Below are 72,089 nucleotides of genomic sequence, written 5' to 3' on the forward strand. Positions count from 1 at the left end.
GTTCTGTTGCTTTTATATGAAAATAAACATAATGAACAATACACCCAAAGTACTTGTTATGTATTTCCATTCGAAAGATGTGTGCATCAATCATTTTTACTTTAATTATAGACATGTTTTTATATATATTTTTTTATAAATGACAACGTTCGCATAACCCATAGAGAGATCACTGTGTCAGAGAGTTTGGGAATATTCACACATTATTTTTACACATAAAAACATGATATTAGAGTTTTAAAATCAAACATTTTAAAAGAGATCAATACATCACGGTTGTTTAAACCAATAAGCTTTAAGCTGTGTCGTCAGCAAGTCGTTTCCCATCGTGCTTTTGGTCAGCGCAGTCGGTGGAGAGCAACTGCGCTCGACTGCAGAATCCGATGAGGCCGCCTCGCCCTCGCGAGAGGTTTTTGACACACGTCCGCATGACATCAGAGCAAGGCGGCCCACCCTCGGACACATTTCTAACCGGCATGCATCTCGCGGTGATCACCGGTGTTCGGCAGTGCGTTCCAAACGGGATATATCGCCCTCCGAAGGGCACTTCGGAGTGAAAATAATTATGGCCGCCATATTGAAGGGTCGTTCCAAACCGAAGTGCTCAAAACTGGCCACTTCAAAGGGCCCTTCGGAATGAAGGATTTCAAAAGGTACAACTGATGGACACTTCGGCCCCCCATGATCCTTTGCACAGGGAAGTTGTTTGACATCACAGAATGGGAACAGGAGGTTAGGAGTTCGATTTTACCTATAAATGTATAGTATTTTTCCTATACTACTGTAATATTTAAACGAGTTTGATTTGGTACATTATTATGGTCAAAACGACATTGTACTTCAACAAAAATACTTTACAGCTCCTTTTATCAATCCATTTAAATATTTAAAATACATAGATACAATATACATGGTGCGATAAACCTAAAATAAATAAATAAATAAAGTAACGTTAAACATAGGGCGCAGTTTGCGCAATCTACTCCTCCTTGATTGTCTCGTTAAGATGACGCTGAAGTGCGTTCCAAAAGAAGAGTTTTTTTTACCCCTACACCCTTCATCCCTTCGAAGCTCTCACTCCGGAGGGTAAACCCTTTGAAGGGATTAGGGCAGAGGTGGGCAAACTTTTTAGACCAGAGGGCCACATCAAGTTTTGCAAACCAAGTGAAGGGCCGCATACTAAATCCTTGATAAAAGAACTTTTATTTACACTGGAGGTATGCATGGAACATATATTATCTGATAGAAACATTTGTCACATTAAACAACAATTCTTATTTAATTTACTGATTTACTCAAGTGACTGTTATGTGCATATTAATAATCATAAAACTATGTCTGATTAAAACTCAGCGAGAACCTTAGTCTTTGTCTTTCCAAGTCATGGTAATGAAAGTGTTAATGTGAACAATGAGCCTGGTCCCCACTACTTGCAAGGGTGTCAAAGTCTGGAGTGATCTTTGATGTTGAGATCCTCAGGATAGCTGACAGGTGGCTATTTGTTAAATTTGATCTGCGCTGGGATTTGTTGTAGTTCATGACTGAGTAGGTTTGTTCACACACATATGTGGATCCAAATAAAACAAGCATTCTTTGTGCAAGCTTTTTTATGTTTGGGAATTTTTTTTCATCCAGTGAGGCATAAAACTGGTTAACTGGTGATGTCTGAAACTTCTCCTTCAAAGTACTGTCACACTGGATGTCGATGAGTTCCAGTTGTGTGTCTGGTGGTGCTTTTTCACTGTCAAAAGATAGGGGGCATGAAACAAGTTCAAGTTCAGTCTCAATTTTTGCAAAGTCTGCGAAGCGTCGGGAAAATTCTGCATGCAGGTCGATCAAAGTGCTGCTGTACCTCTCAATGCGAGACTGTGTTACTGGTGTGCTTAGTCCGGCCAGTGTAGGAAAATGAGCAAAATCTCGGCTGGATATCTGTCTGGAGAACAATACAAGTTTGGCCTTGAACGCTTTTACGTTGCTGTACAGTTCGTGCACAAAAACGTCCTTTCCCTGAAGTCTCAAATTGAGATCGTTCAGATGCCTCAGTGTGTCCACACCGAACGCGAGGTCAGCCAGCCAGTCTGTGTCTTGTAATTCGGGGAAGTCGCCAGTTTTACCAACCGCATCGAGGAACGTTGCTATCTCTCCTTTAAGTTCCCAGACACGGTGAAACACACTGCCGAGACTTAGCCAGCGCACATTTGAATGGTACAAGAGGTCATGGTGCTCTGCCTCCGTTTCGTTAAGGAGCTGAATAAACTGCCGATGGTTAAGCGCTCTTGCCCGTATAAAGTTGACAAGCTTCACAACCACTTTGACAACTTTTTCTAGCTTCAACACACTTTTACACAAGGCTTCCTGATGTATAATACAGTGAAGAAATATTAATTCTTCCGAGTTCGGGCTTTCGTCTTTTACTTTGTCTTGTAACCTTTTTAGCAGTCCAGTGTTTTTGCCCGTTAGATTTGGCGATCCATCTGTTGTGACGCTTGTCAGCTTTGTCCACGGCAGGTTATTTTTTTCCAAGCAGACGGACACACTGTCATACAAATCAACGCCCCTGGTCGTTCCCATCATTGATTCCATCCCGAGGAGTTCCTCTGTTATTTCGAAATTTTCGTTTATTCCTCTGACAAAAATCAAAAGTTGAGCAGTGTCTCTGATGTCAGTACTTTCATCAAGTGCGACAGAAAAAAGACTGAAGCTGTCTGCTTTTTTTTTTAGTTCCGAGAGCAGCTCCTCGGAAATCACTTCTATGCGCCTGGTAATTGTTCTCCGCGATAAGCTAATTTTCTCAAACTGACTTTTAGAACCAGGACAAAGTATGTCAGCAGTCTCCACCATACAGTCTTTCACAAATTCCCCATCCGAAAAAGGCTTGCTGTGCTTTGCAATTTTGTGTGCCAGTACATAACTAGCTTTCGTTACAGATTCTTGAATAGAGCACTGTTTTGTAAATGTATTTTGCTGGGCTTTTAAGTTTGTGGCGAGTTTTAAAGCTTTGTTCGCCTTTTCTGCAGATGACAGGTTGGCTGCATAATTCGAATGCTTGCTTGAAAAATGACGACTGATGTTGTAGTCTTTAAAAACTGCAATACTTTCTTGGCATATTAGACATACCGCCTTCTGTCCGATACTGGTGAAGAAGTATTTTGCTGTCCATTCTTCCTTGAACACCCGACATTCGGAGTCCACTTTTCTTTTTTTCGCCACACTCATTTTCATTCATTAACGTCCGAGTTATTACCGAGTGCATTCTAATTCTACAGTAGCTAGGCCCTAACTCTAACTGTACTGCGTGCTATACTGCCATCTATTGGCGTTCACTTGTATTGCATCAAATTAGAAATTCTGAACTAAAACCGTTACTCAAGTGTAATATTTTAAAAACTCCCTCGCGGGCCGGACGAAAGTGTTTGGCGGGCCGTATATGGCCCGCGGGCCGTAGTTTGCCCCCCTCTGGATTAGGGCATAGGGATGAGCCCTTCCGAATGCAGGGCGGTTCTGCGCAGAATTGGCTCATCTCAAACAAGCCTAAAGTTTATATAGGCCAAAGAGCTGCAGCTGGGCAACATAATGAGTGCCAGGTACAGGGCTGATGGGAAATGTAGTGTATGTGAGTGAGTGTCAATATTCGGATGAAGGCACCCTCTGATGGCCAGAGGAGGGATTCACGGAGTTGGTCTCTGTGACAACAGCATTAACTAGATAAAAAAGTTTGAAGACAAACTTTAAGTTGGCTTGAAAAAGCCGGTCCAGCTGGTTTGAAAGTTTAAGGTTTAGTAATAGAAGATCAATAGTTCGATACATAGATAGATAGATAGATATGGTCATAGACAGATAGATAGATAGATATGGTCATAGATTGATAAATAGATAGATAGATACAATTTTGACAAAGTAAAACTCTGCCCTCTATTCAATATTCCATTTCACTTGAAATACATCACAACACTGGAGAAAAGTCGTTTGCAACTTCCGGTTCACACAGACTTTAAAATATTTCAGTGTTTTGTATTTTTATAGTTTTAAAATATTATAAAATAATTTGTAAGAAGTCTACATGATGGCATCATAAAAATGTAGCACTTGCTTCGTGTTTACTCAGTAGTTTGCCTTGAGATGAGAACAGAAAATTGATCCATATGGAAAAAATGTGCAGGCTGCCAGCTTTCCTGCTATAATCTTTAAATAAATGTTCTTACGACACCTTGACAAGTTCTGTTGCTACTTTCTGATTACATTTCTGACTACATTTAAAATCAAAACATATTGATCTTTTAATAATTTCTAAAATGTTTGTTTTCAACTTCTAAATTTAACTTCCAAATAAGTGTACAATAATTGATTAGGCCTAATAAATATTTGATTGCTAAATATTGTACCCTAATTGAAGAAGCTGTTTACTAGGATCATGACTTTGCATACCATTGCATGAATGACTGCCTGACACAATAGGATACAATTATCAGTTATTCCCCATTTTTCCAGATTTATGGTAGCCTGGGTGCCAGCCCGAACCCCGCCCACAACATTTTTTGGACGGGAAGTTCGGTCTGGACTCGATCCATTGTGGAGTAATTATGCTCGGCTCCCAGAAGGCCGAGCCAATCAAATTGCCAGGGCGGGCTTTAATCGATGATGGACAGGCTATCTGCGGTTACGTAACCACCCACGTCATCAAAGAGCGCTTGGGTTGAATTGGTTTTCACCAACGATGACTGCAGCTGGAGAAGTAAGATGTTTAGATTCCGCTATCACATCTGTAATAAAAGAAATCGACAGCGCATTAATTTTAAAAGACGAACAAAGAACCGCAATCAAGGCATTTGTCGATGGGAAAGATGTGTTTGCCGTCCTTCCAACGGGATTCGGCAAAAGTTTAAGTACAAGTTCAACATACGTCACTTACTGCGTTGCTCTGATTGGTTGTAGGTCTATCCAATTGAGTGCAGAGTTGTTGTTTTTTACTGGTTCGGTTAAGACACGCCCCATAATTCAAGTGCAATGGAGCAGTATCAGACTCACATTCTGCCTAGAATATGAGTATGACGAAGTCAGGCTAGATTTATGGCATGACTGGCAGAGAAAATATGTTGCTATCAAACATTGTTTACTTAATCAACTGAGTCATGGTGAAGAGATAAAGGAATTTTTAAAATACAAATATACAGTAGTTTATTTTCTTACACTTAAAATTAAGGTATTTTGTATTTTATTTTAAAATACAGCTTGATTTATTTTTGCATAACCCTGGACCAGGATTAAGAATTACCCCTACACAATCAAAAAATTAATCTATTACGACTGTCAATATTAAAGTAAAAATGTGAAAATAAATGAATAAGTAAATGCTCACGTGGCATGCAAGATTATGTTTTATACTTTTTTTTTTTCACTGTTGAGCATTTTAACCAATCACACACGTTTCTTTTGAGCTCATGATGCAATGACCAATCAAATCAGTTGGATTATTACAGGTGAATTAAAAAAAACTGCAGATTCGCGGGAGTTTTTGCCACGTGCAGTCAGTCAGTCAGTCAGTGCGGGACTTGTGATTGAGGACATAGGCCTCTCTGGTAGCCTTTTCGTCCTGCTCTGTTTGGAGATGCCCTGAATGTACAGGATGATTTGGCAGAATATAAATTTTGGCGGCTACATTTGTTGCTGACGTGACAATTTATTTATTTATTTTTTTGAAAATAAGGTCGACGACAGATAACGTTGTATATATTTTTTTTCCGTCACTGAGTGCAATAGTTGTTTTAATTGTATCGAATCGGTCCTGGCCCTGGGCATGATAAAGGCTTGGTGTTGCCATCTTGAGGGTAAGAGAAAAATACACAATGCATAATGCAAATAATAAACATGCCATTTTTACAATTGATTTAAAAGAATAGTCCTGTCAGAGTAATGACTTGTCATTATTCATAACAGTTATCAGATGTTATTTAAAAAATGATTTTGTGTGTACTAAAGTTTAAAACTTAATTAGTTGTGTTTTATATATTTTTAAACACGTCTATAAATATAAGTGCGTAAATACTATTTAATTAATTCATAAACGATTCCTGTCAGTGCGCCATAGCCTACAAGAATGACGCCACACAAAACGTTTACTGTTCTTTTAGTCGACATTAATCATTTTTAAATGATCACGAGCAATAATCGACAATAATGATGTTTTTCAGTTAAAAGGCAAGAAGTTATGAAAAGTAAGTAAAAGTAATGTGGTGATAGACGGGCAGTGTCCCAGTAACCAGGTGAAGGTAATGAGGAAATTTAAACTTTGAGACACAATTGCCCTGCTCCCTCCAAAATAGACAAAAATGCATATTCAAATTCCCCCTAGACAATCAAAATGAATATATTACGACTGTCACTATCAAGTGAAATGTGTTAAATAAATTAAATGTGACGCAGCATTACAGTTATACATGCACGTTGCATGCAATATTCTTTCTACTTTTTCAGCGTTAAGCATTGCAACCAATCCTACACGTCCCTGTTGAGCTCATGCTGCAATAACCAATCAGATGAGTTAGATTATTACAGGTGAATTAAAAAACTGCGGATTCGAGGGAGTTTTTGCAACGCTCGTGCCATGTGCTCAGTCAGTCAGTGCGGGACACGCTCTGAATCTTGACCATTCTGTCCTGGAAAAGTGCAGATACATTGTAAGTAAGATAATAATTGATAATACTTTTTTTTTATTCTACTAAAATAACAATGTTTTTATTTTCTAATGCGTAAAAACCATTTAACTAATTCATAAACGATTCCCTACTAGATTGGCAAAACGTTTACTGTATTCTTTTAATCGACATTAACCATTACTAAATTATCACGAGCAATAATCGACAATGATGTTTTTCAGTTACAAGACAAAAATGTACTGTTATAACAGCTTAAACTTTTCTAGGAATGTTGTCTGCTATTTTCTATTTTCTTCATATTTTGTCAAATTCGTACATTTAATCATTAAATTAGTTCCAAAACGCAACATTCACTTATTACACAAATTTTATTGTGACGCTTAAATATCTAAATTATATTATCAGATTGACTACTATATATTTTACCTGCCACAAGATGGCACTGTTTTCATCATTCTTAATTCTTAATGTAGGTATCTCTGCTGAACAAAAAGGATGTCAATGGGCATTTGACCACCACTTTACCTGACTTCCTTACATTATAAAGTCCTCCTCCAGTGGGTTTGGCAAGTCGGGTAAAGTGTTTAAAAGCCACCCATTGTGGTTTAACAATGCCCACATGATTGGGTAACACCCGCATGATTCTACACACCTCTGACACAGGTCCAAAGCGACCACCTTTCCATTTCTGACCAGTTTCATCCTTACAGGTCTGGAAAATAAGTCAGTAGTAAGTACAGCATAGTTTGTAAACAATGTGGTAATGTTCTGTTACCTTCTTGAGGGTTGAAGGAGTGCACAGAATACTTGTGAATCTTGAATATGAAAAATATACATAATGTAAACAAGGGGTTTTTTTTGAGGAGAATGGTGTCAATGCTAGAATGCTATCATGTGCACAGTTGGACATGGCTAAATATTGAGAACTTAAATGGGTTTAAAATATCAGACTGACAACTTTTTCAGAACAATCTTTTATTTTAGAACAAAGATAATAAATAAATATAAATGATCTCTAAACTAAATACTAAACACTACTATTAATACTAAACTAAACAATCTAAACTACTAAATTACTACTAAAATGTAAACAATTTGAACTACTAAATTACTATTACTAAAATTAACTGCTAAACTATTACTACAAAAAAAAGTAAACAAAATGTAAACAATTTAACTATTACTAAAAAATTTAAACTAATTTAACAATGAAAAATGAAGTACCTATTTAGATTTTAATCATCTTCAACAAAACTGATTTCCATTACACGTTTATGGATGTGCTTGATTTTTAGGTGTACTGGAAGGTTCTCGACGAGATCGTCCACACTTCCATGGTACGTTTCCATGGGGATGACAAACTCCTCAAAGTCACTGCAGAGAAGTGTCAGACTTGGATGCTGAGTTGACACCCCAATGACTTCAACGAGTTGAGTGACCTCCTCCCTTTCAGCAATCTGGATTTTAACAAAAAGACAATTTACACTTTGGTTTACATCCCCTAAAAAGCACAGGGCATGTATGTGCATAACACAAATGAATGTATAACACAAACTTGCCTCCTTGTAAATTATTTTCAAAGAAAGATATGAATATCAGCATCAGCCAAAATGAGTTAAAATGTTAAAGGATTAGTTCACTTTTAAATAAACTTTTCCTGATAAATTTACTTACCCCCATGTCATCCAAGATGTTCATGTCTTTCTTTCGTCAGTCGAAAAGAAATTAAGATTTTTGATGAAAACATTCCAGGATTATTCTCCTTATAGTGCATTTCAGTGGCTACCAACAGATTGAAGGTCCAAACTGCAGGTTCAGTGTAGCTTCAAGGGCTTTAAACAATACCAGATGAGAAATAAAGGTCTTATCTAGAGAAACGATCGGTCATTTTCTGAAAAAAATACAACCGTATATGCTTTATATAAACAGATGATCGCCATGAACGTGCTTCTGCTTTCTGTATTCTTCAAAAAGCTTGCACTGTATGTCCTACGCCTTTCCTATTCTACTTGCGGAGAACTTTTTTTTTTTTCGCAAGTAGAATAGGGAAGGCGTAGGACATACAGCATAAGCTTTTTGAAGAATACAGAAAGCAGAAGCACGTTCATGGCAATAATTTGTGAAATAAGAAACAGTATGCGAGGAGGCGTGAATCACCACTGAATAATGGGCCATTTACACCTGAGAAGACAAAAGGATTGGATACCCAGATAGCACACGCACGTCGTGCAGACATCTGTGCGACGTCGTCATTTTCGTCTGGAAGACGTATATTTTAGAGCGTTTGCTCATCTGCAATACGTCGCCGAGACGTCCCTGCCAGCTGTTAGATCGACGTCTAGGCGATGTCTATATGACGTTAATAATTTAGAACGTCGGCAATCCGCTCTTTTACAGACGTTTATCAGATGTTTATACGTCTGCAAGACATCTGATTTATTTAGCCCAGACATCGTTTTAAGATATGATTCCTCCCATTAATAAAATTAACCCCCATAAAATCCAGCCACATCCTCACATGATTAAATAACCACAATAAAATACGCATTTGTTGATGGTTTTAAAAATATTAGGCAAAAAAAGTATTATATTGATTACAACTTTTAATTAATTCTAAAAACTATATTAACATAATGGCATATTCAAACAAAATAATAAAAAATTAAATAAATTAAGAATAAAATTAAATAAACAATTACTCCCTCCCTGGAGCCAAGCGGAGGAAATCTTTTATATATTTTTCCGCCTCTGCTTCTGTTGCTTCTGTTCCTGTTATTCCTAATAATAGGAATAACATTCCTATTATTAATGTTGAAAGTTGTGCTGCTTCATAGTTTTGTGGAAACTGTGATAAACTACCTTTCAAAAGTTTAGGGCAGGGATGGGCAAACTTGGTCCTGGAGGGCCACTGTCCTACAGAGTTTAGCTCAAACCCCAATTAAACACCTGAACCAGCCCATCAAGCTCTAATTAGGCTGGAAGGAAACTTTGAGGCAGGTGTGTTGAGGCAAGCTAGAGCTAAACTTTGCAGGACAGTGGCCCTCCAGGACCGAGTTTGGAGACCCCTGGTTTAGGGTGAGTAAAAATTTTAATAAGCAAAATCAAAAATGACAAACACATTTATAGCATTTCAGAAGATTTACATTTCAAATAAATGCTGTTCATTTGAACTTTGTTCATCAAAGAATCCTAAAAAAGAATCGCTGTTTCCTCAAACATGAAGTGGAAAAAACTATTTTAATGTGGATAATAAGAACCATCATCAATAATTGATCACCAATAGTAATTGCTAATATCCAAGCATAAAAACGGCTTATGAGAATGTCATGTGACACTGAAGACTGGAGTAATGATGTTGAAAATCAAGCTTTGATCAGAATAAATGAAATTTACAAAATATTCAAATAGAAAAATTATTTAAAATAGTCATAATATTTAAAGGAACACTTTTTTTGAAAAAAGGCTCATTTTCCAACTCCCCTAAACTTACCGTTTTCAAATCCACAGGTCACAGGCGCTGCATAATATCATGAAATGGATTCGAAAACGGTAAAACTCAACTGTTTAACTCTAGGAGAGTTGGAAAATGAGCCTATTTTCAAAAAAAGTGGAGTGTTCCTTTAACTGTTAAAGGGTTAGTTTACCCAAAAATGAAAATTCTGTCATGTATTACTCTCCGTCATGTCGTTCCACACCCGTAAGTCCTTCATTAATCTTCAGAACACAAATTAAGATATTTTTGTTGAAATCAGATGGCTCATTGAGGCCTTCATAGCCAGCAATGACATTTCCTCTCTCAAGATCCATTAATGTACTAAAAACATATTTAAATCAGTTCATGTGAGTACAGTGGTTCAATATTAATATTATAAAGCCACGAGAATATTTTTGGTGCGCCAAAAAAAACTAAATAACAACTTATTTAATGATGGCCGATTTCAAAACACTGATTCAGGAAGCATCGGAGCGTTATGAATATTTTGTGTCGAATCTGCAGTTCGGAGCGCCAAAGTCACGTGATTTCAGCAGCTTGGCGGGTTTGAACGCGATCCAATTAATGATTCGATACACTGATTCACAATGCTTCGATGCTTTCTGAAGCAGTGTTTTGAAATCGTCCATCACTAAATAAGTCATTATTTTGTTTTTTTGGCGCTCCAAAAATATTCTCGTCGCTTTATAATATTAATATTGAACCACTGTACTCACATGAACTGATTTAAATGTTTTTAGTACATTAAAGGATCTTGAGAGAGGAAATGTCCATTTCTCCCTATGAAGGCCTCAATGAGCCATCGGATTTCAACAAAAATATCTTAATTTGTGTTTTGAAGATTAACGAAGGTCTTACAGGTGTGGAACATTTTGGGTGAACTAAACGACCTTTAATAGTAAAATTGCAATTGCAATTTGAACTTTTTTTTTTTTTTTTTTTTCCTTCCATTAACTTTATCCTATTTGGGTGAGGGGTGTAAAATTTACTTAAGTGAATTTATGTGCATTTATCTTACTCTGCGTTCTTCCAAGGTGGTCCCCTGAGGGTCTCATGACAGAAAAGGTGTGCTCTATGGTTTGAACGCAAAATATTATGTTATTTAGTTTTAAAAATTTTATTTAGTTTGAAATGCTGTGAATGTGTTTCTGATTTCCTCATCCCTGATTGTGCTCTTGTACCTTGTGTGTTAGGTGGATCAACACTCCAACCGTCTCCGTGATGGTCTGGCTGAGAAACACGCACTGGAGCTGCAAAAGATGGAGTGTGTAAGTTGCACATGTAATTGTGAGGTTACTGTTCCTCCATCAATAGGGCATTTCCCCATAACTTGCACACTTTAAAGATGATAAACATAATTGTAAAAGTAATGCATATGAAGTTTCTCTATGTATTGATAGCCTTCACTCCAATATTACTGCTACGCAAGACTTGATGGAGAACTATGTATTTGCACGTTGTCTGAAATAAGTGTGTGCGCGCTCTCACAGTTTTCTTTTGCGTCTTGCTCTTGAATATTTAAATTAGCCAGGCTTAAATGAGTTTAGTTTAAACTAATGAAATTAGAAAATAGTTTATGGGTTAGGAATGACACAATTCACAAAACTTTCTTTGAGTCAAATAACCCATTATTTGGATCACATGTTGGACTTCATTTGAGCATTCCCACCAGCCAGATACAACTAATAATTTACCTTGAAAGCTGGGGAGACTCTCACACCAGGTCTGCTGTTGGTCTTCCATATCACATTGTTGCTGATCGACAAATGCTGTTGACAGTCGGGGGTCATTAGTGATGTTCATTTTGATAGCTACAGTTCTGCAGCTGTATGTTTCAACAGTTATTTAATTCAGCGGTTCTTAATTCTTTTCCTGCACAGGAAATCTGTTAAAGTTTAGTTCAATTAGGAACATTCATTCACGGATTTGCGCAACGCCACTGCCTGATGAAACTAGAGAAGTGTGACGTAATATAACTCTATGAATAAATACAATTTAAAGGGATGTCTTATGCACTTTAATGTCCTTTGAATGGAAAATATATGCTCCCTTGGAACTGGAATCATGGTGGATCCTGTGAAATCCACGGTTGAATAGCACAAATGTCTGAAGTGATAAGAGATGTGTTAAGAGATGTCACAAAATGTGTGACAAACAGGATTAAGAACTGCTGATATAGTTGTAGCTTTAAATAATCATTGTAGATGTGGATAGAACAATTAAAATGATTAAAGATAAGAGATCTTCAGACTTACAGTTGCTTAAAGAGTTTACAGCTCTGCTCTGCAAAACCTGAGGTTGCACAACAGGACCTGATAAAAGGGAAATTTAGTTTTTGTATTCTGGCTGTTATGCACTTTTAATCTTACTTATTTCATACTGGGCCATTCTGTGTAAATCAACCAGATTTGAGAATTACCTAGATTTTAAAAATTAAAAAAAAAAGCAACCTCTGGTTGAGTTTAAATGGAATGTGTATTGTTATTCATAGCATTCATTTTATTACCATTGCATGTTTTTAAATTTATTTTCCATTACCTTTTTTCTTTGTGCGTTTTGGAATTGATGGAGGCTTTGGTGCTGGTGGAACACTTTCTTTGTCTGCAGTTTTTCTTTTTTTAAGAGGTGGTTGTTCTGGTGCCTCATCATCCGATGAGTAGATGTGGTTGGAGCACAGTTTCTTTCTAGGAACACAGAGAAAAAAGTACAACTGCACACATTAATTGCCCCTTGTGTGATGTAGCAAATACTCATAAATGGACTAAAAACATTTTGCTTTATTCAATTTGGGTGAACTATCCCTTTAAGAAATAATTTTCATAATTTACTGTAAAACCTTTGTTCATCTTCAGAACACAAATGAAAATATTTTTGATGACATCTTGCTCAGAAAAAGGGTTCTCATCACTTCATAAAATTGTGGTTGAACCATTAGTCACATAGACTATTTTAACAGTGTCTTTACTACCTTTCTGGTCCTTGAGGGGGTAGTTGCGTTGATGTCTGAGCGTAGACATCAACATAATTTATGTTCAGAAGATGAACGAAAGTCTTGCAGGTTTGAAACGACTTGAGGGTGAGTACTTGATCGCAGAAATTTCATTTCTGAGCGAACTAACACTTTAAAACCTGTAACAATCATACTGAAGCTGTTATTCAATAATTTAAATATTCAGTTGAACTATGTTAAAGGTGGTTGAAACGAAAGTATATGGCATTTTCATGTGTTTTTCAAAACATTTCTTTGTCTTTTATGAGGACTTACTTTGGAATCCTTTTTCCAGCAATTTCAGGTTCTGAATTTATGTCGGATGTATAACTGGCCTTCTTCCAGTTGTTGGCTACATTGTGAAAAGATGCTGAAAAAAGAAATGCAGGTACGGTTTCAATTTTGTTTATTAAAGCTTTATGTGAGACCACATTTTACAGTATAGAAGATAAATGTACAAAGATTCTGAAAAAAGAAATGCAGGTATGCTGGGCAAGATCATGTTTAATTTACAGTATAATTTACTCTTACCTGACTCGTGCAGGATTCTTGTTTTATGCCGGGTCCACCCCTTCTCTGGCTGTGGTGTCTCCATGATTTTAACACTCTTTAACAGCCTGTCAATGTCTTTATATGGTGGCCACCAAGAGTATCCGTCAGCATACCAGGACTTGGCAACTGGTCCAGTCGTCCCTTCTCCCTCAAACTCCACTATTAGGTACATTTTTCTTTTTTTTTTTTTTTTTTTAAGAACTGCCAGCCTGAAACCCATATTGTGTATTAAATTCGATAAATTCAACTATGTAATTCAAATGCATAAACTATGGAACAAAAAGTGCTGATAAAGAATTAATCTGTATGTAAAAGTGGAATTGCAACAAAATGGCGTAGATATGGGACAAGAGAAATTTTGTTCTCTATTTCCTCAAATTTGCAGAACTCGACGGTGGTTGAGAGATCGTCAACTAAATAAATGCCGAGTGTGGAGGATGGTAGGGGATAGTCAAAAAAAGATTCCTGATGGTTGAAGGTGCTGTAAGCTACATAAATTTCATCCCTGAATGAAATGATATTTTGCAGCTTTGCAACTTTACCGCCAATGTAAACGTGACTGTTTGCTCGGTCCAAGAGTGTAAGGGCTTGTCCTTAACTCTTTATACTGTGTCGCTTCATGAAAGGATGCAGGTAGAGGACCAGTTTCATGCTGTTTTTTTGAGCAGATGTGGCCTGGTTTTGTGAGGTCTTTTGCAGCTTCTTTGCATCTCTGAGAATCTTTTTATTATTTGACTCAGAGGGCATGTTGGTTTCCTCAGAAGTCTTTTGAGTTTGTTCAGGTGATTCTCATACTTGAAAGCACTGAAGTTGTCTAGCACGCCATGCTTTTTTGCATCATCTGCAAGATGTACAAGGCAGTGTGCATTATAGGACAGGAATTGTGGCCCATACAGTTGACCGAAGTGATTGACGAAGAGAACCAGTATGTCATTGGCATAATCACAGTAATCTTCCATCAGACTGTTATTGCACAGGATGAAGATTCCCACAAAAAGCAGCAAGAAGTTTTTGTACACCTCAATGGTAAGGAGATCTTTCAACATAACAGGTCCGGTATACAGTTAAAAACTGCCTGAACTCTGTTGCCTTCCACCTGTCAATTTCCCTCAGTGCCCTTGGTTTCCTTGCGAACTCCATGGGCACGCTTCTCTGAGCATTCACTAACCTTTCTGTTAATGTGTTTATTTGAAATCCCGACAGCCTACAAGTGAGAGGACCCATCTTCAACCACAAGTGGAGAAGTCTTCTCATGAAGGTGCATGTAATCGAGGGGGATGCCAGAGACCATATCCAGGGAAGTTTGTTCAAGGGGTGACGTGCCATGATGGTGATCAGAATCTGTCTTGTTTCTGAAGCTCTCATTGGTTCTTAGTGGCATGTCGCTTCTTGGAAATGTCATCCGGTTTTCCAGGTACACTCCATCCTGTGTACATTTTTCGCATCCATGATAGCCCGTGTGACCTTTAATGTTTTTTAGGAATGCACGAGCAGGTGTGTCGCAAACCATTGAAGAAAGTTGTAAAGCTAACCTCACTCCTTCAAACTCAAATCCATTACCCAATTCATTTACTTCCGTGATGAAGTCTTCAAGATACTCGGTCAGTGAGGTAGGTTTACCTGTGCCACAAAATAAACCTATTGTCACTGGTTCTTCTTGTTGGATATTTTGCAGTGTTCCAAGAATGGGCCAGAACTGTGTTGACGAACTCTTGTAGAGGGGCAGACCATCGATGTTGACCTGAAGCTCCAATCTGTGAATGTTGCTCAGAATCTTGACATTCTGATATAGCACCTCTGTGATTGAATTTAGTACTCCAAAATGGTAATACTGGCCACCAGCTTTGTGTTGTATTTGAGGGTTCCCACGCACCGTTCCTAGCAACGTTCTTGAGTCTTTTGGCAGATTCAAACTATGTTGACGTAGTATGTTTAGTAATGAATTTAATGCCACGTGTGAGATTTTGTTTTCAGTAGCCCAGGTTGCCAAATCTTCTCCTAGGGAAGTTGGATCGGTTTCAGACTCCGACTCTGGGTCAGATTCACTGTCATCAAGAAGACTTGCCATATTGACAGCTTCAGTCTCATCAATCTGAGAGAGACAGTCCATAAATGTGTCTTCATCATCGATTTGACATTGACAGGCGTTACGTGAGTCACTGTGCATGCAACTCAACTCCGTCCCTGAAGTTGTTGCATTTATTGTCTGCAGTTGTTGATCCACCTTCTCCTTGGCTTTTCTCCTCAGCGTCCAATAGGACGGCTCATTGCAAGCCATAGTATTAAGACCTTAACACAAACAAACCCTTTTTTGTTGTTTGTTTATTGGCCTACCAATATATTTGCATCAACACAATTGATGTACTATAAAGCATCATCAGTTGAACTCAAAGGATGATGACTTCAGATGCAAAAGTGTCATCTAAAATATTCTTATAAAGTGAGCATTTTTATCAGGCTCCTGTTTTAAATAGAACTGCCATTAAAGTTAAATTACTGAACCTAAACATAGAAGCCTGATAAAGATGCACATTTTATAAGAAAATTTCAGATGGCACTTGGAGGCTTTTGCATCTGAAGTCTACACAGACACATACATAACACGCACACAACATTTTGAAGTTTGGGACTAGTAAGGAGGATATGAAGTTTCTTATGTTTAGAAAGGCTATGTTTATATGATAAAATACAGTAAAAACAATTGTAAAAAATTAATTTTATTTAAATATTTAAGAATGGTATGGATTCCAGTGGTGATAATCCTTTGAGAAGAAATGTTAGAAACATCAGAACGATTTCTGAAGGATCATGTGACACTGAAGACCGTATAATGATGCTTAAAATTCAGCTTTGATCACAGGAATAAATTACATTTTAAAATGTTCAAAAAGAAAAGTTTTTTTTAATTTGTAATAATATTGAGCCATATTATTAATATTTACTGTTTTACTGCATTTGATTTAATAAATGGAGTCTTGATCATATTTATACTCAACAATATAAACTAAATATCTTGCTGTATCATAAAAGTTATCTTGCTGTCTAGATGCATTTCTGTACTTCATATTCAATCTGTTCTTCAAATGAGAGTATTGAATAGCAAGTGTCTCGCGGGAAGTGAATTGGGATTCTCTGTTTCAGGGCATGCGATTGGCTGTTCGCTGCTGATGTCACACTTTCAAGTGCGCGCGCTCCAAGAGCTCCAGTTCAAATCACAAGTCGACGGATGGACGGAGTTTGATCGGCGTCATGGTACCAGCAAAGCATGCATGTCTTGGTTTCGTGATCTTGACTGTGTGTTGCACTGCCATCCTCGTACAGGCTCCTTCTGTGATTCACCAAAGCGCGTCTGAATTCAAGCTGGAAACGGCCTGTTCTGTCCCAGGTAGACCCCGAAGCCGCCGCCATTTGCGCCATTTAGAATTTCAGCCGCCGCCAGCCAATAATTTCCTAAGCCAAATTGAGCCACCATCTGATAGTTTGGCTGAGCCGGCTAGAATTATTTGCATCAAATAATAATTCTATAACATAGAGACATACACACACAAAATATATAAACAATACACGAGATCTATTTTCCCACTGGTTTCATAACAGCACAGTCTTGTGCTCATTGCTACGATGTACAGACTCACAGTGAATTGACGACCGATTAAAATGGCTCGTTTCCATATATAAGCGTTTTTTTTTTTTTTTTTTTTTTTTTTTTTTTTTTTTTCTCCTAGCACTGATGTGAAAAAGCGGAAAGAAGCAAGCAAGGTAATTTTGATCTTCTCACATACTTTCCTAATTCCTACTTACTTTTTTTTTTACTTAGGCCTAATGTTACCCAGACTTTTGTTAAATCTTCAGGGCACGGTTGCACAAACACCTGAATCAAAGATTGATGTTATGAACCAAATATTCTGGAACGGAGAGATTTATAGCACTGAACGTGATATTACTGCAGTAACAAACCACCGTTTCCACATTGCTAATTCACGACGCATGCTTCAGTGTACACTGTACATTGAAGTGAAATGTGCAAAACTTTGTCCAAAATAACACTGATAACGGTGTGTGTTTATATTAAGGCGAGACACGGCAGGCAAAAACATCGTTTTTTTTTTTTTCTGGTCAATTTTTAGATTTTTGGATATTTGTCTTCAATAACATGTCTTCTTTCAGACTTGTGGTGAAAAAAAAGTCCGAAATACACATTTAGGTCTTTATTTTACTACACTTCGTCTGTTTGCGTCTGTATATTTCTCATAAATTCAACAAAAGTTTGCGTTCTTAATCAACATACTTCTCCGCGATCTCTGCCGTCACCCTCTCATCACATGCACCGTTAGGAAGCTCTCTCTCTTCTGTAAAATCCTGTTGGATCCAAATATGGTAGTTTCCTTTTTATCAGCAACCATACGTTGTGAAAGTAAAATCTGGTGTTTTCTTTATTACATTGTTTTGCATTTTGTAGAAATATAGTGTAAGCCATGCATTGCTTGGAAAGATAATCAGTATGACATCTGTAGAGATGAAGTGGCAGCTTCAGCCATTTGCAGCTATGAAAAGTTTGGCGGCTGCAGCAGCCATTTAGGTTTTGGCTGAGCCGGCTAGCCAGCCAATAACTTCATCAGCCAGCCATTATTCTCAAAAGAAATGGCTTCGGGCTCTAGTCCCAGGGTGTCATCGTCACTCACGAAGGTAACGTTAATCATGTTTAACACGACCTGTTAGCTGTGCATGTTAACAAATAGTGGGTCTTGCATGGTCTAATGACAGTCATATGTTTAGTGCTTGTGTAACTTAATCCGTCTGTGAAAAATGTGAGTAACGTTACACTCGATAACGTCCACTATGGTTTCGGATACCAAATACTTAAAGTGCTCTGTTTGATGGCATAAAATGGCAATTTTTGCATTCGGCACAAGTGTTAAGTAGAGCAGCACTTCAATTTTTACACGTTACTTTTCTCTGCGCTGAGCTCCAGCCACAATTAAACACACTTGAAGTAGCTGTGTTGAGGCAAGTTGGAGCTAAACTCTGCAGGACAGCGGCCTTCAAGGACCGAGTTTGGACACGTATGGTCTAACCAATCAGTATTGAGCAAAACAACGCTTTAGATTTTCCCGCCCCTTTCCCCCGCGGATATGGTCAGCCACAGCTGTTGTGAGGAACGGAAAAAATGCGCCTATAAAAACTTGTAGGCATTTTGTTTTAATTACGACGTTTGTGTTGGTGATTATTTATTGTCTGTGTATACATACATGTATAATAATACTTATTTCGAATATAATTAAACTTCAAGATATCAAAAGGCTGATTTAATACTGTATACATATACTTACCAACAACTCGCCAAACTAAAGACAAACTACATACTTAAAGCCGACTAATGAACTAGAAAAACAACAAAGTAAAAAAACGTGTAACGACTGAACAGGAACGTAATATATACAGTTGGAGCTATTTACAGGTTATTAATGTGGGAAAATGAATCAAAAAAAGTTGACTACAGTAGGCTGATGAAATCACAACGGTCATCTGATACAAATTATAACGGTCATCGGATATATATGTAGTATACGGTCACGTGACATTCATTCATTAATTCTGTTTATTTTTTAGTTATTTTTTTTTATTTATATTTTTCTGAGATATATATAATGAACTAATATATAACTAACTAATATATATATAATATATTTTATCACCATTATGGCAAAGACATTTTAAAATATCTATATTATGGCTTTATTCTTTTTAATAGCATACATTTTATTAAACAATTGTATTTTTTTTCCCCAAAAAAGTGTTATACCCTACCGGTTAAAAATTTGGAAACATTACTTTTTTTTTTTTCTTTTTTTTTGAACGAAGTCTCTTATGCTCATTAAGGCTGCATTTATTTCATAAAAAAATACAGAAAAAACAAAAATATTGTGAAATATTAATACAACTTAAAATTATGGTTTTCTATTTTAATATACTTTAAAATCTAATTTATTCCTGTGATCAAAGCTGAATTTTCAGCATCATTACTCCAGTCTTCAGTGTCACATGATCCTTCAGAAATCATTCTAATATGCTGATTTCATACTCTGTTATTATCAATGTTGGAAACGGTTGTGTTGCTTTAATATTTTTTTTGGAACCTGTGATACTTTTTTCAGGATTCATTGATGAATAAAAGGTTAAACAGCATTTATTCAAAATATAAATCTTTTCTAACAATATAAATCTTTACTATCACTTTTTATCAATTTAACACATACGTGCTGAATAAAAGAAAACATTTCTTTAAAAAACAAAACAAAATTACTGACCCCAAACTTTTGAACGGTAGTGTATATTGTTACAAAATATTTCTTTTTTTAAATAAATGCTGATATTTTTTTACTTTTTAATCATCAAAAAATCCTGAAAAGTATCACAGGTTATAAAATATTAAGCAGCACAACTGTTTCTAACATTGATAAATCAGCATATTAGAATGATTTCTGAAGGATCATGTGACACTGAAGACTGGAGTAATGATGCTGAAAATTCAGCAAAATTCAAATAATATTTATTTTAAAATTGAAAACCATAATTTTAATTTGTAGTAATATTTCACAATATTATTGTTTTTCCTGTATTTATTTATTATGAAATAAATGCAGCCTTAATGAGCATAAGAGACTTGAAAACATTACCAGTCAAAAGTTTGGAAACATTATTTTTTAGTGTAGATTAATCCTAAGAAAATATGAAAATGTATATTAAAATGTACTTTTTTTTTTTTTTTAAATCACTTCCCCGATTTAAATGCCACACAATTTAAGTGGCACACAATGCAGTTGAGTTTGGTCTTGATAGCCCTTTCTTTTGCTTATGATGAATGTTTAAAAAAAAATTTCAAGTTTAATGGAAGTTACACCCATAGTTTGTGCAAAGCGCTGTGAGGTGTAGGAAAAAGTTGGACAGACCTATGGAAATTATGAAAGATGGTAGCCGAAAAACATATTTAATATAAATATAAATGGAAAACAAACTGCCATAGCTTCATAACAAAAAGTAATCATGCTGTAATTATATTCATTTGTTTTATTAATGTTTATTTACAGTGCATTTTATTCTGCTTACCTGACTCGCGCAGAATTCTGTCCTGTTTGGTTTCCATCATCCAGACACTCTGGCAACTGGGCTGTGTATGGAGGCCACCATTTTCTCCCACAAACTCCACTCTCAGGTAATTTTTATTTTTTTGCTGAAACAGCGTTGTGTTTTATCCACAGATCTGCTCAGTCGCACTGGATTTTCTCCTCATTGTAAGGTTGAGAGGTCTGTCTATCACTCTTTTCCATGTTTGTAGAGTTAGTTCGTGGAGTAAATATATAGGCTGTAGTGTTGTCACAATACTGGAATTTCTAACTTCAATACGATACCTTGAAAAGTACCGATATTCGATACCATTTTTGATTCCACGGGGGGAAATGTATATACTGTTATAGATTTTGATTTATTTATTTTTTGTCCGTCCATCTATTAAAATTCTAGGCGATCAAAAACCACAGACTGTATAAAACCCAACCGCTAGATGTCAGTGTTATCTTGGAACGTAATCTGACGTGGAACCGGAGAAGTGCGAGGTGCGTCAAAGTGCATACATCTCTAGAGTTAGCATTAACAAACCCAGCTCACAAGACGATAGAATTATTCCACTCCCGCCGCGGTGTGTAGAACTGAAGTTTTGGCTTCAACTATAAAGAAACCACTAAGGAGATCGACAAGAGTCATGTTGTTTGCAAAATAGGCCATGTTAAAATCCAAATACTCAACGCATTGAATCTGAGAGCTCACTTAACATCCCGATGTGACCCGCGCTGCTGAGAGTGGCGTTTCGATAGAATATGTACTGCACACTTTTTATTTATATATATATATATATATATATATATATATATATATATATATATATATATATATATATATATATATATATATATATATATATATATATAATTATAAAAAATAACTCATCAAATAGACTGACTTCCTGTTGTTAAATAGGAAATTAAAAACTGTTATACTGTGAACCTTTAAAACATATACACACCTAAAGACTCCTGCAGTCTTTACTGTTTTCCCTTTACTTGGATTGCACACAATAGTGATTGTGATATAAATGCAAATGACAGTATTAAGTTTTTGTTTGTTTGTTTTTGTTTTTTTGTAAGTTGTAAAGCAGAAACCAGTTTAACCCAATTTATTATAAAAAAGTAAAGAAAATCAAAAGAACAAACTGTTATGACTCATAGGTAGTCTGTGTTCACACTGGCACTGTTTGGGATTAAAGGGTCATGAAACCTCCTGCTTTAGCCTGGTCATTCACACCTCAAAGCTCAAAAAACTCTGTAAAAATGGGCATGTAAAGCTCTGGATAAGTCGGAGTGTAGAGGGAGGGAAGAGGGAAGAGAACAACCAATGAAGCACAGACATACAACACACTCATTATACAGAATAATGAATATTAATATACGAGCACGGAAAAAATGACCACAAACTCCCAAGCACAATGTGAAAGAATATTTAATAGGGCTAATAATAGGCTACTTTGATTATGTGTACGAGCACTGCAGTCTCAAAATCAGTCTTTCTATTAGAATAATCGTGTTGTCGCGTTCAGATAGGCTACGCCACTGTATCAGTGTCCAGTTTGCACATATGATTCATTTGAAGAAGACTTGATGAAATATGTGTGCATAACTACACCGTGCTGTTTAATGTTTGGTGCAGGAGAATGTGTGAAATAACTTTAAACACGGATACTTTATTCTGTATAAGCTATGTGTCACGTGGCTAGTGTTATTAAACTCATCGCGGAGCTCCGCTCTGAAACCGATCATATGAGCGCTCCACGTCTATATCATAATCATATTTTTTTCATGTGTTTGTATTTTGCTCGCGATGCGGTCAGAACTGGAGTTTGAATACGAACAACACTCATGTGCTGCTGTGCTGAGGGAAACAGCCTACGGTTCGCATGTTTGAATGCAGCTAGAGCAGGCAGAGGTGAATGAGCCGCACTTTTGGGACATTTGAATTCTCCGCTGTAATGTGATCTCACGCAAACATATTTTCCATTTGTGCTGGTAGATCACAGCAAAACAATCCACATGCACACAAACCTCTGCTCTGGTCACGTCGCAGGAAAACGTGTTGTAACACAGGGCTTGACATTAACTTTTTTGCTCACCAGCCACTCAGCATTTTCACTGGCCACAATTTTGCTGTTGGGAAATTACATTTTATATGATTAAAGTTGACTCTGGCATGCTTAAATTACTTGATTTTGAGTCATTTTACTTGATTTACAAGATTTAAAACCCTTTCATACTTACAAATGTAGATTGACCACCCAAATGAAGACTATACATCGTATATATCAGCTGGAATGTAGTTATTTTTGTTAGGCTATATAAAAAGAACAAAGCAGCAAAATTACAAATAGTAATTTAAAAAAAAAAAAAAACCTTTTTTCAGATGTTTATTTAGCATGTATAAATTTATTTACCATTTTTATTTAACAGCGCTTCTGTTCTGTATCATTCAGCGCGATTCTGCCTATCCCGCCTTCACTAACCACAAGTTAATCGATAAAGAACTGTGACTGAATTGTAATTTTGTGATACGACGAGCTTGGCTATCTTTTATTTGGCTGTAGGCTGAAATTATATTCAACCCGCCAAAGTGGCTAGTGGGAGTGGCTGTCTTACCCGCCACAGCTGAAATCTACCCGCATTTGGCTGGTATTAATGTCAAGCTCTGGTTGTAGCACTGAGGAAATGAACAAACGATATGTCTCTGAATGACAATACCGCAATTATGATCTTAAGCATACTACACAGGGTTTCCGCGGGGTCTTAAAAAGTCTAGAATTCTGAACTTTAAATTTAAGGCCTTAAAAAGTCTTAAAAACGGCCAGATTTTCATCAGAGGTCTTAAATTTCATTTAGTCACGTCTTAAATTTTTTTACCCATTTCCAGAAACGCTACCTGCTGAAAGTTATTACAAAGTAGCAAAAAAGTAGCGAGTCGTAGTTCTTTCTGGGGTATATTGGTGTTGGTATACGCGGTGATAAAACTACAAATCCCGTGATAAATGCAATACCTGCCCGCAAAATACGTCTGCGTCTCCTCAGAGTTTGTTAAAGTTCGGCTACGTGTGGATGGTGAAATGGGAAAGTGTACTTTCAACGAGACATGGCTAAATCACAGCGATTTCTGCTGTTGGTTACAAGCGGTACCCAGCTCCAGGTACGAGGCTCACTGCAAACTTTGAAGAAAAAAAAAAAAAAAATCAGCTAGAGAGTCTGGGTGTGATGCGGTGTAAAGGCGCTGGAGTCACACGACAGAGCGGAGAAACACAAGCTAGCCGCAAAATCCCTTCAGCGGACTCGGCCAATTAGCCTCACCACTGCCGTCGTCCTCCTCAATGCCTGGTCCCTCCGGTCTCCAGCGCAATATCATCACAGCTCCGTCGAACAACCTTTGGGGTACTTTTTGAGCGACTGACACATCGAAAGCAGAGGTGATTTGTATACTACACACGGTGACTAAACAAACACCACTCATTTAATAGCAACAGTGAGATTAGCGATCTCTTCCAAGTGATGTTCCCTGATTCAGTAATCGCGAAGTCGTTCTCTTGCGGGCCCAACAAGATCGCTTACGGCGAGATTTGGATTGGGGGAGTTTATAAAGAGGGAACTGATTCGTACTCTTACCGGGCCGTATGTCGTAACGTTCAGTGAAAGCCAAAATCAGACCAACAGGACCATTGTTCTGGAACAATGAAATAGTTTAGTCGATGTACCTGGGCTCACAGTTCATGGGACAGTGCGGGACACACACACACACACACACATACACATACACATACATACATATATCAGATAATCCATGTTAGATAGATACTCTAATTATCCCGAGGTAAGTATCTATCTATCTAAAATGGATTATCTGGTGTGTGTGTGTGTGTGTGCTACATTGGTTGTTACATGGGTTGGAGTAGCCTGTTCAATCTTTATTAGGCTATTAATATGCTGTTTTGTAATGTAAATAAATAATGAGATGAAATCTATTCTATTTGAGGGCAAGTTTGTTTTAGCCTATTTTCATTTTGGGCCTAAGGTTTTTAAGGCATTTGGCACATTGATGTGTGTGGAAGGTTACTAATGTGATTGCTTTATCTGTAAATTAAATAAATGCTTTTTCAATGACTGAATTCATTGAAATAAAATGATTTTTTCAGAATTTCTTTGATTTTAATACTTTTTGGTAATGCGTCATGTAGGTCTTAAATTTCAGTCTTTATGGTCTTAAAATGTCTTAAAAAGGTCTTAAATTTGACTTACTGAAACCTGCATAAACCCTGTGTTGAGATTCGCCTGTTCTTCGGAGGTCTTTTAAACAAATGAGATTTATATAAGGAGGAGGAAACAATGGAGTTTGAGACTCACTGTATGTCTTTTCCATGTACTGAACTCTTGTTATTCAACTATGCCAAGATAAATTAAATTTTTGAATCTAGGGCACCTTTAAACAAATGAGGTTTACATAAGAAGGAGGAAACAATGGAGTTTGAGACTCACTGTATGTCATTTCCATGTACTGAACTCTTGTTATTCAACTATGCCAAGATAAATTAAATTTTGGCACCTTTAAACAAACTATCTTTATGTATTATTTTTTATATAAATTTTATATATATATATATATATATATGTTATTTATTTTCTGCAATCAGAAATACACTATAGGAGTGAAAAGATCATTTTTCTTAAGGCATCCCTTTATACCCATTGTACCTAATACTAGGGAGCTAGGAAGGTAGACAGAAGTGGAGGATTTATGTGCTGGAGGGATTTTAATAAAAAAAGGAAACCAAAATGAAAAGCAAAAACAAATCAGGGAAACGCTGACTGAACACAAACCAGCACCATACATTCAACAAATGACAATGCAACAAATGAAAGACATTTACCCTAAATGCTCAATTAGTGATAACATGGACCATATATAAATAAAAATGAAGGCAGGCCAGGATCATGAACAAAAAACGAAATTCACAAAAGTCCACAAGAAAATCCAGATATAATGACATTATAAAATATCTTCTTCATTGAAAAAAAATTTGGAAATTTGTAGAAACTATTTTTATTCTGAAATTGCTAGTGAATTTCACAATTAATTACAAAGAAATGGCATTGAATTAAACATTTTTAAGTAGAAAGACTGAAATAGTATTTCTAGTAAAACATAATAATCTTTGAACCTACGTAAAATCTTTAATTTATTAAGTCCCCCAAAAGGGCAGCTCCCAGAATTAATTGAATAAAAATAAAATGTGCTAAAAAAAACAAATTCACTTTAAAATCTATAGAGGAATTAAAACACAGATATTATTGAGTAAATGTAAGTGTTTTAGATTGTGTAAATAGATGTCTCCTTATAAGCCATCTAAACACTATTATTTGCAAGGACAGACTTTAATTTTTACATAGTGTTTTGTTTTCATTAAATTGATAGCAATATTTCCAGGCAAAAAAATCCAGCCACAACCATCCATTTTTATGAGCCAACTGTCTAAAAGGGATTGTGAATCAGACTGCAGATTCCAATTTTTTTTTTTTTTTCAGAGTGCAGAATTTACCATTTCAGAATTCAGCACACCTCTAATCAGTTTCAAGATGAGACTTGCTGACACCTGTAGCATGTACATTGTACTGAAAGTGTGTGTGAATTGCCTTGGCTAAAACTGCTGTAGAAGTCTTATTGTGTTTCAGAGACAACTTTCAGAGACAGACTAATTGAATACTAGCCTTCTTCTTACTGTGTAATGTGTACTGAATAAATTGAACAGAACAGAAACATAGGTACGACATATTTTATATATTAACTGACATTCATATTAAGCATAATTGTAAGATAATGCATAAGATGGGTTAATTTGAGTAACATGAAATAGCCCTGCATAGCCCTTTACCACACAAGCAGTTGAAGAGCAAATTAATATATAGGCTAAATTTAAAAAATACTATGAATGCCTTGATTTATATTCTGAGAGTTCATGATTTAAGACTAGAGACTGAAGAATATTTGCTCTTTGTCAGTATGCTTCTCTAAGAGGTAAGAGCACTTTTGAGAAAGTAAAATGTGAACATTACCCTAAATGTTAGGTTAACTGCTGCTGAGAGTTCATCAGAGTCAAATCTTACAATTAATGGCAAATTAAAATAGAAAAGCCATTCTGAAAGAATGTCCCTGCTAGAGAATGGCAAGAAAAAAGTGAGTAGGGCTACTGTGAGTAGTACTTGGCACCCGTGTTTGGCTTCGCCACTGTGGCTGGATGTTTATCCCATCTAATTTGATTTGTTTTCTGCACTATATTGCTGTTAAGTTTGTCCACAAATGTCGGGTATGCTGCATGGGTGTACGATCGCCAAACAATGCTTCTGATCCGATCCTCCATGAAGGAGTGTGGCGGCGTATGTACTTGGAGTGGTCCGGGTGCATCTTCAGCCCTGTTCGTATGTCCACCTACACCTGTTGCCTGTATGCAGAATGGAGAAGAACTAATGCGACATCCAAATAAGCAGAGAAGGCAGGTGCAATCTTAAACAACTCCTGAAGTTGGGGCTTGTTGATGATGGCTTCAGATCGCCTTGTTTTCATGCTGTCTTCCCTGATGTCCCTATGACTCTGGTCCCTCTGCCCTGGAGAAACCATACCACTGGTCGCGCCGTCACGGTGTGCGTGTTGTGCATCTGAGGCTGCTGCCGCGAGCCTCTCCCTCTGCTTCAGGTGTTGCTATTGCACCACTCAAGATGGCCTTGATAAGTGCCCAATTTCAAACAAGTCATTTTTGCTCAGTGTCTTTTTTACTTCCAAAAGCCTGGATTTTAGTAGTGTGCCAATGCTTTTTTTTAGCGACACATGATTAAAATCGCCCAATATAAAACTCTGTGCTTTGGGTGAAATTGACTGTAGTTTTTGTACCACCTCAAAAATGGTGCTAGAAGCAGAAACAGCATCTGCCTTTGGATGGATATACACTACATATAGAAGGGTTTCGAGGAGAGGGTGAAGAAGGGTTTAGAGGAGAGCCCGCCCTGGTTATTTATGAAGGACACAACTGTCATACTGTCCCGCCAGGAACAGACTGCCAGCATTTCCAGGCAGTTGATGTACAGCTCGCTTTCCTCGCTCGTCCAAGTGCCAAAGGCTGGGTTGCCTTTACACAGGGCTCCCCAGCCTGTCTTGGAAGTATCTGTGAAGATGACTTTCCTTCTGCACACCATCACCACAGCCACGCCCTGCAAGTACCAACAGGGATTCATCCAGGGGGCAGGCCTGGTTTACCCTGGTGCAAAAGAGTCCAAGACGCCAGGCGTGAGATGGAACTCAGGGTTTCAGCTAGAACTGTAGAGTGCACATATGGAGCAAGTCCAGCTGAAGTACCAGCGATGCAGATCTCATGAGACATAGCATCCTCTGAAATGTTCTGAGCGGCAGAGAAGCTCCAAGTGTAAAGGTTGCCACAAGCTGCTGTATGGCCAGAGCTCATTCTAGCAAGACTACAACCCTTATCTGGGTCGAGTTGATAATTGTTCCCAGGAACAAAATATGTTGGCTGAGGGACAATGATCTTTTGGCAAAACTGTCCCTGAGCCTCAAACACTCTAGGTGGTTGAGGAAGAGGCACCTGTGTGACACTAGCTTGGCCTTTGACTAAGTATGCGGATTCCCATCTGTCTCAGAGGGAAAAGAGCCGCATCCATACACTTTGTAAAAGTACGGGGAGTTAGGGACAGCCCGAACGGAAGGACCGTGTACAGATATGCCACTCCCTCAAAGGTGAATCTCAAGAAGCGCCTGTGATAGGGGGCTATCTTGATGTGAAAAAAAGCATCCTTCAGATCCAGAGAAAAGAACCAGTCCCCTGGGCGTATCTACGAGAGGCTCTGTGCTTTATTAGGGCCTGGTTCAGATGTCTGAGATTTAGGATGGGTCTGAGACCACTGTCCTTCTTTGGGACGGGGAAGTAACGCTGTAGAAGCCTGACTCGGAGGAACCACTTCTATGGCTCTCTTTGTCAGCATAGTTTTCACCTCGGAGCACAGGACATGCACGTTCGTCACGGAGGTGGGGACCACGCCATTGAATAACAGGGACCTTTGAGCGAACTGCCAGCAGCAGCCAGCAGCCTTATCACCCTGTAGCCAAAGACTGGTTGCCCACTGAACCTAAGCAGGGCTGAGCCTGGTTAGTAACTGGATGGGAGACCTCCTGGTAAAACTAGGTTGCTGCTGGAAGAGGTGTTAGTGAGGCCAGCAGAGTCTGTGTGGGTCCTAACACCCCAGTATAGTGATGGTTACACTATACTGTCAAAAAGCACCGTCCTTCAGATGAGACATTAAACCGAGGTCCTGACTCTCAGTGGTCGTTAAAAATCACAGGATGTACGTCGAAATGAGTAGGGCCCGGGGCGACTCAAAGCAGAGGAGCTGGAATGCTTTGGCAAAAAAATGTGCTTTTAGAAATATGCTCTCATATTTGCCTGCCAAGGCAGGGGAAGCTCAGACACAGGCACACTTAATGCTGCAGGTGGCTCGTGAGCGAAGCGCTGACAATGCTGCTTGAGAGCCGCATGGGAAACAGAACTGCTTGAGAACGACGAACTAATCCGGCTTCTGAGAAGCGGTGCACTGATCAGAGCTTCTTGAGAGCAGCGAGCAGAGAAGCAGCGAGCTGATCAGCTTGCAGGAGAGAGGCACTGAGTCTGCCAAATCAAGCTGCTTGCAGGCGAAGGCGGCTTCAAATCTCAAGATCCAGCAAAGAGAAATGATTGTCACCACTGAAGGAGAATGAATCTGTCTGCCTAGGTGAGACGTTGACAGAGAATCATACTTTCACTGATCAAGAGTTTACAGTATGATCAAATAATTTGGGTTTATATATTTTGCATTTATTAATAAATTGACATTTTTCAATTTTATGACAAATTACATTTTTTATGGAATGATACATTTTAATGAAAGGTAATTTTTACAGTAATAATAAAAATTATTTATGTGACACTACAATAAGAACTGAATGACTGTGATTTCCATCAACATAAAAAGAGGTTGAGAAATGATGTTTTATTAACAAAGTTCGGGAGGAACTGGTGCAGATAATTAACCTAATCAGCTCAGGTGGAGAGCATTCAGTTAATCAATGCAAACCAATGACAAGAGGTATAAATACAGCAGACTTACCTCTGTTCATCTGAGAGTTTATCAGCATCCCTCACTTCTCATCTCCTCACTTCAGTTCTATCTACCTTTACCACAACTGGGGGAGTACTCTGGGTTCGGGCCAAAACTTCAGAGCTTGGAGCCCTCCACCCAGACAGCACACCAAATATGCATAACTCTTACTGTATTTAATTTTATGAAAATGTGAACTCGTGAAAAGCACAGATACACACCATCACTCATCATGACTCACAAACACACACTGATCTTACTGTCTATATGAGGATTCATTACACAAATTTATTCTGACATGTTATTTCACTGACAGAAGTTCAGCTGTAGTATAAAATAAGAGACTCTATAACATCTCACTGTTACTGATTTATCATGGGTAGAATCTCTCTACAGTCTATTCTGATTCAACACAGTTTCACTGATGATCCATCATTATAAACCCTAAACCCAGGATAGAGTGGTCTATCCTGGAATGTGGTCTGGACTGTATGGATGAGGCTCATTGTGTCTCCAGAGATGCCATAAAAGGACAGAGTTCCTGCACTGTGATCCACATACACTCCTATTCTCCTGCTGATGGACTTTACAGGGAGTTCAGTCACTATGTTATTGTGTCTGAATGAGTAACTGGAGAAATAACAGAACAAACTCCAGGACTGATCATTATATCCAAACCAACACTCATAACCCCGTCCCTTCCTGCTGATGCTCTTATATGACACTGATATAAACACATCACCACTCCACTCAATCTCCCAGTAACAGCGTCCACACACACTCTCTCTACACAACACCTGAGAAACACCATCAAATCTGTCTGGATGATCAGGATATGACTGATCTGTGTCAATGTAAGTAATCACTCTGTTCCTCTCAGACAGACGGAGGCGTTTATTGACTGTGTTCAGATCCAGAGTGAACTGATGGGAATCTGATGGAGATAAAACACATCACAATCAGGAATTATGAATCTGATCTTTTAATGTATCTGAACTCTTCATGTTCAATATATCGGCAGTGTCTCAGTACAGTTTACCAGATATCCTGTGCAAATCATCATTTACATGATCAGCTATAAAACTCTTCTGTCATGTTTTCTTTCTCATTCTACAGGAAGAACATGAACACACTCAGTGAGTTTTTCTGCTTGTTTTCTCAGTGACTTACATTGTAGGAAGTCATTCCTGGTTCTGGGAACAATGTTGGTGAAAGTGACTGTGGAAATCAACAGACAAGAAGAGTGTGATTATCATGTCAAGAGAAAATTATCCTTGCAACCGTTCCTAAGACATTTCTAACATGATCTTCCACATGATATGAGATGATGGAGGATCATTTCTGAGAGTAGATGAATCTCCAGGACTTTACCTCTGTCAGAGATCTTCTTGAGCTCCTCTTTGCAGAAATCCTCTAGTTTGTCTCTCAGCTGACAGACAGATTTTCTCACGCCATCAAAAGAGGAGAAAGAACTGAAGGTATCAACATTTACATCTGTAGATTCAGGAGGAGCTGAGAGAGACTGGAAACTCTACAGAAAACAGAAATCAAAGCTCATCACCTCCACACTTCAGCCAATAACCTGCACTACTGTCAGATTTGAGCAGCTCTTGTTGATCTTTAGTAACTCTCCTCAATCCAACACTTTCACAGCATCAGCTGGTAAATAGTTATGAAAATTTATTATAAAAGTTTTCAGCTAGTTTGAAGATTATCTGATTTTGGTAAACAAAAGATTGTAAAATTATAAGTAAAGAGATTATGGGAAATATGTTTAAATATTAGTTAAGTTTTGAGCTGTTGCTGTCTGGAAGCTCAATATATATTTCAGAAAAATGTTTCTTAAGAGATTTCCAGAACTGAACTACATTTCTTAGTGCATCTATTTCAAAAGAAGATGATCAGATGAGAGTCTGACTGATGATTATATAATAACCAAACACACAGATCAACACTTCAGTCAATGGCTCATTCTGCTCTCATGAAATGTTTCTCTGTGAGTCTCTTGCTCAAGTCCACTATGATCCTGTTCTTCTAGATCTCTGTTACCTGCAGGAAATGGATGTGATCCTGTGTGTGTAAAAGCTGCTCCAGCTCAGTGTCTCTCCTCCTCAGATCATTGATCTCCTGCTCCAGTCGCTCCAGTTGTCCTTCAGCTTGACTCACTGCAGTCTTTTCCTGATCTCTTCTCTCAATGGAGCGGATGAGCTCAGTGAAGATCCTCTCACTGTCCTCCACTGCTGTCTGTGCAGAGCGCTGTTAGGACACACATCACAATCACACAGTGGCTTCAGTGAGTCCTGACTGAGACTTCTCAAACTTCTCTTCTTCTCCAGACTCACCTTATGAGACACCACAGCCTCTCTCAGCTGCTGAAGATCTTTCTCTCTCTGCGGGATCCTCTGCTGGAACCACCTCTGTGTCTCCTTCAGCTGGTGCTAAAGGACAAACCAATAACAGGAGAAACATCACATAAATCATCAAGTAAACAGATATGAATCCAGTATCAGTGAAGTAATGTTGTTACAGGTTTAATCATAAGAGTCACCGTTGATTCACAAGTTCGCCTGCCCATTCAGTCTAAATGGTTAATGGTAAACAAACTTCTGCTGGCCTCCGTAACAGACTGATCTGAGGTCCTAAAACTTTGCATTCTATCCACGTACAGGTGCAGAGTGTGGATGGGACAGAGCAAAGCCAGGGCTGGGTCTGCCTCCTCTGAGGGCAGCGCTTGCAGGTTTACTACCTGATCTCTAAAAGAAGGGGTAGGAACCTTGAGCATATATCCAGGCCGGGGTTTCAGGATAACGTGAGTGTCACCCGGGCCAAATTCCAGGCACGATTCATTGACCGAAAAAGCATGCAAGTCAATGAATGCATGCAGGCCCTCTTGATAGAGGCCAATGCAACTAAGGAAAATTGTCTTAAGGGACAGAGCTTTTAACTCAGCTGATTGCAAAGGCTTGAAGGGTGGTTCCCGTAGAGCTGTAAGCACTAGTGACAAGTCCCAAGCTGGTATAGAGTGAGGACGAGGCGGATTCAGTCTCCTCGCCTCCCTCAGAAACCTGACGATCAGGTCATGCTTCCCTAAGAACTTACCATCAACTGCGTTGTGATGTGCGGCAAAAGCAGCAACATACACCTTAAGTATGGAAGGAGACAACCTTTGCTCCAACCCATCTTGCAGGAAGGAAAGCACTGACCCAATCAAGCAAGTTCAGGGGTTCTTTCAGTGAGAAGAACAGCACTCAATGAACAGGTTCCACTTCAGAGCATGGAGGTTCCTAATAGAAGGAGCTCTAGCAGAAGTGATGGTGTCTACCACTGACTGGGGTAGGCCACCTAGAACCTCCACGTCCCGTCCAGGGACCAGACATAAAGTTTACAGAGGTCCAGACGCAGGTGCCATAGGGTGCACCATCTCTGAGTCTCCTTCCTCAGAGGAATGGGCCAAAAAGGAGCTGTCGTGAGGAGCATCAGTTCGGGGAACCAGGCCCAGCTGGGCCAATAGGGTACAACTAGAAGGACCTGGTCCTTGCTTCCCTGACTTTGTACGGCACGCTGTCCGAATGACTGAGTCCAATTCCATCCCGAGTAAAGAGATCCTCTGCCCGGGGGCAAGTTTGCTCTTTTCCCAGTTGACCCAAAGACCCAACGGGCTAAGGTGAGCTAACACCAGATACCTGCTCTCGCAAGTGACCTAGAATGAGCCAGTCATCGAAATAGTTGAGAATGCGAACACCACGTTCCCTGAGAGGAACAATGGCTGCCTCCGCGACCTTGGTAAAGGCACAGGGTGACAGGGCCAGCCCAAAGGGTAGGCCTTTGTACTGATATGCCGACCCTCGAACACGAAGAAAGGGTCTGTGGCGAGGAAGAATCAAGACATAAAAAAGAATGCATACTTCATTTCAGTCACTGCGAACCAGTCTTGAGGACAGATGCATTCGAAAATGCGTTTCTGCATCAACATCTTGAACGGCAGCCTGTGAAGAGACCGACCATCCCTTTCTCCAAAAGAAAGGGATGGTCGCTCAAGGGACCAGTACAAAACAGAGCATTCAAATCAGAGGGCTAAAATCAGGGTAGGAAAAATTTTAAATTTAATTCTTTTAATTCTAAATGATCAGTCTTTGAAGTAAAAAGCATACTAACATTGTAAGTGCACCCCAGGAAACATAAAATAATAAAACAACACAGTTCATGACCCCTTTTTTAACGGTCATCAATATCGTAAATCCAGCAAAGTTTTTTATATTTTCATTTCATTTTCATATTTTTTTTAAAAACATGTGTATTTATAACAATATACTTAGTATTATATTACCTTTGCATCAAATTACAAAAACCTAGTTAACTTTGCTGTGAGGATGTTTCTAATACAGAAGCTATGGGAGTGACAGTAAATTATTTTTCTCTTCTGACTGCCGTTATCAATCGCTCTCTATTTTTGTCCTATTTATGAAAGTTGTGAAAACACTATTGTGGAGGTTTTCTTTTGCTATTTGAGCAAATGGAAATACAAAAAATATATTTAATGTATTCTCTCATTCTCCGCTATAGAATTTTACCCAACTATGACGGCTTCCGCTTCTGAGAAACCCGGAAATGTGAAAAGGGTCTTTTGGACTCAGGTTTGAACTGATACAGCAAAACTGACATCTTAGTGTAGTTACAGAAGTGTTCACAGCCTCTCAGGAAGCCTCCACAGCTGATACTTGCCAATTATGGTAAGGCGCATTACATTTCCGACTCACACCCTAAGCAGTAAACCAATTGCAGCAGACTGGGACCAGCTGACCAAACAGAGCAGACCGTGATTTTTTGAAACTAAAACAGCGTTCAGACAGAGGTTGAAAACTGGCACAACAATGCAAATTATAAGAAAAATGATTGAAATGATTTTTAAACATTAAATGATGTAAAAATGTATTCTAGTAGACCCTATAAACTAAATTATGACCCTGTAAATGATCATAATGAGACCTCTTTAAGTTCATACCTGTTTCTCTGTCCTCTGTGCTGCAGATGATACAGTAATGTGGTTTTTATGTTCATCCATACACAGCAGACATATACACTTCTGATCAGTGCAGCAGAAAACCTCAAGGATCTTGTCGTGTTTCTGGCAGATCATCTCCTGCAGTCGTCCAGTGGCTTCAGTCAGATTGTGTCTCTTTCCTTTAAACCAACTCTCATGTTGTTCAAGGTGATTCTGACAGTAAGAGTTCAGACACACCAGACAGGACTTGACAGCTTTGTGTTTTCTTCCAGTACAGACGTCACACTGCACATCTCCAGCTCCAGCGTAACAGTCAGCAGGAAGTTTAATCTTCTTCAGTTTCTCCACCACTTCAGCCAGCATGGTGTTTTTAGCTAAAGCAGGTCTTGGACTAAAGGTCTGTCTGCACTGAGGGCAGCTGTAGACTCTCATCTGATCCTCCTGATCCCAGCAGTCTGTAATACAGCTCTTACAGTAACTGTGTCCACAGGGAATGGCCACTGGATCCTTTAGGAGATCCAGACACACTGGACACAGGAACTCATTCTGATCCACTGAAATTCTGGCTTCTGCCATTTTACTGCATGAATACAGAGACACAAACACACAACAGCTCAACTACACTTCAGTTTCTCTTACTCTGAACTCACATTTCCTGGTTCTGTGTTTGAGTGACGTGTGAAAAACAAGTGTGTCTGTAAAAAGGTTCCTCATTCCTGCTTTTTTGTAAAATTTTTAAATATTTTGTAAAATGTTATAAAATCAAGAAACTGATTTGATAATTCTCTTTAACCTTTATACTTATGACAAATGAATAAAGAAAAAAATGCATTTAGAAGATACTATCATTCAAAACATACAGTCTCTCATTTCTGCTAATATGTATCAGTGATTTTGATGACATCACTCTGCACTTCAGCTTCTCATCAGATTTTCTGCCCATTTAAATGCTCTCTAGAATCTGAAGCCCTGCCCACTACATTATAAATAGATGCTGAAGCTGCAGCTAAAATCGGTCACTTGTTCACAAATTTATGATTTTCTATGTTGTGAATGGCACATAATGCACTATATAGGGGATAGGGAATGATTCAGACAGTGTAATTTACTGACATGAATGAAGTCTGGTTTCACGTTAGTGAATCACCGCAGCTCTAGTCCAGAGACACAATAGCACAAGAGTGAATCATGAAATTAAATGCATTTCCTCTCAGGACAATTTTGAGAAGGCAGCTGAAAGAAAATATCTGAATATCAATGCAAGTGAAACAAACAAATAGACATAATAATTGATATAAAAGCTCAAAAGAATACATGTAAGCTTAACCTGTTTAAAAGCTTATATATTAAAGCTAGAATTAATATATATGGTAACACTTTACATTAAGGTTCCCTTTGTAAAGGGTTTATAAAGGTGTTTGTTAATGAAATCATTAATAATGCAGTTATAACTGCATGAATAAAAAGGGCGATTTTAATGCAATACCTGCCAAATAGTGAGCCGTTTTTAACTCACATGTTATAAATACTTAATAAATGTATTTATTAACACTTATTTAACTCAAAACCAGATTATTGGTTTATTTCATGACGCAGCAAAAATTGGCTATCATAATTAGACTGAAGGATGTTGTATTTGTGCTTTTCTTATTAATATCTCATGACTGCCACTTTTCTTACTATTGTAGGGAACACATCCCAGGAAGTAAAATTAGAAAAATGAAATAATGAAATAATTCATTTATAGGGAATTATATAGAGTTGTTTAGTTTACGACCGAGCAACTGAGTCGCTCAGCGTTCATTTGCTCGAGCCATAATAAGCTCTTGTAGCGGATATAAATATCCAACAATCGTGAACACACTGATTAGAGCTTTAGTAACTTTAAGATCGACAGTTTAAGTCATTAAATTATAGAAGCACATAATACAAGACACTTTCTTTTAAAATCTACATGAGAATTTATTTAATCTAACACAAACACACGCACACACACAAACATTCATACATGTTGCAGTAAGAAAGGAAATGAGAGAGAAGGAGTTTTAAGAGAGAGAGAGTGATATGATGAACAGAATACCTGGCACTTCAAATATGCACTTCAAAGACCTGAACGAACCATGAATAATTAATTTAAATGCACTAGTTCAGTTTTAATCTGGAGATACTTGCCCAAGTCGACTTTAAATGTGAATCTTCTCGTGGGTGTGCAGAGAAAGGTTTTCCAAATCAATGATCTGTCGCAGGGTCCAGATTGTGTTTGGTAAAACCCAATCATGTTTGAGCTGGAAAGACAAAAGGAAGTCTCTTTGTCGCCGGAGTTGAAGTTGAAGCGGCATAAGTTGTTGGTTGAACTTTGTGGCAAAACTTAGAACACGAGACTTTCAGTGGAAAAGAAAAGTGAAAGTGTGAAAGTTGGATGGCTTGAATGAGCTGCTTGTCTGTTCTTGTTACCCCATGGTTACTAGTTGTTCTGCTTACTCTGGTCTCTGCTGACCGGTTCTTTCTTCTAGTTTTGTTGTCTAGTTCACTGTCTTGCGATATGACTATTTAAACTTAGGTGTTTGTCACACCCCTGAGAAGAGTTTTAGCCAATCAGATATCGTCCTGTTTCAAAAGGGCTTTTCTCTGCCCCCAATCATACCATAGGTGTTACTTCCCGTCTCTGCTTTAGCAGAGTACCATTTTAACATAATTTCTATTACATGGAATATGATACATTTTAAACAGATTTCACTCAAGTCAGGATTTAGAGAAGAGGAAAAGAATTAAATCAATTCCAAATAAGGCATACTTTCAGTCAGTCATTCAAGAGTTAACACATTTACTTGGATTGTGGGTGTTCTAAAGCAAAACTGGTTACAGGTAGTATTTGTGGAAACATAATGTAAAATGTATGCAGTTAAAAATGTTGGATAAGTCCATTTAAAATAGTTTGAAACAATTTTGATGCAGTTTTAGGTGCAGAACAGTCTTCATTGTTTTTTGTTTTTTTCTGTGAAGTTTTAGGTCACTTAGAAAAATCAAAAGGGCCTGCATTGTTTCTCTGTCTCTTTTGATCTCGTGATCAAAGACTCTTTATCTTCTCAATGACCATTTGGTTTCACAAATGGCTGTCGCTTCTCCTTCTGTCAGAAAACATGGATGTCCTAAAAAGTAATCAGCATTGGTTTTCTCTGTAGATGGACTTGAGCCGGAAACTCGATTCTGAATTAGAATTATGTTTTGAAAGAATCATCCGAATGATTAATTTTGTCTGGTTCATCCACGGTTCCTACACAATGTTGCTTACCAGAAGTTTCTGTCATAGCTATGATACTCTCCAAAAAGGTCATGATGCCTATCTACAGCTTGTTTATCAAGATGAAATTGAACCTTTATCAATATATTTATTTTCACATGAACAATTTACAGAATCAGTAAACTATTTTTTTTAAACCCTCTCACCCCTGTCCCACCCCTCAAAAGACAGAACACTTGTGTGGACATTATTACAAGGCCTTGAGCTGATGTGTAAGTTATGAAGTAAAATATCTAGCTACGGTTAGACCGCCTTCCGTATACAACGTACGAAGAAAGTGTAAACTGGTGTCGCGTCAGTTACTCTTTTTTCTGTAAGTTGAATAGGGAAGGCGTAGGATGTAGTGTAAGCTTTGTGAACTGCAGGAGCTTCACACTTTCTTTGTACATTGAATACAGAAGGCGGTCTAGTGGAAGCTAGATATTTTACTTCATAACTTGTTAAATATGGATAATGTTTTACACAAATGCTTCACTTCAGAAGGCCTTTATTAACCCCCGGAGCCGTTTGGAATATGTTTATGAGCTTTAGGCTGGTCCCTGAGTAATCATGAGCAGCAGCTTTATGGTCCAATGAGCCTTTGAGAAAGACGAAAAATGCATCAAAAAGTAAACTGTTACAGTTTAGTATCCTCACTATTTTCTTTTCAGTTCTTGCTGTTCTTACCTTCAGTGATTCTGTTTGTTATCAGCAGGTGTCCATCACTAATGTTCAACAACAGCAAGTGTCCATCACTAATGTTCAACCATCACTTAATCACTTATTTATCGCATTAACTCTACTGATTCAGTCCTACTTGTAACACTGTAGTGTGGATTGTATTAACTCTGAGCAGTGTTGCTGTGAAAAACTAGTATTAGCCCCTATTAACATAAGTAAAAACAGTCTTTGGCCCTCAGACAGAGTTAGGGCATCAAATGAAGTTGTCTTTTACTGCTTACTGCACTTTACTGCTTTAAAATCAACAATAGAGATAATAATCCATTAACTCTTTGACAAATTTCTTCCAGTTCTGCCAGTATAACACCTTGGTTTACATTTTAAAATGTCTAAATATGTTTTCCTTATTCCTTTCAGAATGTCTACTGTATTGTCACCATTAGACTTTAGGCCATACTGTTTTTTCTTTGCATGTGTGAGAGTAAACATGCCTTGCTGACACCAAATCATTCTGGTATCAGTCACTCTTTGTAAACTTGGTTCACTATGAGTGCTGTATGCTTGATTATGAGTAGTCATTATGCCGTCATCACCCAGGTGTTGATAGCTCACAGTTGCAAATAAGACATGAACAGCAGATGTTGCTATCTGTGTATCTAAACTAAACTTCTTAATTTAAACTTTCAAGAGCAAGACGCGAAAGAGAACTAAGGCGAGCTGTGAGAAGATTTGTGTGTGTACTCACTCTGTGCTCTTGACTTAATAGCTTTTGTAACTTTAATAACGATTATTTAATTTATACAGTGAAGATAATATGCAGTGTTATTTTATATTTGATTACTTTATTCATCTTATGTAGGCCTACCTGAAAAACCTGAAAAGCACTGTTTATTCTATCTGAATCTTTGCTCTATTGTATTTATTTGTGCTGTTGCTTGTAGTTTGATTATTTGTTCTTATTTTCTTTATTTTTATTTGACAGTTGTCCTATTTCCTGAACATAGCATATACCGAACCGTACCAAAACTGTGACCCTAAAACCGTGATAAAAACCGAACCGTGAGTAATTTGAAAAGTTACACACCCCTATTGTAAACCATTAAACCCATTAAACCCTTCATTAAATCACTGCTGTTATATTTTCTCTTGTATTCATCTACAGAAAGTTTTTTTTTATTTATTTTTTTACCCCGGATCTGCTTCGAAAAAGCTCCAACAGGGGAAGAAGTCTTCATATTGCCCTCAGCCTGAGACAGAGGATCACTCACTGGGAAACATAAAGTTCCTGTAAGGACCCCCCCATTGGCCCAAAAAAGGAGTCCGACGGTGTTGGGCGAAGGTTAACGCGTGTATGCCTTTTCAGCGTCTCTATTAAGTTCACTTAATTTCACTCGCTTAATCTGACTCCAATTTCAAATGATTCTTACACTTAGGTTGTGTTTCCAATTACAAATTCATCATTAGTTATGCATTCATTTAGATATTTGATGATTCTGGATATTCCATATTTCAATTGTTCAGTCATTAGGGACCCGATGCCGCACAGAGATACTCGCCCTGGGATTTCGCGGTAAACTCACGGACATAAACTCGCCAGTCTGATCTTCGTCAAAGGGTGTAATAAGTTGGCTAATACCTTTAGTCGGTTGCCTACTGCTCACTCGAATAAAAGTGTATTTTAATTTAGCCACTTCCATACAACTTGCTAAATCAGCGGTAAATAGAAATCAAAAGGTCTTCAGATGAAGTGCCTACTGCTCCTTCATTCATGCGCCTTCAGTTTGTTTTACCCTGGACACAGATTTACAGTAGCATTAGCCTCCCATAATTTACTGGTAATAATGTTATCAGGAGAATCCATATAAATCAAATATAACATTTTATTTGTCAGGTAAAAGTGTATCATGTCAATTACACAAATAACCAAATAAAGCCAATTCAGAAATGATAAATGCATAACGTCGATTACTCAAAGAAATGCATATATACACAGTGACACAAGGCGTTGTCCTATGCTATTCTTTTAAGATCTTCTCTCCAGATACACTGTATTGCTTTATTGCAGGATGCTTGATCTCAGTTTTCCTTTAGCGGGAAAATCAATCCTTACAGATGGCCCCTGGCCCCTTGGGGCAAATTCAATGAGTCCCTGAGGGGCCACTTTTGGACATTTCCTGCTTCCACATATTGGGTGTTGCTTTCAGAGTGTTCATAGTTTGTATCTTAGCAGTGTCAGTCGATGGGTGCAAGAGTCAAGTCGTCACCTGAAATAACAACATTAAGTCAGGTTGAACATTAAGATGAAAGTACAGCAGGATGCATCTCTGTGGCACACAGTCCCTTCAGGTGTGTACTGTGCTGACTGGATGCTGTAGCAGCTCGACATGTCTGTGATCCTCTTGGTCAGGTTTGCTTCCACCTGCACTTGGCTGTGGTGGTATTCTGACTGTAGAATGACTGGTTGTACCAAGTCTGTTGTGTTGGTCAGCATGAGCAGAACGTGTCAGGAAAGTCTCATTACACTTTGCGGAAACACCTGTGTCCGCCCCAGGTTTAATTGATCCTGTGAGAAATCCTCGGTTACCTTCAAGTAGAAGGTCTGGTTTGCCGGGCAGGTCAAATCTCCATGGGTGAAGGATTCATTTAGCTGATGATGCTCCATTGCGTGCAGGACACCTGAACAACCTCTGAGTGACCATTCAATACTTGAACACTGATGAACTTGGTGTTATTGTAAGATGAGGAAAAGGGTTGTTGGAAAAACAGAATAACACAAAATAACACATGATGAACATGTCAAAAGTGCGAGTGGTAAAGAACGTCTCCCTTTCAGAGTCCTATCTTTAGTGAGCAGGTCTCATTTAATCACCAGATTCTTCACTATAGTGGAATTTAGACTTGGTCTGGATGCATTAAAGGCAATTAGCAAAGAGTCCAAATAACTAGTATATTATAAATAATTAAATATATCTCATACTTAAACATAGAAATACAAAATATCAAATCACATGGATGTTGACATGTGGGAGAAATTCATTCAAATTGTCAATTCAAATTTGGATCCAGTATCAGTCATCTCTTGAAGTGATTTGTTTATCCTGTTGTGCATTTAAATGTCATTTCTATAATTATTATTATTATTATTATTCATTACATATTTTTTTTGTTTGCTTGTTTGTTTTTGTTTGTTTGATTTTGTATACAGTCTAGTTTACCTGTTTAATTTTGTACTGGTTTGTTTTGCTCTGTTTAAAGAAAACCAATAAAAAAATTCATTTTCAAAAAAAAAGAAATACACAATTTCATAATTACAATTATAAAACTGTCTATAATAGTTGTTTTAACTGCACATCCTTAATGCAGAACTTAGGCTTCAATCAAGTCAATTAGAGAATGGAATGTACAGAAACGGAGATTTAAAATCTCTTGTTTAGCTTTTACAACCATCATCTGTGCATTTGATGTACAGGCAAAGTCACACTCAAGAATAGAGGTCTGGGAATTGAGTACCTGATTTATAGAAATGTCTGCATTTCAGTTTTAACTATTTAGTTCAATTTGTCATTAGTCATATGTTGGAAACTAGGGGGCCCTCCTAGTTTGCAGCAATGCCAAGGACTGGACATAACAAACATTTTGTCCAAAGAGACCAGTTACATTACTGAATAGGTCTCATTTAGATTTTGAATTTTGAATTTGAATGATCAGAAATTCTATTAATTAATGTGTGACTAAAGCCATGCACATGTCCTGCATATTACAGTGTTTCCATAACGCCTCAAAATTGACACAGTTAAAAAGGAAAATAAATTATGACAATAATTTCCCTTGTCCTATATGTATGAAGGTGAATGATGTATGTTAGGTTTGCATTATGTGAATGCCAGGTAGAGATGTTGTGAGTTTGTAGTGTGTGTGTTCTGTGTGTTTGTGGAGGAGATGGGTGGTGTCTATCCTACCATAATTTGTGTTGCATAATTTAGTTCCAGTTTTACACTGGGAGGCCATGTATCTATTAGTGTCATGGGATGGCCTCTTGAAGTTTCTACACCCCCATCTCCTGCGTGTGAAGTTGTGTATCATGGCTCAATACAGGTGGGACCAGAACCTTGAAACATGGCAGCTGTTAATCCTGAAAGGGAAACAGACACACAGCAAAATAGCTGATCTTGAACCTTTAACCAAATTACATTAAGATAGATGGTGCCATCTTAATTTTCCTTGAATGGTTTTATCCAGACAGTTGTTGCAAATGGCTTTAATCTGTTAAGATTGTATGCCATTAGAAGAAAATTTGTTTTAGTTTACAGAGACATGGATCATTATTATGATTATGTTTCTGCAAAGAAAAGGCCAGATAAACTGAATGTTAGTGGTCAGATCTGACTGCTGGTGTTTAAGCATGGTCAGATAATCTTACAGCTTGAGTTGCTATTGCAGCTGTGCTTACACAGTCTGTTGTGTTGTGAGCATTATCACACCCGGGTCTCCTGGGGGAATCTCACACTAACCAGATCTGTGATTAGGACACCAGATCACCTTTTGTGGTGCTGTGCTGTTTGTTTCGCAATTGGTATTTATGGTGTCATTCAAATACTTGACCATTTGGACCTCTGTGGTCTGTAAAAAAAGAAGAGTTTCTGCTTGATATTAACATTTCACACAACTTTAATTACATGTCCAGTAAAATAACTTCCCTGATCAGATCCCATATGATCCAGCGCCCTCAGAGAGGAGTTTGCTAACACTTGTCCACTTTGTTTGTGGTGGTTACAAAGGAAAATCAAAACGTGTACATCCTCTTGTCACTGGGTTACAGATCAATAGAATCAATTTTTTTTTAATTCAGGTTTTGATCTTGAATGGATTTAGCCTATTCAAGATATGACAATCGGGTTGATTGTTTTAGTTAATAAATACTGGGCATTGTAATTTTCTCATTAAAGATTCTTGCACAGATAGAAGATAAAGAAGTTATTTTCCATTAATTTGATTCCTTCCTTCCATTTTTCTTTCTTAACAGTTTAATGCAATCGTGAAGCATTGTAGCCTTATGGCGATTCTGTGCTCCTGTGCATGGTTTAACTGCAGCTATATGGAAGATAGCTGAGTGTTCCATTTAGGAGACTAACTAATTCAACATAGACACACATACAACTTGAAATTGTTGTATTTCAGTACTAGTTATTCCAACTTACACAAGACACATGGTCTAGAATGCATAACATCTACAACCTCAAACCTAAGTGTGTCAAGCATCACTTACAGTAAGGCAGTCATGTGTTTTAAAGAATAAACTCAACTAGTCTAGGTGCACATGTAGCACAAACAACTAGAATGTGTGTTCTGTGAGAACAATGTGTCTAACACAATTACAAATTTGAATCCTTCCATTGATTCCTCATAATTCTTTCAGCACCAATAGTGCTTCCAACTTCTGTCTACATTCTGATTCCATCTTACTACATTCTATTTCCTTCTGCTTCTCTCCCAAAGTTCTTTCTTCTTCTAAACCATTGCTTGAATCATCATGAGATTAAAGGCCATCCCTGGCCATCGTAATATAATATATATCATGATGTGATCATAATATAAATTATATTATATTAAACTAGATTATTTGCTGATATCAAGAGGGTCTTGACTGAGTAATTGTTCCAGAGAGTGACTTATCACCTCACTGATCTTTTAGAAGGCATGTGGCCCTGCAGCTACAGCTGTGATGGCACTGCATTGTTCACAGCAACAGGCTAAAGTGGAAACAGTTATAGACTTTGATGCTGTGAATATTGGGTCAAATCATTTGCTCCATTTTAAGATTTTTGTGACAACAATATAGAATTGGACACAATTTTCTTATTTTTGGGCGAAGATGTTATCATTTACACTCTTCTGAGAATCTATTTGATATGAAAAGAAAGGTTGGAGAAACAGGCCTGATTGAGAGCACAAAGATTATTTTTTGGTCGGTTTGTTTTTTCAGTCTCTTTTGAGATACTGAACAACATACAAGAGTGCAGTTATGTGTTGCACTTCCCTTCTAGCTCAAACCCCACACTTTCTCAGAACAGTTGACACTGTTCTCATGCTCAATCAGTATTTCAACCGCAGAAAGATGTCAGCAAAACAGCTTGAGGACAATATGAGACAGTCACATTTACCTCAAGAAAGCATTCAATGACCACAGATTGTTAGTTAGAAAAAAAAGAACTCTGCAGAGGAGCAAAAATCCATGAACACATTCATGATGTTTACTTTTATAATAAAAACAACTTAATTATAAAAACTGCCTCATTTGAAATTTTATACAAATTCAAAGTTGAATTTTCAGTATTATTACTCCAGTCTTTAGTGAGCCTTTATTAAGAAGCACCCACTAACTTGCAAAAAAACTATCTTCTCTCAGCAACTAAAAAGGAAAAACTACTGAAAAGATAATCCTAAAGCATGTTAAAAAGAGAAGAGAAAGTTTAAAATGAAAGAATAGAGACTCACACATTTTGTAACACTCTCACCCGCATGCCACCTCCACCCCAACATCCGCTTAGACAGAGAGAGAGAGAGAGACAAAGAGTTATTCACTAACCATGATTAATGATCATGGGTGACACATTGGCTCGTGGGTAACACTGTTGCCTCACAGCCAGAAGGTCCTCAGTCTGAGTCCCTGCTGAGCCAGGAGGCCTTTCTGTATGGCGAATGTAATAATTACATTGCAATGCCACTGAAAATTAAAGTACACAGAAAAAAAAAAATCAAATAAAAACTACAGCTCCTGCCAGTTCCATCAGTGAGTTCATGAGCAACTGTTTAACAAATGCCATAGATTTTCAACAACTAAAAGTTCAAATCTAACATGCATAACTGGATGCGATGTTTCACGTGACTATCAAATGACTGATCCTACTGGCATTTCAAAAACCATGTAATCATTCCACACTAGAGCGATGTTCTCTGTTTTGATCCATAATAGAGGAAGTTAACATAAGTAACTGTTTCATCGGTGGTCCAGCACCTCAGATTGCTGTGGGTAAGCGCTGTGACTTACAGAGCATACCTACAGGAAGAACCCAAAAAACCTCAGCATTCAGTTTTGCTTATGGAGCAAAACTTGCAACTTGGCAGTTGTGTTTGCAATTGTGGTCACCAGATTAGAAGAGCTGCTGCTAGAGGAAACGTCATGAAAGTTGCTGAACGGTACTGAATTAAGTTAAAACACAAAAAAGGGTCCCATTTTATAGTAGGTGTCATTTACTATGTTCTTACATCCAAAAATAAGTACAATGTATGTATTGCAAATCACTTTTGCTGCTATTGAGGTGGAATACGGGTAAGATTAGAGACAGGTTTGGTGTTATAGGTAGGTTTAAGTGTGTGAAGGTGTAAGGGATGGGTCAATGGTGTAATTATAAACATAATTACAGTAATTAGATGGAGGTATTCTTTTAATTATAAGTACAATGTAAAAACATGTATGTACACAATAAGTGCATTTTATTAAATTATTAACTTAAATGTAAGTACATAGTAGGTAATGCCACCTAATATAAAGTGAGACCCAAAAAAGTTACAAAGAAATTGTCCTTTTTAACAGGTTTAATTACTTTTTCCATAAAATAAAAAGGACTCTAAACATTTAAATTCAATAAAACAACACGTTAAAAACTAAACAAATGATGTGCAAAAGAGCTGTAAACGACTATAATAAAGAATAAGAACAAAAAATCTGAACATTGTCTGTCAATACGTAGGGCATATTTTGGTCCACATGAAAGTGTAAAATGTGTGTAAACAGATGTTAAAACATAAGTAGCATATCAAGTCTTTTAAGTATTTATGTAGGCCTATTAGTGTCACAGTCTAAGTTCCATCCATAGCACCAGACCTGTTAGCATCGCCCACTAGATCATTGTCACCCAAATACTAATCACCCACAAAAGCTCATTAGGACTCCTATATACACAGCCACTTCACATTTGTCTGGTCTTGTCGATTCCCAAGCTTGTTACTTTGAATTCAATACTCACCTGTTTACCATGCTGCTTCTTTGAACTGTGAATAAAGGCATTGTTGTTTATGTTACCTCTGAGTCTTCTCCTTCTGTTAGTGTGATAATTTGGTGCTGTAGGCTACGATGCAAATTTCTATAGAAGAATAAATAATGATGGCAATCTTTTGTCTGGGACAGATGAAAATTGTGCAGTGTATCCTGGGCTTTAGAGGGTGTATGTGCATTTTCATTCAGGACGTCTCCTTCACTCGTTGTCCTTGTCATCCATGTTGGGGTTGTGTACATCAGAGTGAGCATGCCTCTTTGATGCAGCATACACACAGTATTATGCACTTTAACTGGTTTATGGAAAATAATACTAAAAATGCAATCTAAAAATCTAATTAATTCGTAATTTGACATCATTCCCATAGTACACAATTTAAACATCTTGCAGCATAAACTGCACTTGAAGTGCTTGCAGGGATTGAGGTCATCTCTTCTCAGGTGTTGAGGCATCTGAAGTCTTCATAAGAGGCTGGATCTAAACTGGAGCTGATGTACTCTCTAGTTACCTCAGGACGGGCATCCCGAGATAAAACAGAAAAGCAAATGGAAATAATTAGCCTAGCTATAATGGGAGATTGAGTCAGAGCCTGAAAATTATCAGGAAGACAATTTTGAGAGTTTAGGAGCTAAATGTGTAAACGCTCTCTCTCCTTTAGTGGACTTAGATATACTAGGAGCACAGAGTTTTTTATCTTAAAGAGGAAGGATTGTAGGGTGATAGAAGATCAGTTAAGTACACAGGAGCTAAACCATTTAGAGCCTTATAGGTCATTAGCAATACTTTATAATCGATACAGAACTTAATGGGTAACCAGTATATGATAAAATTGACGTTATATGATCATAATTTCTTGACCTGGTAAGTACTCTAGCAGCTGCATTTTGTACTAATTGTATCTTGTTTATTGAGGAAGCAGGACAACCAGCTAATAATGCATTACAGTAAACTAGTCGAGACGTCATGAAGGCATGAACTAACTTTTCTGCATCAGAAATAGATAACATATTCCGTATTTTAGCAATGTTTCTGAGGTGGAAGAAGGCTGTTTTTGTAATATGAAATATGTAATATGTTACTAAAAACGTATGAAATATGTGAAATATGATTTTCAAAGGACAAGTTGCTGTCTAATATAACACCCAGGTCTTTAACTGTCGAGGATGGTACAGTACATCCATCTAAATGCAGATTGCAGTCTTAAGGCCACACCAAGCCAACGGTCGGCCGTCGGGCAGTTTTTGTTTGTCGGCTGACTAAGTTGTCTCAGTGTGTTCCACACCGTCGGCTGAAGTTTGTTTCTCGTTGGCTTTTTCTGGCCGTTTCGACATGTTGAAGCTCGTCGGCCCATCTGATCATTCTGATTGGCTGTTCAGCTACTGCCACCTGCTGGTACAGAAAGGCATCACATCTTACGCAGGCACAGAATGGACATGTTACTTGGCCATCGGCTGTCGGTTTGGTGTGTCAGGGCAACTTTGGATACAGACGCTGCCGACGTGAGCCAACCCCACAGTCTGCTTTCGTCACCACTAGTTTGTTGCCATCGGCTTGGTGTGTTCATGCCTTAAGAGATTCTGTGTACAGGTTTTTGGCCCAATAAGTAATACCTCAGTCTTATCTGAATTTGATAGAAGAAAATTACTAGTCATCCAATGTTTTATATATTTAACACACTCAACTTGGTATGTCAACTTGGATAATTTAGAGATTTCATCTGATTGTGATGAAATATATAACTGAGTATCATTGGCATAGCAGTGGAAACTAATTCCATGTTTTCTTATAATATTGCAGAGTGGCAGCATGTATATTGTAAATAGCAAAGGGCCTAACACTGATCCTTGTGGAACTTCATAGTTTACTATCGTTATCTTAGATTTGTCCCTGTCTGTCAGACTGTCCCAAAATTGTGACGGTCTGAAAGGTACGACCTAAACCACCGTAATGCCTGTCCCTGAATACCAGTGTAATTTTGTAGTCGGTCTAGGAGTATTTTATGATCTATAGTGTCGAATGCAGCACTGAGATCAAGTAACACTAGTATTGAGACACAGCCCTGGTCAGAAGTTAGAAGTCATTTGTAATTTTAACAAGTGCAGTTTCTGTGATATAATTAATAATAATTATTCCTTACATTTATATAGCTCTTTTCTGGACACTCAAAGTGCTTTACATATAGAAGGGGGAATCTCCTCAACCACCACCAATGTGCAGCATCCTCCTGGATGATGTGACGGCAGCCATATTGCGCCAGAACGCCCACCACACACCAGCTTATTGGTGGAGAGGAGACAGAGTGATGAAGCCAATCAGTGTATGGGGATGATTAAGAGGACATGATAGACAGAGGCCAATGGGAAGATTTGGCCATGATGTTGGGGTTACACCCCTACTCTTTTTGGAGGACATTCTGGGATTTTTAAGGACCACAGAGATTCAGGACCTCGGTTTAATGTCTCATCTGAAGGACATTAAATTGTGTTATGGTGGGGCCTTAATCCAGACTGAAATTGTTCATAGATATCAATTTTTTGCAAGAGGGAGCACAATTGAGCTGACAACTTTTTCTAGTATTTTAGACATAAACAGAAGATTTGAAATGGGTCTATAATTTGTAGGAGAGAAAATGGTGCCCATACTACTAGTCAATGATCCTCACATTCATTCGTGTGTTTGGGTACACTGAGCAGATGAGGCAGATCAGGCAGATTATTTGTGAATCTATCTATGGTGGTTGGGAGAATTGTTCTACCTGGTTGAATATGTGGTGTGATATGGCAAATGCATAATGGGGCATATGAATATGGTGGATAGAATGGGCTTCCTGATCCGGCAGATCACTCAAGCCAGCAAACGAGGATTGAGATAGGGAGTCAACTCCAAATGAGTTGATTCTTTGACTCTGAATAGCCCTAAGGTAGAGGTTGAGTAGGAGTAGGAGTAGGGTGACTATAAGGTAGAGGCTGACTCTAGCATAGGAACTGACCCTCGATGACTCTGTTGCTGTGTTCAAAATCACTCTCTTTTTCACTCATTACCCAATCCCTTATAGTGCATATCAGTTGAGTGCACTAAATCAGCAATTAGTGAATAAAATGAAGTGAGGACTTTGGAAACTGATGTGGTTAGGGTATCGGAGAGCTTGAGCTGTCATAGAAACAACTTTGTCACATACATTTATCCTGCACTTACAGTGGGCAATCCAACACTAGACAATATTTCAAATAATGAGTTGGAATGTCTTGTACAGACACTTTGATTTTATTAATTTGTAGGGAAAACACCCTAGGAAGTAAAATTAGCTCAAATGAAATATTTATAGGGAATTATAAAGAGTTGTTTAGATTAAGACCGAGCAACTGATTCGTCCAGCGTTCATTTGCTCGAGCCGTAATTAAACTCTGGTAACGGATATAAATATCCAATAATCGTGAAAACACTGATTAGAGCACGGTAACTTGATCACAGTTTAAGACATTAAATCATAAAGCACATAATACAAGACACTTTCCTTTTAAAATCTACAAGAGATTTTATTTATTCTAACACAAACTAATCTAACACAAAGGCACGCACATACACACACACACACACACACACACACACATTCATACGCGTTGCAGTAAGAATGAAATGAGAGAGAAAGAGTTTTGAAAGAGAGAGAGAGGGAGAGAGAGAGAGAGAGATCTGATTAACCGAATTCCTATCAATGCATTTCAAAGACCAGAACGAACCATGAATCATTCATTTAAATGCACCAGTTCAGTTTTGGTCTGGAGGTACTTGCTTGCGTTGACTAAGGTGAATTTCCCTCGTCGTGCAGAGAGGGGTTTCCCAAGTCGATGATTGGTCCAGATCAGGTCCGTGTGGAACAATGAAGGAAGTCTCTTTGTCGTTAGTTGAAGCGGCAAAAGTCGTTGGTTGAACTTTGCGGCGAAACTTAGGACACAAGACTTTCAGCGGTAAAGGAAAATTAAGTAAAGAAAAGAAAAGTGAGTGAAGGTTGGATGTCTTGAATGAGCGGCTGGTCTGTTCTTCTTGTCACTCCATTGTTCTTGGTACTTGTCTTGGCTTCTTTTCCCAGAACAGAACCAACTCCTTTCTCGTTTACCAACCAACTTCTCCCATTCACTATCTTGCAATATGATCATTTAAACTTAGTTGTTTGTCACCCCTCTGAGGAGTCCTGGCCAATCAGACATTGTCCTGTTTCAAGAGGGCCTTCCTCTGCCCCCAATAAAACAGAAGTGTTACATCCTGTTTCTGCTTCAGCAGAGAGTGCCATTTTAACATAATTTCTATTAAATGGGATACAATACATTTTAAACAGATTTCATTCAAGTCAGGATATAGGAAAGGGGGAAAGAATCAAATTAAGTCCAAATAAGGCATACTTTCAGTCATTCAGTCAAGAGTTAACACATTTACATGAATTGTGAGTGTTTCTAAAGCCTAACTGTTTACAGGTAGTACTTGTGGACACATAATGCAAAATGTATGTAGTTAAAAGATGTTTGATAAGTCCGTTAAAATTGTTGGAACAATTTTGAAGCAGATTTATTTGTTCAACAGTCTCTTTGGCTTTCCTGTGAAGTAAGGAAACAAAAGGGTCTGGATTGTCTCTCTGTCTTCTTGGGTGACCCTTTGGTATGTCGCTTCTGCTATCAGGAAGCATGTGTCGTAAAAGTAATCAGCCTGGCTTTATCTGCAGACGGGCCGGAGCCGGAACCTCAATTCTGAATTAGAATTATGTTTTGAAAGAATCATCTGAATGATTCATTTGTCTGGTTCGTCCACAGTTCCTACAAATTTAAGGCAGCTTTTGAACCAAAAAGTTGAATTGAGGATTTTTCTTTCTTCTTTCTTTATTATAATTATGTTTACAGTGCACCGACTGTAAGAAGAGGCCTTTATAAGGTCTTTGTGTGCTCTTCTTTTACATTAAAGGAAGTGCCCCAAACATCTCGACAAACAGCAGGAACATGAAACCAGCATGTCAGACCGCAGCCTCAAGATATACTTGACACACATTAACAGACAAAGGCTACAGAGCAAAATACACAGCGTTAAATGAACACAGCTCAGTGTTATCCACACACAGTGTTAAAAGTAATACCATGGGTGCAGGAACTATGGTTGCTGAGGGTGTTGCAGCACCTCCTGCTGACAGCTTGTAACACTCCGAATAGAGCGTACACTAAATTGAGGGAACCGCTCGTTCCTCGGGAAAAAAATATGAAAAAAAGACAGACAAAAATTTGTTTCAATCACCCAAGTGTATTATACAATTTAGAAAAACTCATGACCCACAATACAACCAGAAAAAAAAGTAAAAAAAAAAAAAGTGTATGCGAAAGTGTAAGTCCAACTGTAGTATGTATGATATTGAATCAGTCTCACCGGAAAATGTCCATGAATGAATGAATAAATGTCCGTGAGCAGATCCAATGTATTGACCGAAACTGTTAAAATATCCTCACTGGAAAGCAGTCCAAAGTCCAAAAAACACCCAGACAAAACTCCACAAGCGAGGCGGCAGTAAACTCCAACAAGAAACAGTTCGGTAAGTATTCCACAATCGGTTGACAGTCGGAAGCGAGCACAAACGCTGCAGATGCCGGTAAGCCAGCTACCTTTAAAGTTCCGTGTTATGATCACGTGATGTGTAGGCCGCGCGGGAACCGCAAAATCTCGCGAGAGCTTGTTCACATGGGGTCTCACACACACACCGGAGCAACGGAACAGAGCACAAGGTGACAATTAAAATAAATGACCAACCACACATTCTTGTTAATCATACACGAGTATAAATGTCACCCTTATGTGGCAATGCTACAAGCTGTTTCACTACATTGAAATTTAAAATGTTTTTCAACATATCTTTAATTTTCCACCTTCATTCATAAAGTTACTTTATGTTTGTATATGTTGTTGAATATACAGTGGGTACGGAAAGTATTCAGACCCCCTTAAATTTTTCACTCTTTGTTATATTGCAGCCATTTGCTAAAATCATTTAAGTTCATTTTTTTCCTCATTAATGTACACACAGCACCCCATATTGACAGAAAAACACAGAATTGTTGACATTTTTGCAGATTTATTAAAAAAAGAAAAACTGAAATATCACTAAGTAGGGATGTGCAACGATTAATCGTGATTAATCACTAACAAAATAAAAGTCTGTGTTTACGTAATATATGTGTGTGTTCTGTTTATAATAGTTATGTATATATAAATACACACACATACATGTATAAATTTAAAAAAAATATATGCATGTTTAAGTACATATATATATTTATATATATTTTATAGTACATGATGTAAATATAAATATATATAAATTAACATTTTTCTTAAATATATGTATAGTCATGTATTTGGCTACAGTAAAGCTTTAATCAGGACAAAACTGTATATTGAAAGCAGTGACAGCATATCTAAACACTTTGACACAAATACAAAATGAAATACCATTCATAAACGTCCTTTAAATGCTGTGATTGCAAAAGTTCTGCTTGACCCTCTTCATCTGGGTCTGATTCGGCTCAATTTGATACAGTAATATAGACGCCATTATTTACATTTCCACTAAAGCACAAGTAACCATAGACATTATAATGTAACATCGAATGGTAAGGGGCGTGGTGTTTCCGGATGCTTCAGCGAATCACAATACACTGGGCCAGCTAACCAATCTGAGCACATTGCATATTTCGGAGGGAGTGGCTTCATAAAAGCAGGAAGTCAAACGAGCCGTTCATATGACAGTGGAAACAGAGGTGTAGAATAAAGGTAAAATATATGAAAAATATGGCTTTTTCACAAAAAAAAACAAAAAAAAAAAAACCCAAAGCATTAAGACATGTTAAACTGCGCCCCAAAAACACAATCAAGCCTAGAAAAAAAAAACACTGAACCACCCCTTTAATAATGATCAGTGAGATTGGTGTACAATATGATATTTAATAACCTGAAGATTCCTGAAGATTGATTTTCATGTTGGTTTTATCACTAATATCATACAGCACAGTTAATTTCCATCTGAACTGTGGATGGAGAGTTGCTCCTGCATCTTTGTCTGTATACAGACTTTCTCTTTTTTCTTCCCCCGGTTATATAGTTGAACTATAACTAAAGTCATCACTACATTCATTCCCACAATACCTAGCATCGGCTCTGACTCCTGTTCAAACATTCTGGGATTGTTTGTAATGTTAATAGGTTGTGGTCCTAGGATCAAATTTTGTAGCATTCCGGGTCCAACTTGCATTGACACAGAAAACTCTACAGCAATTTATCGAATCAAAGTTCTGTTTGAATGGATAAATAAATAAATAGACAGATACTATATAAGTCACCCTGTCCACGTCTCCGAGTCCCTCAGTGTCCAGCAGCACCAGAGTGGTTCCTGCTTTAGTGGGGTGATCCACACACCACATCCAGATGCCCTTCGTATTGAACTCAATGGTGCTGCCCAATGCAAACCCTGAAAATGGCACACAAAAAAATGACTTGCATGTAGGGATGGACGATTAATCAAAAAGTAATCGAAACTGAAAGTATTAACAGGTTTTTTAATCCTGTTAATACTTTCCCCTTAAAAACATACTACTGCATGTAGTCACGTAACTCCGCCCTGTCCAGTCAGCAGCATGGAAGCAACATGGAGGCAAACGGCGCACGAGTGGAGAGCCCTGGAGTGAGATCACTTTTACTTGCATCCTCACTAAACTTTGTAAATTGTATGTGTTTTAAGTCTTTAAAAAGCACACCCATTTCCATAAAATATAAACACTATTCCCATGTTTTGCCACATGAGTCAAAGCAGCCTCGGATGAAATTTATATCACTCTAGCTCACCATGTCCTTGTCCATGCAGTGTTTCCCATACATTGACTAGACTGTGGCGGCCCGCCACATTCTAATTTGTCCCGCCACAGTCTCAAAATGAAACGGAAATTATGCTAGTCGCGATATTTAAATATGATAATTGCGTTCTTTTATATGGCAAAAGTGGGACTCAGAGCAAAATAAGTAGACTAGCACCAATTAAGTTTTCGTGCACTATATTCAAAGTCATCTGAAGCCATTCCATAGCTTCATGTGAGGGACAGAAGAAAATATACATCGATAAGTTCACGGTCAGAAACTCGTCTTCCCTCTGCTACAGCTGTCAATCATTCAGCACTCAAACAACGCGTCGCGTTCGGTAACGACAGTCAGCACGGTAAAACTCTCCAATATGATATATTCCCATTATTATACTTGATATGTAGATAAAGGGCTGTGGATTTGCATAAAATGACTTTATCTTGCTGGAGTTTATTGCTGTTTTTGAACGATGTCATCATATTGGCTACAGGATGTCTGTTAGATCGCACAACACAAGGACTATGAATTCGCGTCACACGCACAATAACTGGAATTTAAAAGTGAGAAGAAACATATGATTAATAAACGGTTAGATGCAGATATACACAGGGATTCTCTTTGTGCCGTGAACTTTTCAATGCGCAGCACAACTGCGAGTTGTAACTTAATATTGCTTCAAGCACATCATTCTGCACCCGGGATGCGCATTAGCGTTTTTTTTTTTGCTGCTGTTTTGAAGCGTTTCATATCATGGTTTTGCTCACTGAACGATTATTAATAGCCTACTTTGTTCTGTCGTATCGATCCTATCTTGTTGCCCCATTAAAAAGCTGCACAATACATTAAAAATAAATTTCTTTTAATCTTAAATTAATATAAATACATATAATTCTTTACATATAAATATACATCTAATATAAATCGTTTTTTCATTTAGTAAGAATACAAATAGTAATTTTAAACTTTATTAACATTTGGATTTATAAAATTAAAGTTTTTTTTTCTCCCAAGATTTAGGCTAGCATACTTTTTGCTGCTGAATTATATACTCACCTAGTTTACTCATTTATTGGACAGCTTATGATTATATATTTTCATTAATTTGTTATTTTTCACGATAATGAAGTGGTGCGTTTAGTGCATTCTGAATTGGTTAACAAATCAAAGAGTGACCATTAGTTCCATAAATACAGATACAGGCTCCCACTAATAAATTAATTCAACAAAGGTAACCTCTTTTGCTACATATTTTTAATGGTTTAAATGTGTACTCTACATGGTTGACCACTAATGAACTATCATTTAGCTTACTATAATATGTGTACATGACTAATGTGCCCTACCTCACCAATAAATAAATTACTTTTAGAGCACAAAGTTGTTTACAAGAGAACAAATTTCTTCATTGATCTAGTCACTTAACACTAGAAGTCCCAGAGAGCAGCCATTTGGCTTTTCTACCTATAAAACCCGCAGGACAGCCGATGGGCTGGAAGGCTTTAGGCTAATATCCTTAATCAGCTGTGAACAGTTGCTTTTGTTATGTAAACAATGTGGGGCCATGCTGAGCCACTTCAAGGAAACTTGTGTTTCACTTTGCCATCTTAGGGAGAAATCAACACACATGTTTTTTTTTTCCCTTTGTTGCTGAGATCTATTGATAAAAATAGTACAAAATAAAATAAAGAAACCAACCATTTGTACACATATTTACAAATAATATTAAAAAGTGAGTGAGTACATTCCAGCAATCACTCACAATCCATATTATAATTTTGTATATATTCATTATATATTAATCTTATATTTGAAATACATCATAAGTCCATTTTTAAAAGTGTTTGAAAGATGGGTTCAAGTGTACTACAAGTGGTAACTAAATACATTTTTCTATACAGAGATAGTATGTTAAAAGCACATTTTAGTTCAAATTCATGGTGTCTCAAAATAGCACAGTTGAGTACACTTAGATGTTCTTAAGATTATCTTAAGAAGTACTAAAGAAGAGCTTTTAGTATATTAAGTACAAAATAAGTGCATGGAAATAGATTACTGAACATTATGGAAGTGTAAAAGTGTACTAAAATAAAGTGTATTTTACTGCACTTTTTTTTCACCTGGGTAGACACTCCAGCACTTTCCGTTTGCATTAAGATTATTTTTATTACCACACTGGCAGATATTGATCATTTTACTTAAGTAAAATGTACTTAATTTAGATCCCCCCCCCCAGGAGACAAGACTAAATATCATATATAATTTTCTCATATAGAAAATCCATCTTGATTTAAGATTTTTTTTTTTAAATTTACTTGAAATAGGATAAAAAAATACTTAGTATGAAAAGCATTTTTTCAGTGTGAATGAGTGAGTTAACTTTTTAAACATCACTTGCACTCCCTCATTTCAGGGTTAACATACTCAGAGTTTTCACTTAACCTCCTTTCTGAAACCGGCCCATGGTCAATCAAGTTCTCTGCTTTTAGCAGCCCTCCCTCCCCCACACATACATACAAGCCACCAGCAACCATTCACACACACACCCCCAACCCCCCTGCAGATTGCTCAGGTAATGACCATATTTACACATGAATTGATGCTAATGATAGCCAAAAGACTAGCCAGTTAGCATCCACTTGGCTAAAGGAGGGTTACAAATCTCTGGGACTTCTAGTGTTAAATTTGCTCTCAGAATGCACCAGATTTATGCATTTAAATTTAAAATGTACAAAATTTTCCTCCGGAGGGGGAATGCCCCCGGACCCCCCAAGAGGAACCAATGTCCACCCACCACAGTCTCACAAAATCCTGTGGGAAACACTGCCATGGTATAACTATGAGGCTGGCCAACAAGTTTCAGTTGATGCATGCTGGGGTGGATTAGACATGCAAGAGGATTTTACCCCCGCCAATATAGCCTGTGATGTTGACAAGATTATCTGGCCTGTCCCAGACCAAAGACGGGATGCTGGAGTGGGGCAGAATATTTTTGTTGTTGTTGTTTCGTGTATTGTACTATACAGTATATTACAGTTTTTTCCAACTGCTTACACATGTTTTCAAAACTGTCTCTTTTTTTCCAAACTTTACACACAAATCCAAGAATTGCACACACAAAATGCATAATGCCTCACATCTCTTGCCAAATGAAGCACTGCATTCAAAACATCACAAACATATCTCAAAAGCAAACATTTGTCTTACTTTGCAAACACATTTGCTATAATATTCTATTTTTGGATATATCATATACACACAGTTATTCAAAATAAATTTACATTTCTGTTCAAGATTGATAGTAAGTGGCAGAGAGATGTTATGTTGACATAGGGACAATGATCATGCCCTTTCCAGCACCATGTGGAGAAAAAATCCTCACTAGGGTTTAGAAATGATGAATACGGAAGCAAGTAGACAACAGAAAATTTGTTCAAAACCTATAACTTGACCTATTGACTTGGCCTATTTATAGGTCTATTCTAAAGCCATGATTGGTGTTAAGTAAAGCAATAAGTATTTGTGCATGTGAGGAGTTAGTGTGAGGCACTGATGAATTAGTGTGGCATTTTGATTGTTTGTGTTTGAAAAAGGAAATTAAGATACTTCCTGTTAGATTTTTGTGTGTTACATAGAGAATTGTGTGTTGTTTTGCAAAAAGTGTTTTATGAAACTGAAAAATGAGTCAGAGGTATTGGTGTGTGGTTTTGCAGATTTGATGTGTGGTTCTGCTGTTTGAGTGTCAGCTTTCAGAAATTGTGTGACATGAAAAGATTTTGTGTGTAAGCAGTTAAAAGAAACCTGTAAGGAATAAATAAAATGTGCAAATGTATACATTTGTGTCTTTTGTTGTGTTGATCATGTAATTTAAGGGGGAGAACCAAGAAACATATTACTGTTTTTTGTAGTATTGTTTTGAATTTATCTCACCAGTGTGTAAGACTATGTTGTAGTGTGTGTGTGTGTGTGTGTTACTGAGGGATTTGTGTGTAATGTCCGAGGGCAAAGTTTGGTTTTTCACCTAGATTGAAAGGTTTTGAGTGGAGAGTTTCATTTTGACCTGAAAACAGGAAGTTTGGGGAATTGGGTGAGAAGTTATGGATTTTGTGTTTAGAGTTTTGAGAAAAGGAGGCATAATTTCAAGAAATGTGTTTAAGCAATATAGAAAAACTGTAATATCAAAAGTACCTTTGAATTGAAATTGATCATGCACAGAATTCATTAAAGATTTGTCCTATGTATACATTAAATGCTTTATTCTTATTGGCTGACAGATGTTTAAATGTGTTGATTCTATAACTGCTTTTTGAAGTAGATCCAGGTCTTTTAGGAGATGGTCCTCAATGCAGAACACGAGATCCGGGGGGCGGAGTTGGATCTAGATCCAGCTACAGGAGTGGAGAAAGATATCACAAATTTCACACTGTACCCAGTACAGAAATATGTTTTTTAGACAACTGGAAAAATAAGTTTTATAGAAAATTAAAACTGTGTTCGCTGGACGAACAGGTTAATTCATTGTAATATCAATGCTGCTACATAATATTAATCCTTGTAACTGATACATATATTTATAATTGTAATGAGTTATAATCAATTCATATTTCTGTCAGAGCATTTCAGTCTAGTTTTAGTCGATGAAAAAAATATATACATTTCCATCTTACTGCATAATGGTTCATTTGATAATCACAATTATTTCAACAAACATAAAAACAAATAACTACATTTTGCTTCAGTGTTTTGTTAACAATACTTTAGATATATTGTGATGTGTTTGTTCTCAAAAGAAACCTCAAGACTACAGTGGAGGTGTTTCAGGGAGTTCAGAAACAGTGACTCTGATATAGAGATCTCCTGCTGGAGCGATCTTGTGCTTTGTAACTTTGCAGACTCTTTCCTCAGCAGTAGTCCTTTTGCCGGAGCAATGACTGCCCAAAAAATAAAGGTTAATAATGCACAGTGGTGTTATATTTATGTAGTGGAGGGTACTGATGACCGTTTACATGATCTTCTTTCTTGAGTAGAGTTTTACTTTTTGGCATTAAATGATAATCTGCTGTCAGAAGAAAAGCTTTTACTCTTGCCAATTAGTCTATAACAATAGATTTACCATGTAAACAATTGCTTTTTAATCTTGATGACATGGAGGAAGATGAATGCCTAAATGAATTTTGTGTCAGAAAACTTGACTCACCAATCCTGGCAGACATTCTTACTATTCCCAATGAGATTGTCTGTGATCAGAGAAGTGTCGGAGGTGCTGTGTGTACTTCTTAAGAGGTTGACATACCTTCCTGTTACAGTAATGAGATACAAATATTGGGTCACCAACAAGTCCCAATCCTGTGTATGGCCACAAACTCTGTGCTGGGTGATATATATTCTACACGTCAAGAGAAGATAACTGACAACATGCTGAACCCTGATGCATTGAGAACATTGGCTGACTGCATCCACCATATGGGAGCCCTTCTTGATAATAGCTTTGGATTCATAGATGGCACTGTACGACCCACTACCAGACCAGGTGTAACACAGAGGATCCATTATCATGATCACAAACGCATTCACAGTCTGAAATACCAGACAGTTTCCATTCCTAATGGATTAATTACTCACCCGTACAACCCTGTAGGAAAGTCTGTATAATTTACATCATTTCCAAATTCTTTAGATCCATTAGTTCTTCAATAACAATCCCATTAGCATCATTCATTGTTCCTCACCACACTGTCATTTGTGTTAAAATCCCCACATAAAATAACTCTTTCTTCATTTAAACTCTCAATATTCTGTAAATCATTCTGTGAATTTGCCTCGTCTTAGGAGACTTGCAGAGTATTTTCTGTGCGGATACTGTGATTTTGAAGCTGTTAGGAGGATTTCTGAGAGGAGACTTTCATTGTAGAAGGAGATTGGAGGATAGTTTTGTTTTTGAAAGAGTTCATATTTCTGAGGACACTTTTTTACTGTACTTTTCTTATTTTAGAATGAGTTTGGTGTTTATTTAACATTTTATTTTTTTTATGGAGTATTTCTAAGGAGAGTTGTATTTTATTCCTTTTTGTATTGTATTTTGTATTGTTTTTATTGCAGTTTGGAGGAGGATGAATTTTTCATTTGTTTATTGGTATGTTATGGAATTTTTTACAGTGATTGAAAAAATGTCTAAAGTTGAAATATGTTTTATTTCTTGCCATGATTCTAGCTCAATTGCAATTCAAGACCCAATAGAAAGTAAAAAAAAATTGATTATTATTAAAACTTTACTATTATAATAACTAATGTCTGAAATATTCCAGCCTCAGGCCGCTCCAGATCCAGCAAAGCAGCTTTCACTCAAACGAATGGTCAGGAGGTTTGGAGACTCGGTTCTGATGACCGCGGTCAGGATCCGCCGCCAGACCCGACCCAGACACTGAGCCAAGAGCTTCCTGGATATTTAACACCTTTGCCTTCTGAATTGTCTGTTTCTGTGTCCGCAGGTCAGGCTGACAAGAAGAGGAAGTGTCAGAGCGGCAGCCAGGAGATCCCAGATGATGGACGTCTGTCCACTTCATTCAAAAGACCTGCTAAACGCTCTCACAGAGGTCAGAACAGGCTTATATTAAAGAGCTTATATTAAAGAATGAATCAATTATTAAATGATTTGTCATTTGAAAACATGTCTTGTGATCGTATGTGTTGCAGAAGCTTATACGAGTTGCTGGGAAGAGGCTGGAGGTTTGTGCGTCCCACTTGCTACTGCATGATCCTGGAACGCCCAGTTCCCTGCCAAGATCTGCGAGGAGAACGGCTGTGTGGATGAGATCTTGGCCAAGAATGTGCTGGTGCAGCTGATCACCGCGCTGAAACACTGCGAGAGCCGCGGAGTCCTGCACCGGGACGTCAAGCCGGAGAACCTGCTGATTTCTACAGCTTCCCATGACATCCAGCTGCTGGACTTAGGTTGTGGAGACCTGCTAAAGGACTTGGCCTACACATCCCCATCTCCTACAGCTAGTACAGATAATCCACCAAATGATTTCTAGTTTCCTTTCATCTGTTGCAGTCTCCAGTTCACAAAGGCAAACAACTGTTTTGACACCATTGATATTTCATCAATAACTGTGTGCATTAATACACAGTCACACTAGACTTTGAGCTTGAGAAATTTGTAATAAATATTTGGGCTATTATTTTTTATAACATACCATTGGTTTATAGAGAACCTATAGTTATTTTTTACTGTGCTAGTGAAGAGCCATGAATGGGTTTAACAGAGTTCCCATTATCTACAAATGTATGACACTATAAAGGAACAAATGGTAAACAAGCTAGATCTGTCCAGATCCAACTCAGTTGCACTAGCAAAATTTAAGTTTTTACACTTCTTAGTAGGGCTGCACAATTAATCAAATTTTAATCACGATCGCGATTTTGGCTTCCCATGATCAAATTCGCGTGATCAAGCGATATTTAAAATGCGTCATTCCATTCACGCTTTGTATTAAAGGTTTTTTTTTTTTAAAGCCAGTCTAGCGCGCTGTAAAGCCGCTGTCTGATCACGTGCGTCCATGCACCAATCAGAGTTGTTCCCTGCACCGCGCAGCAACTCAGTCAGTTTCCAGATGTGAGACAGTCACAGACAGAAGACAGAGTAGCGTGAGGAAAATACCACAACAGATAGCAGGCTATAATCTATCTTAACAAAGAAAAAATGTCTAACGTAGCAGAGGGAGCGGCCGAGGGGCTTGTCCCGAGAATCGGATCATCATCCATTGTGTGGAAACATTTTGGGTTTCAGGCAAGTGACACAAAACAAGAATAGGTCATATGTAAAGAGTGCCATAAAGTTGTTTTGGCACCAAAGCAACACAAAGAACCTCTTTAACCACTTAAAAAAACACCATAAAGTTCAATACGATGAATGTATGAGGGCCAAGAAATGCGTTGCAAAGACTAATCATCCCACAACATCAACTCAGACATCCATCGAAGCGAGCCTCTTTAGCGCATCACCATACCCATCCACCTCCCAAAGACACAGTGAAATAGCGAATGCAGTCGCATTTCATTTGGCTAAAGACATGTGCTCAATAAACACGGTGACAAACGAAGGCTTCAAATTCTTGGTCAACACTCTGGATAAACGATACGTGATCCCCTCGCGTAAGTATTTTTCAAAGGTGGCACTACCTGCGATGTACAGAAAACGCAGAGGGAAATAGAGTGTGATCTTGCCAATATAAAGTACTGTGCAACTACAACGGATCTGTGGTCAAGCAGGACAATGGATCCGTACATGAGTTTGACAATTCATTACATCGATGAGGATTTTGCAATGCAGAGTCGATGCTTGCAAACATCTTTTTTCCCGCAAGATCACACGGGAGAGTCAATTGCCCAGGGCCTGAGGGAGGCGATGGCCTCTTGGAGCTTGCAGGAGGATCGGCTTGTCTGCATTACAACAGACAACGGAGCTAATGTGGTGAAAACAGCTTCTCTAAATAATTGGACTAGGCTTCAGTGCTTTGGCCACAGACTCCATCTAGCAATAGGTGAGTAAAAGTTATATTAAAAAAATATTTAAAGAATTGTATATTAAAGGTGCCCTAGATTGTTTTTTTACAAGATGTAATATAAGTCCTAGGTGTCCCCTGAATGTGTCTGTGAAGTTTCAGCTCAAAATACCCCATAGATTTTTTTAATTAATTTTTTGAACTGCCTATTTTGGGGCATCATTAACTATGCACTGATTTTTTCAGCACGGCCCCTTTAAGAGATGCGCTTCCTCTGCCACACGAGCTGTTGACTATATTACAGCGCATTTACAAAGTTCACACAGCTAATATAACCCTCAAATGGATCTTTACAAGATGTTCGTCATGCATGCTGTATGCATGCTTCGAATTATGTGAGTAAAGTATTTATTTAGATGGTTACGTTTGATTCTGTGTGAGTTTGAGGCTATATGCTCTGTGGCTAAAGCTAACATTACACACTGTTGGAGAGATTTATAAAGAATGAAGTTGTGTTTATGCATTATACAGACTGCACGTGTTTAAAAATGAAAATAGCGACGGCTCTTGTCTCCGTAAATACAGTAAGAAACGATGGTAACTTTAACCACATTTAACAGTACATTAGCAACATGCTAACGAAACATTTAGAAAGACAATTTACAAATATCACTAAAAATATCATGATATCATGGATCATGTCAGTTATTATTGCTCCATCTGCCATTTTTCGCTGTTGTTCTTGCTTGCTTACCTTGTCTGTGCACAGATCCAGCCGTTAATACTGCCTTTCCTTGTCTAATGTGTCGAATGGGCTGGCATTATGCAAATATTGGGGGCGTACATATTCATGATCCCGACTGTTACGTAACAGTCGGTGTTATGTTGAGATCCGAGTGTTTTCCGGAAGTCTTTTAAACAAATGAGATTTACATAAGAAGGAGGAAACAATGGGGTTTGAAACTCAATGTATGTCTTTTCCATGTACTGAACTCTTATTATTCAACTATGCCGAGAGTAAATTCAAATTCTGATTCGAGGGCACCTTTAAGTAAAAAATATATATTAAAGAAAAATATTACAATAATTGTATATTAATTAAATATATATATAATTAATTGAAATAATATCCTATTTGTGATTATTAATTGGAGTTGATCAGTACTTATTCTGCTAATGTGTGTGAATATGTTACTGATAATAACAATAGTAGCTTAATATAACAACAACTGTTATTTCTGCTAGTGTTAAGAAACCAAAACCAAACAGTTTTACTCATGTTGTCTGACATAAGATTTAACTAACTTTAATCTTGAACAATATGATTCGGGTTGTTTATCAAATCTGTGGTTTAATTTTACATATGATTTGACTTGTTCATGTTCTTTTTTAGAGAATGCAATGAGAGATCCTCGAGATCCTCGCAATGAGATCGAGCAGTGGGTCTCTGCAAAAAGCTGGTAAGCAGTTTCTCTTACAGCTGGCGACGTAAAAAGCAGCTGACGGAGGCACAAAGAGAACTGAAGCTTCCAGAGCATACACTGAAGACTGAGTGTCCCACAAGGTGGGGATCAAGGCAAGCAATGATTGCACGAGTCCTGGAGCAGCAGAGGGCGATTTCTCAGGTCTTGTCCGATGACAGAAAAGCCAGACACCTCATCCCTACCTGGCAGGACACAGATGTCCTTGAGGCCATAAACAAATCCCTCAGCCCTCTATTGGAATTTACTGATGCGCTTTCCAGTGAGAAGTATGTCAGCGTTTCCTTTGTGAAGCCAGTCCTCCACCTTTTCAGATCCTCCATCTTGAAAGTGAACGATGATGAGACAGACCTAACCTGCACCATCAAGACAAAAATCCTGAGCTATCTGGATGAAAAATACAATGACCCTCTGACACAAGAACTGCTTGATATGGCTTCTGCGCTAGATCCACGGTTCAAGCTCAGCTACATCAGTGAGGACAATGTTGCACCAATTCATGCCAGACTGACTTCTGAAATGGCGAGGACTGCACCTGCAGCTGTGGCTGTAAGTAAATGTATATAATTGCAGAATATATGATAAATTCATGCTTTTAAGTGGATTAAAATGATATGAAATCCAGTGGCTTAATGTAATGTCTGGAAATGAGTGTTGAATATGTTTAGATTATTAGGGCTATTTATTAATCATATCTTATTTTCTCTTCAAGGAGATGGGCCCAACAAATTATACCCATGGTGAGACTGCTGAGGATGCACCCACTACAAAAAAAGAAATAGACCTTGGGGAGTTTCTTCAAGACTGCTGAGGGAGCAGCGGCAGCCACACAAAGACTCAGTCCTCTCCAAGAACAACAAGCTATATCTTCTGAGCTACAGTTGTACCTACAATCAGGTAACCTAGACAGTGAGGAGGACCTGCTAGACTGGTGGAGGGAACATCAGAGACTCTTCCCACGTCTCTCAAAACTGGCAAAGAAATACTTGTGCATCCTGGCTACAAGTTCTCCCTCTGAGAGGGTGTTCAGCACAGGGGGGAATGTGGTGACCTGCCTTCGCTCATCCCTCAAGCCAGAAAATGTTGACAGGCTAGTGTTTCTTTCCAAAAACTACAGTACTCTTTTCGGCATAGTTCTTCTGCCTTGAAATGTTCTTATTTGGTTACATTCTGTTATGGAATATTTGTTTCTTATTGATTGTATATTTTATTTTTAGTTTTATTCACATCCATTATGCAGGTACAACTTAAGTTTATATTTTGCTTCCTAAAATATATTTACACATTGTAAAATGTAAAATAGTGCCCTGTTGAAGTTTTGCTACATTTTCTTTATTGTTTTAATATATTTTTATTTATTCTTTAAGGAGATTCACTGAATTTTGGTGAATAAGAGGACCTATTTTATTTTGATGCACATATCTGTACATTAGCAGGAATGTTGCACAATATGGATGTGAAGGCAGTAAATGTAATTAGCTTGTGTGACAATAAAAAAATTGTTTTGGTTAAAATCAACAAATAATCGTGCTAATTAATCGTGATCTCAATATTGATCAAAATAATCGTGATTATCATTTTGGCCCTTATCGTGCAGCCCTACTTCTTAGAGATGTAGTTAATTTAAACAAATGTACATTTGCATCCCAGCTTAAACACTTTTAGCCTACTGTCCCATTTCCATGAGACAAATCAAACACTTACTGTTGCCACTGTGGCAAATGACTGCTAAAATTGTGTAGCAGTTAATAATGTGATTTTCAGAGAGAAAATTATAAATACATCTTTAAATGCATATTTTCAGAATTTTTCAGGAATTGTTGATTAAAAAAAAAAAAATTAAAACACTTGTAAGTCTGATCCATTTGATTATTTCACATATGATGGTGATCAAAAGTAAAATTAAAAAGCACCACCATGTTATATTTATGATAAATATTTTTGAGTATAACAACAAGTAGCCCTCCAGATTATTTTCACCTGACCTACATCAACATTCACAAACAACTTAAATTTAATGGTGTAATGAAGGAATATTGTAGTAAATATGTAGAAACCACAACACAGCAAAAATTATTTAATTGAGAATTAAACGGGGAAAAAAGATATCATTAAAAATGTATAATTTTCGCATCGTTTCTGTTCACGTTATATTCGCAAGTAATTAAAATATTGTTTTGAGTCAAAACCCACTTAATACATTAAAGTGTCAACGAAAAGTGCTCACGAACCCTTTATCTTGTAATGTATTGAATTAATCTCACCTGCAAGAGAAGATTTGACAATACGAAGTTAATCATGAGCGGAGCGTCTCACTCTCTGCCGTTATCAGCTCGTCTCTGAATGAACTGCAGTGATCGTGTGCTCTTGAGCAGAGCTTTGCGAGAGCTCCCCCTAGCGGTTTGGATATACTACATCTCAGAGTAAGGAATACGCATAATAGATGTACCATTACTGCAGATCTCTATTAAAACCATAAACCATGAAACGCTGCAAAACTTGATTTTCAAAGTCTGGATAAATGACCACCTCTGAATGGAGTTGTATCAAACTCTTGATTTTAAAATGGGGATGGGGTCCTCTCTCTGTTTTCATAGAAACTTGCATTTCCTTTACAATAGTAGACACACTTGTAGTTATTTTGCTAATCATTACTGTGGATTTAAAAGCAATTATGTTATCTTTGTTTAGACAATATTTAGCAAGTCTTGTTTATTGTATTTGAGGGGGGGGTTTTTTGTTTGTTTTTTGGCCTGTTAGTACAGGCATCAAATTACTATTAAAAGCTGCATGCAAAGTATGTTATGGTTTTAAAACAAAAGGAAAATCATCTCCTACATGATCACTACCACTACTAATAATAATTATCAATATTATCATTGCTACATTATTCAAATATTAATTAACTATAAGTGTTATATTATCAGGCCACAGATCATTTTGGGGGGGGGTGCAAATTGGGCTCAAAATCAGCCTTAAATTCTTTCAAGTGTGTGGTCAGTTTTAGTTGGACCAGTGGATCCAAAGAGAGGACTCAGGCTCTCCACCACCCAAAAAGGTGAGCAACAGGCGACCACTTCAACTCAGGGAAATCCCATCTATCTTCTGCTTGCACACCCTGAAGCTCAGAGTAAGCTGGAGAGGATGAAGGCAAAAGATTCCAGCCACTCAATGCTCCACATCACTGATGATGCTGTACAATTCAACAGCCGAGACAACTGCAGAGCATTAAACTTTGAAACATGCCACCTGTACATATCTGAGACACAGCCAAGAGAGAATAGTGGAAAGACAGTCTCATATCCTATTACAGTTTCTCAATGTTCAAATTTGTCTGAACTGTTTGCTGAAACATCATGTCTGCAAAATGTAGTAACTCAGTAAAACAATTAAATTCATGCTTCAAAAACCTAGTTATTGTGTCAGTAAATTGGCCAATGCCACCAAAATATCAAGTGTTTTTGTCATTGTGTGAGCCATACTGGTTTTTGAAGAAATTGCCACCATGGAAATATGTTATTTACAAATTTAATGTTTTGTTGTTTTTACCTTTTTTAAAGCTTTTTGTTGACACCTACTGCTTTCAAAGCACTATAGAAGAATGTCAGTTTTGTCTAGCTGGCAGTGCTTGTGTATCACACTGAGCTTTTTAGACTACAGATTTCAACTACATAGGGCAAACATTTTCTGGGAAGAAGTCAATACTGTATAAAAGGAAAATTAACATTTACTATTTTATTAAAGGAAACACTGCTGTAGCTGCTGCCGTTTAGAGTTGTGACGTTCCTCCATGTTCAAACATGGTAGAGATTGTGCGAACTCGAATATACGCCACTGTATGCCTCCAAACTTACGACTGGTTGATTGGTAAGACTGTGATTCCCATTTGCTTTCACATTTTAAGTACAAAGTTGTAGATTTCAAAACAATTTTAATTGTAGCAGATAAACATGTAGAAATAATATTGACGTTTCAGATACATAGTGCACTTAAAGCAAACAATTTTTTCAACCATCCTGGTCTCCATCCCCACACCTTCCTACAGTTTTAATGAAACAAAGCTTGTATCACATTTCCGTTTATAATTGTAGAAACACTTCACATAACCACTAGCCAGCCATCAACCACTCAAGATGAGAAGAAAAGAAATCGTGCTCATTTTGCATCTCTTAATGCATGGAATACAGCATTGGCCTTCCCAACTTTTAGGCGTGTTCAGATACTTGTTCAGCAGAGAGCTCTGTAGTGCTTCTCAGGGTGGCCGCCCATATTCTCCACCTTCCCAAAAGTAGTACGCAGTAGGTTGGAGGTGTGTTGAGGTTTTCAGCCAGCCACCCCCCAGAGTCTTTTCGCAGGGCAGAAGACCCACAGCCAAAGTACACCGGATCATCTTTCATCAGGTTTCTGTAGAACGACAGATACTTCATCATAGCTGGAAGTTGGCCGATATGGTTGGCTCATGCTGTGGATATGGGAGTATAAAGCATCTTCAATAAGCATTTGGAAATTTTAAAGTCTTAGTTTCTTTTGTTTTTGTTTTTCTTACCGTAAAAAGAACTGATTGAGAATTAAGTCTGAATATTTTTTATAACTTGAGTATACAAGGCCAATCATGAAATTCCTGAGGTCAACAGGCAGGATTACTTTTTAGTACTCCATTTCCTTCAACATTTCCGTCACATTCAGTATGTAGTTTATGTCTTGCATGAGTGAAGCTGGTAACGTATCGCTCTGCCTGCAAACTGCCAATTTCTGCATTTCTTGTAGGAAGTCCACCTCGATTGTATCGGAGGCAATGCATTTGTTGTTCTCCCGAAGAGATATTCATAAACATCTGTCACAGATTTTAGTTTCCAAACTGTCCCCTACTTGAAGGCTGTGGTACAGAGTGTGCACCTGTTACACACACAAACTGAATTCTTAGACAAGAGGGTTAATCGAGAGGTAATTGTTACTATATGAGACAGTTCAATACAACTTCCTCATACTTTTCTGTTTAGTGAAAGGACTGGTAAAAATCAAGGAAGAGAGTCATATTAAGATACCATTTGTTATAGAAAAAAATTAAGTTTTTAGATTGGATTGTCCAAATTAAGGGTGTAATAACAAAATTGAAGTAACAGTTGCTGTATTATAAAACAACTCACCTAGAACATAAGAAACTAAAACAAAGAAAAGCCACAGTCTTCATGTTACTTGGGTTCCCATTCAGTCGGTCCACGTTCGACGTACGTCGGACAGACCGACGAATAAAATCTCGCTAGAGAGGCCAATCTGGCGAATGTAACTAAACGAGCCAATGCACATTGGCATGCAATCATATGCATCAGCTGCTTGCCTCGCAGCGCCTCGTATGTAATAGGCAGCAGGTGCGTTGCATCTTCAGCTTTTCGCTTAGGAGCCAAACCTTCTCAACACTGAAGAAGATAGCTACTGAAACCACGAGGTGTGAACGAGTCTGCTCTTCGAGACGTCTCTTGGTTGCGGTGCAGGCGGACAGCGCAGCAGCGGGGCCGATTTCTCCTTTGTTTTTTCTTTGCCTTTTTTATTTGAGCAAAAGCTGTAATCAGCGTGAAGGCCGTTCTCACGGCTGTGGTGAAACGGTGCGCCTAGAGCGCTAAAAAGCTGTTATTACAGCTGGTAAAGAGAGCGCCTTCAAGGAGAGTGCACACGACAGGCTGCACATTTCCCTGTCTGTGCTGCAGCGGCTTTTTCCCCTGCGTGCTTCAGCACCTAAAAGAATCCAGTCCATGAAAGAGCTTACACGAGTAGTTCGCGTCACTTTTAAGATGTCGTTCTGCTTGTGTGTTTCTGAATGCGGTCGTTACCTGGCGCCTCGGGATGGTCACCAGCGCTGTATCGCGTGCTTGGGCTTAAGGCACGCTGAGGCGGCGTTTGTGGACGAGTCATCACCCATTGTGGGAAGATGACCGTCGCGGAGCTGCGGTCGAGACTCCACTTTCTGCAAAGGGGTGGAGTCCCGGTCCCGGCGCCTCGTTCCAAGTCTCCTCAGAGGGTTGCTTCGGGCGGCGGGGCTGGTGACTTGGGGATCACGGTGAGCGCGTTTCCTTCGGGGAACCAACCCCCTAGGAACCCTCACCCCTCTTGCGCTCCGCAGCCAGTAGAGCTGCCGGGGGAACGCGGTGGACCACCCCAGAGGTGTGTACCATCCGTATCCTTCGGAGCTCCCCAAGACGAACGCAGGATGTCGATGCATGCTGCATCGGAAGGTGAGCCTGACGCTTCTGGGGATGACGGTCGGCGCAGCTACCTCCCTCGGGAGTAGCGACTGTACCCGATTCAGACCCGGAAATGATGGCTATGCTTTCCCGGGCCGCCAGCAGGGTCGGGCTCGTGTGGAACCCTCCACTGTGTCCCGAGCCCTCGAGGTTGGATGATTGGTATCTCGGGGGGGCAAGGGCATGGTTCTCAGCCCCCACCCCCAGTGCCTTTCTTCCCGGAGGTGCATGAAGAGCTCACTGGCACGTGGAGCGGCACCTTTTACTGCCCGAAGCCGTGTCGGTGGGTCCTCCTCCCTCACCACCCTTGATGGTGGAGCGGCTAAGGGTTATGCGCGCATACCCCCTGTGGAACGGGCCGTTGCTATGCAACTGTGCCCTAACTCCACCTGGCGGGGGGAGCCGTCTCTCCCTTCCCGGGCCTGTAAGTACTCGTCGGATCTTACCGGCAGGAGCTTATCAGGCCTGTGGGGAAGCCGCTTCCGCCTTACACGCTATGGCGTTGTTGCCAGGTCCATCAGGCCAAGGCACTAGAGGACCTGCACGGAGGTGGTCACGATCCGCAAGTTCTACAAGAACTTCGTGCCGCGACGGACCTCGCGCTCCGAGCGGCCGAAGGTTACGGCGCGGTCAGTGGAGAGTCGTGCGATGTCCACCATGGTGGTCCAGGAACGCCATCTCTGGCTGTGTCTTGCGGACATGAGGGATACCGACAAAGTCAGGTTTCTTAATTCCCCCGTGTCCCAGACCGGCCTCTTCGGCCGACGCGGTCGAGAACTTTGCCCAGCAGTTCTCGGCTGTACAAAAGCAGTCAGAGCGGCGATCAGTCACATCCTGCCGAGGCGGTCAGCTGCTGCACCTCCACCGCCGGTGGCACCTCAGACTGCCCGTCGCCGGGGGCGCCCCCTGCAGCCGCCCCCGCTCCGACGCCCCAGCAGCAGCAATCTCCATCCAAGCGGCGTCGTGGAGCCGGTTGCGGGCGGGGTTCCCAGCCCGTCCAGCC

The 72,089-nt window shown here is 38.4% G+C and overlaps 3 protein-coding genes across 3 annotated transcripts; all 3 read right to left on the reverse strand.

Moving 5' to 3' along the window:
* Nucleotides 1-1,398: 1,398 nt before the first annotated feature.
* LOC137025104 (general transcription factor II-I repeat domain-containing protein 2-like) lies at nt 1,399-3,216 on the reverse strand. The gene has a single exon (XM_067393136.1). The coding sequence runs from the start codon at nt 3,214-3,216 to the stop codon at nt 1,399-1,401; it is 1,818 nt and encodes a 605-aa protein (XP_067249237.1).
* A 4,672-nt stretch (nt 3,217-7,888) lies between these two features.
* On the reverse strand, nt 7,889-14,149 carry LOC137025105 (uncharacterized). The gene is made up of 8 exons (XM_067393137.1): nt 13,667-14,149; nt 13,412-13,505; nt 12,685-12,830; nt 12,402-12,458; nt 11,841-11,915; nt 11,328-11,396; nt 8,860-8,912; nt 7,889-8,110 (listed from the first exon to the last, which is right to left on the reverse strand). Exons 1-8 carry the CDS (start codon nt 13,905-13,907, stop codon nt 7,889-7,891), a joined length of 957 nt encoding a protein of 318 aa, XP_067249238.1. The 5' UTR covers nt 13,908-14,149.
* A 14,295-nt stretch (nt 14,150-28,444) lies between these two features.
* Nucleotides 28,445-35,817, reverse strand: LOC137023995 (tripartite motif-containing protein 16-like). Its single transcript, XM_067391144.1, has 6 exons — nt 34,967-35,817; nt 32,307-32,402; nt 32,014-32,220; nt 31,336-31,495; nt 31,135-31,182; nt 28,445-30,898 (listed from the first exon to the last, which is right to left on the reverse strand). The coding sequence occupies exons 1-6, from the start codon at nt 35,540-35,542 to the stop codon at nt 30,372-30,374; spliced, it is 1,614 nt and encodes a 537-aa protein (XP_067247245.1). The 5' UTR covers nt 35,543-35,817; the 3' UTR covers nt 28,445-30,371.
* Between the last annotated feature and the right edge of the window lie 36,272 nt (nt 35,818-72,089).

This window comes from Chanodichthys erythropterus, chromosome 8 (assembly GCF_024489055.1).
Source record: "Chanodichthys erythropterus isolate Z2021 chromosome 8, ASM2448905v1, whole genome shotgun sequence".
NCBI classification, from domain to species: Eukaryota; Metazoa; Chordata; class Actinopteri; order Cypriniformes; family Xenocyprididae; genus Chanodichthys; species Chanodichthys erythropterus.

Excerpts from the sequence above, each read along its gene's own strand:
- LOC137025104 (XM_067393136.1), bottom strand. The coding sequence starts at position 3,216 with ATGAGTGTGGCGAAAAAAAGAAAAGTGGACTCCGAATGTCGGGTGTTC.
- LOC137025105 (XM_067393137.1), bottom strand. The coding sequence starts at position 13,907 with ATGGGTTTCAGGCTGGCAGTTCTTAAAAAAAAAAAAAAAAAAAGAAAA. Across the intron at positions 11,916-12,401 it reads TGTAAACTCTTTAAGCAACT|CATTTGTCGATCAGCAACAA; the intron begins GTAAGTCTGAAG and ends GACTGTCAACAG. Across the intron at positions 8,111-8,859 it reads GACGTGCGTGTGCTATCTGG|ATTGCTGAAAGGGAGGAGGT; the intron begins GTATCCAATCCT and ends GTTAAAATCCAG.
- LOC137023995 (XM_067391144.1), bottom strand. The coding sequence starts at position 35,542 with ATGGCAGAAGCCAGAATTTCAGTGGATCAGAATGAGTTCCTGTGTCCA. Across the intron at positions 32,221-32,306 it reads AGGCTGTGGTGTCTCATAAG|CGCTCTGCACAGACAGCAGT; the intron begins GTGAGTCTGGAG and ends GTGTCCTAACAG. Across the intron at positions 30,899-31,134 it reads CAGGAATGACTTCCTACAAT|ATTCCCATCAGTTCACTCTG; the intron begins GTAAGTCACTGA and ends TATCTCCATCAG.